Here is a 72,089-nt window from a genome sequence, read left to right on the forward strand (position 1 = left end):
GAGATTTTAATACTCGGGTCCATTACAGAAGTTACAGGACAACCCATAGGCTGCCAAAGTGAAAGTAAATGGAAACATTCATTGAAATCATGCCTGCAGCTCACACAAGAGCTCTGTATCTTGAGTCTCCCACAACCAGGATGGGGAAGTACTTGTCAGGTTCAACAAACTGGTGACCAGCACCAAAAATGTTTAAGCATATTCAGTTAACCCAGTGGGCAATCAGGCAGAAGGCAAAGGAGAAGACGGTCTTTTTACCAGTCAACTCTCTGTGCTGTCTGCTGTCATAGAGTCTAATCCTTGCTAACCTCTGACAGACGCACCAACAGTCTTCTCCCTTCTCACTTTTGTTCTTCTCCCATTAGTCTGCTCTAAGGACAATTGCAGCATTTCAGCTGCAACATGCAAAAAACACTGGGCTCACATGATGAAGCTTGTATCAGGTGAAAACTCATGGGAAAAGGGGTTTAACTATCTCCTTTTCTTTTATTAATACCTACTGAATCTCATCCTATAACCTCAGGCAACACTTCTCACTCATGGTGTGCCCATGAACGAGAACGCTGTGGCTGGCACAGGCCTTCTTGCAGCACCTTCTGGTGATGCTCTTCCTTCTCCCAGTTTTGGAAATCAGTTGCAATTTGCAGTGCACAGAACACCTCAGCAGAGGGTCAGCATTTCAGAGGGCGCCGATTCCTCACCATATCATAAAAGTACATTTGTCCCCACTCAGCTTATCATAACTGTGGATACGTTACGTGGTGGAGTTGCTCACATGGCAGTGAGTGCAGAGCAAGGTCTGTATCTACTGGACTTAGTGAAACAATAGCTTATTACTACTACACTGGGTAGAGACAAGTTATCCTCAAGCAGGGCATTATTTGGTTTAGCCATAGGCTCACTGATACCAGATTCTCTCATCACAGGGTGATGACCCAGCTGAGGTGACTTAATGTTGATCTGCAGCTTCCAGAACCAAAGTCAAAGCAAGAGAAAAAAAACCCAACAAAACAGTCAATCTTCAAACTTCAGTTTTCCTTCCTTCATCCCTTTTTACCCTTCCTGGCAAGAAAACCTTGGGAGCAGCATTATGCAACACCCCCCTATAGCAGACCTCAGGTGCCATCGTTTCAAAAGCATCAGGCTCTGCACCTCCCAACTTCACACTATTCCCCAGTGTCTCTTTCCAGAACTTCTACCCACAAGCCCAGTTTAAGGCTTTCAGACCCTTTTAAAGGGCCTTCATCCACAGAGTCCTCACTGTCAGATCTTCAGTCCTAATCCCTATGGATGTCCTGTATTTCCTAGCAAGCCCATTTGCCTTCTCATGTGAGTTTACATCTGCTGTCCTCAATCCAGGGTAAATAAAACAGCATGAAGGTTGAGCCCCTGCTCCTCTGAAGGGTCCGGCTCACTGTATGACACAATGCTGAACTTAGGTGGTTTGGCCCATCAACACTGAAGCACTCATTTCACCTGAGCTTCTGGGACATTAGCTGCAGCTCAACAAAGCAGACAGGCATGTTTAAACAGCCCTGAGGAATCCAAGCAGTGACATTGCCTACTCACCTTCCGAAATGCTTAACTGCATCAGAGCTGGTGTGACGTAGCTGTGGCTCTGTATTTAAACACCAGAGGCTAGGTTTTTCACTCGCTGCTTTAAAGGAACATAGGAAGCCTTCTTTTTCAGCTATTGAACTCCAGCAGGTTTAGCTAATGTCAGGAGAAATCATGAGTCCTTTGGAAATCTCTGCAATTTAGGCACATAATGTGTAAAGGAAGATTGTACAAACAATGCAGCCAAATAACCAGATTTTGGCAATAAAACAGTCATTTACTGAGGAAACAGAATACAGAGAAGAGGAATTAACTGGGAAATGCTCTTCTGTAGAATTATTTGCCCAATTTCTAAGTAAGCTATCAGTGAATCTTGGAAATTACCTTGGAGATTTTCAGTCACTGAAACGCTGTTGCCAGCTCTCTATTTCCATGGCACAGAGATAACAACCACACTGAACAACCCTCCCCTGCTCCCATGCTGCTTTTGGAAATAGTGGAAAAGTTGCCTACGTGGTGATGACTTTAACAATACGAAAATTCCACCTGGCATGGCACACTGTCCCTCGCTCCATGCCTGGAGCACTGTAGGACCTGTGATTCACCATCCCACAGAGCAAAGGGGCTGCTCACTGTCTCCAGAAAAACAGCCAAACAACTTCAGTTCCTCTACTTTGAGACATTCAAGCCAATTCCACCATCTCTGCACTGCCACTGCAGCACAGTTTGCGATGCAGAGTCACAAAGGCTTGAAGAGAGACCCTAGGAAGCTGCATTTCTGACAGTCCTCCTGAGACTCACTGGAGCAGGATCATAAAGTTAGGTCACTGTTCATTTCCACATCGACTCTACTGAATAGGAGTGGGCCAGGTACAAGCGCTAAAACAAGAAAAAAGCCTAGCCTTTAATCCAAACCCTGAGTCTTGACACAAGCATGAAAATGCAATAGGAAATACCTCCATTATAAAGGTTCCATTTCCTTCGAATACATGGATGCACTTATCTCCAGGGTTGCAGCCGGCAGCCAAAATCTATCCATCTCCAGAGATGAATATTTAGTGAGATTATGAGATCATATCCCCTGAAATGAATTCCCTGGTATTCAGTTTGTCCAGCTTCGATTCATGAATTCTGCACAAAGTATTTCAGGGAACACAGTGCATCTCAGCTAAAGATGACTCCTTAATAAACAAGATTATTTTATGAACACAAGGAATTAGAGAAGGTCAATAAACAAGCCCTCTTTTAATAATAACTTCTGCATTTCCCCTCAAGAGAACCAGAGCAGCAAGTGAATTTGTGTTTATATGAAAACTCCAGCTCCACATACTCTGCTACTGTTAATTAGTGCTTTTAATTGTTCCGGGGCAAGCCTGTTTGCATCAGCTGAGGATGAAGTCTTCCCTGGATCTGATTCATCATAGGGTACCAAAGATAACTATGCTAAGATGAATAGTAATACTGATACAAAGCAGAAATAAGGTGCAGGAGAACCTGGCCCTCTCCAAGAAGCGTAGAGTGCATCTTAGGCAGACAGGTTTCCTGCTTTTAGAAGTAGGTCCTAATTAAATCATCCACCAGTAAATGTAGGAATGGTCATTTCTTTTTGGCTGAGCAATAAGCAGGAAAGCTCAACAGTTTGTTAAAACATTTCATCCCCTGCATAGCCATTTCCAGCCTATCCGTGGCCTGCCTTTTGAGGTATCAACGTATTAAAAATGTTCCTCCCTGAAGGTATTTCCACACTGCAACAGATGTCACTGACTTGGCAGTATGTGAAGGGTCTATTAAAAGTAATGCAATTAATTACTTGGGTTGTCATCACAGCACTGCTTTTGAGATATTTAAAATGGTTTATTATTGATAGCTTAATCCTGGAAAGTGCTGAGCACCTTCACACTCAACCATGGACACTGAGACAAGGGCCAGTGCAGGCCCCCTTGTCACTGGGCATCCTGAGGTATCCTCCTGATGCTACTGCTCTGCATGGCACCCAACACGGGGTGCAGTGCCTCCACATGTGGGAGACCTGACCCAGCAGCAGGGAGGCTGTGGCCATCCCATGGTGTTTGGAGTACTGAATCCTCTGTTAGCAGATGATTTGGGAAAGTGACATTCACTGCATCCATTTACTGGGGAGGACTTGCACCAGAGTGGAGGGTGACAAGAAGGAAGCAGCAGAGAGGAACTGCGAAGTGCCACCCATAAGCCACATCCCCATTGCCTTGATGTAGGGACTGGTTGTACATAAGCTGCGGTGAAAACAAGGAGCGGGAAAGAGAGGAGTTGGGAGTGAAGGAGTAAAGTTGAGCCTAGGAAAGGGGGAAGGAAAGGTGTTTCCTGTAAGTGTTTTAGTGTTCCTATGAACACAGAATGGTTTGTGTTGGGAAAGGACCTTAAGATCATCTAGCTCCACCCCGCCTGCCATGGGCATGGACGCCTCACCCTAGACCATGTTGCCCAAGGCTCTGTCCAACCTGGCCTTGGACACTGCTAGGGATGGAGCATTTAGTACACTAATTACTGTTTGTCTTTTTGCTTTCCAATACCCAAATCAGTAATTAAATACGTATATAGTAATTGGCAATATATCAGTTTTCCCCAAGTCTAGCCTGTTTTGCCTGTAATGGTAACTGGAAGCAATCTCTCTGTCTTCATCTCAGCATATATAATTATAGTATCCCAGACTGGTTTGGGTTGGAGGGGACCTTAAAGCTCATCCAGTTCCAAATCCCTGCCATGAGCAGGGACACCTTCCACTAGAGCAGGTTGCTCCAAGCCCCTGTGTCCAATCTGGCCTTGAACACTGCCAGGGATGGGGCAGCCACAGCTTCTCTGGGCACCCTGTGCCAGCGCCTCAGCACCCTCACAGGGAAGAGCTTCTGCCTAATGTCTAACCTAAAGCTTTCTCATTCCTGTTCTTCCCATTCTCTCCTCTTCCTGTTGAGGAGAGGGAGCGTGCGAGCAGCTGGTGGGAGTCTGGCTGCCAGCCACAGCCATCCCACTGCACTTAGATACCAAATACCTCATATGGACAAATGTTGAATCGTGTGCAGGCAACCGGGAAGTACAGCACCTAAGGAAACCTCAAAGAAAGGCAGCGAGTGGTTCCTGGTGCCCACTGAGCACTGAACTCAGCCACAGCTACCAGCGTCCTTGCTAAGCTGCCTGGCTGCATCTTATTTCTTTATGAGGAAGTGTCTCTTGGGTTCTGCTAAATTTCTGCCAACACATTTGACTTCCATCTTGGGACAGAAAATGCAATATAGCAAAGCATCCTTGAAAAATCGCTGAGCTCTGCTCTGTGGCAGTAATGACAGCATCTATTGCCAATAAAAGAGAAGGAACAAATTCCAAGAGGCAAAAGAAAACAAGCTATAGGCATACAGAGCATATGAGAAGTAAGAGTTATCTGCTGCCTGGGTCTCTAAAGCACAAATCTTTGGTTAATTTCTGTTGCTGATATTGCTGCTGTTTGTTTCATTTTAGACATAACCACAAACAAAAAGGAAGCATCAGATACAGGGTTAGATTAGAGAAGATAATTTACACAGAGCTTCCTCTCAAAATTGATTCAAATCGTCTCAGCTACAAGCCAGGTCATGCAAAATAAGATCTCCCTAAACTCTGTAAACAGAGTAAGAATAAACATGAAATATTAAAAGAGGGTGATGTCTCCAGGCATCTTTCTCAGCATCCTCAGTGATACGGAAGACAGAGTCATTGGCACATCAATGACAGTCATGTACAGTATTAAACTGGAACTTTTCTCAAGTGCTACCAAGGGCCATGAAATAATACAAGGGAAGTAATATAACTGTGGGTAAAGTAGAAAGAAAATACAACACAAGCAAATATAGGACCTCACCTGAAGTCTACTTTGACTTTAGATCTTTCTTGAGCAAGAAGAATTCGAACTAGCATTTTCTCTACATGAAACAAAGCTGCAGCTACTCCTCTAAGAGCAAAGACAAATCTGAAAAGCAACAATAACAAAAATGAACTACAAGTGAAAACGGGGAGCTAGAGGTTTGACTACATCATGCAGTTTGGCAGCTATGCAAGCTAACACATTTTGGGCTGCAGACACACACACACATGATGTGGTGCTGTGCCAAGGGACCCAGGGAGCACTAGAAGAGGCACTTGTGTTACCAAAACCTCTCTGACCGTGTTTGCTTGGCACCCGATTTGATCTTGGAGGAGTGGGAGGCTTTACCTCAGCGTCAGAGCAGCATGCAAGCGCAGCCAGCAGAACTGCATGCTGGCAAAACCCAGGCTGACTCATTTCCAGCTACAATGCAGGTCTCAAATCCATGGAGGTTTTCCCAGCTGTTGAGAGAAGGGCTGTGGGGAAAAAACACCCCAACACCAGGAATCATCTGTACATATCATCGTGGCTGGCTGCACTCACTGGAAGAGCTGAAGTGTTCCTTGTAGCTGCTACAAGATCTAGAATCATAGAATAGTTAGGGTTGGAAAGGACCTTAAGATCATCAAGTTCCAACCCCCCTGCCATGGGCAGGGACACCTCACACTAAACAGTGTCACCCATGGCTTTGTCCAACCTGGCCTTGAACACCACCAGGGATGGAGCATTCACAACCCCCCTGGGCAACCCATTCCAGTGCCTCAACACCCTAACAGGAAAGAATTTCCTCCTTATATCCAATCTAAACTTCCCCTGTTTAAGTTTTAACCCATTACCCCTTGTCCTGTCACTACAGTCCCTAATGAAGAGTCCCTCCCCAGCATCCCTATAGGCCCCCTAAGATCTGCCAGATGCTGTTTGCTGGCCACAGTAGTGTTCCCAATGAGCTGCACTTGATCCCAAAGTAGAGACTGTGGATGAATAGGCTGAACTTACCTCATTTACCTCTGAAATTACATGATAAGCTCACCATTTGAGTGTCATTCTATACTGCACAGATTCCACACCCCCCTTTTTATTGCGAGTTGAAAGAGATGGATTAACTGGAATTCAGTTGACCTTCTGTTGTTTAAGACCGAGTCTTACTCGTTATGCTCATATGAGGTGGCACAGAACTAAGCAGACATCTAACCTAGACAGGCAGGCTTTTATGTTATGTAAAGCATAAGCAGATTTTGAAGTAAAGCTACTATTAACCTCTGCCTAATTTCTTCTAAAAGGATTTTTTTAAGAATGTGAAAGCAGGGCAAAGAGAACGCTGTGTTTCAGAGTAAGGCCTGCTAAGCAAAGGCCATTGAGATAATACATGACTTAGGCATACTGCGATGCTTCCCTCTGTCTTTCCCTTCAGGTTGAATCTATTACCATCAGGTGGCCCCTCTTGCTCTATATACTGCACACCTTGAAACAATGGACCCTTGATCCCTGGCACATCTGTGTATCTATGCTATAGTAATAATCGTAACTCTTCTGAGATAGCAGAGGGTGTTACTCCAGGGAAGATTAGCTCATAGTGTAGGTCTTAAGAATTTACTACTTTGGGAAACATCTGCGGAATATAAAGAAGCAATTGTACTGCTACTTTCTTCTTTCTTAATCATGTGCTTGAAGCTTCTTAGTAAGGATATTTGAGTGACCTGTGTGACAAATCACTGCCTCAGTGTTTTTCCTTATGGGCACAGCCACAACCGTGCCGTCACAAATCCAGCTGGGAACATTACAGTCTGATCTCTTTATGGGCATTTCGGCACCTGCTAGGAGCATACCAGAGAATGAACTAGGGCACACAGTTCACTGCTTAGCTGTTTAGCCCCCAGACAATGAAGCAGACGGATACAGAGCCCAAATTCCTCTCAGTTTGTGCTCAAGTGGAGGAACCGGGTAACCACTGCTGCTTTTCCCTTCCTCTTTCATCACCTGCAACTCTGAAGAGGGCTGAAGATGGATCTCAGACACTGGAAACCAAAAGACCTATCAGGTAATGTAGCACTTTTATAACAACAGGAGTATTTCCTCTAGGTTACTGTATTCTAAGCATGTATAATGAAGCTAACACTATCATATTATATGGTCCTCAACATTTGGGTGCTCTGCTGTTGTCTTTTCTTTGTGTTTACATCAATCCTGTCTTTTTTGAACTCTCTGACTCGAATTTCCCTACCAGTGAGAGCTGATCAAAACTCAAAACTTCCATAATGTGGGAAAATCCAAGGATGATGGAGTCCCAAGATCCTGCACTAGGATTTTAACATTTCTAACAGACCCCAGGTTCAGATTCAGCTACAAGCAGGCACATGAAAGCAGCCATCCATTAAAAACTGACCAAGGTTAAAAGAGGCTACACAGCTTCAATGTGAATATTTGCTTCTCTGTTTTCTCTTAACTACTGCAATCGAACTCCTTCACCCAACTATGTAAGGTGCTGACTTCACATCTGCGTGAGATACTCACCTACCTCGGGCACTACTGGCTTCAAAATAAGCTTTCCTGGAAGCTTGCTTTCTGACATCTCTGGAAGATGTCAGAATGTTCAAATTTGCTTTATAATTAAAAATAGTAATAAAAAAAGCAAAATAAAATACTGAAATTGCCTTTCAAAGTGCTTTGTACCAACAAATATTGCGTACAACATCTGAAATTAAGAGTTGGAATGAGATGCTGTTGGTTTGTCAAATTAAAAAAAGAAAGGTTCAAAAGATTTCCTGGAAATTGTAAACAGAACGAGTAGGGGAAATGCTTCCAGTTTACTTCACCAGCAACTTGCAACACCAAACCTGTTTCACTCTTCTGCTTCAGTCGTTTTGCTCTTGTCCTCTAACAGATGATTCTTTTCACCATTTTCAGTTAATAAGCAGTGTGTAACCAAACATACGCAAGGTACCACTGCAGCATGGCTTGATAGGAGAGGAGTTACCTCGCTGGGACCACACAGCATATGCAGGGCTCCAAACTAGATAAGAGTAATGTTAACTTTTCCCCCAGAGTTTCAGTGAATCTGGTCTCCCCTAGAAGGGGATGAACAGAGCCAGTGCAAGCGTTCACACCAAAGATCCACACTGACAAAGAGTGAGTTCAAATTTAAATGCAAAACTTCCCTTCCCAGCTATGCTTTTTGTCTTTGTCATCCTGGGGCATTTCACATGACGAATCATTCAGTCTTCTGATGCCCACAGAAGAAAACAGCCTTTGGACACCCATCTGCCCAAGAGGCTGGGCTGAGAACAGATGCTCCTTTCAAGCTGCATTCTTCACATTTCACAGTGAATCCGTGATAATACACCACAAAGAGCCTACTTATGGAATTCTTAAAACTGCAGGGGTCTGTTTTACACCATTGGCTGTCCCTTCAGGTATAAGCACTGAAATGTGGACTTAAACATGTGTTGAAAATACATTTAAGTCCACATTTATCTGTCCACATGGTTATATTTAGGTGAAAAATCATTAACTTCCTCTGCTGTAATCACCTCACTGATTTTTTTCTTGGTCAATCTGAGATTGGGTTTGGGGTTGCTTGTTTTTTGATCGGGGGGGGGGGGGGCTGTTGGGGCTCTTTTAGGTATGGTTTTGTAAAAGCAATCTTTATAGCTATGCATAGCGAAACCAGTTTCTAAAAGGAATTTTTCAGGGCTATTTAGCTTTGAGCCGTGTGTGTTCTCCAACTGGTACCTAGTGGACATTTCCTGTATCAGAGCATCCTGGGCACAGCTCTCAGAAGCAGGCAAAAGTTCAAGTATTCTCTGGTCCCCTGCAGCACAACAGCATGGCACAAAGGGCTCACCTGAACACAATAGATGCAGTAATCCAACGCTAGAGTTAAGACAATGCTATGATGTGACAAGATGCAGACTTCCTGCTGCTTATCCTTATGAGACAGTTGTCTACCCAAAATGGGACTTCACCTGGTGTGGACTTAATCTGAGTTACAGAAACAGAACAGCACAAGAACACTATAGGAGATCTTTGGAAGTTACAGCTCACCTCTCATTGCTTGTACGTCCCACCCTTGGATAGCTCTGAAAAACCATGAAGTGAGCGGTCTTTGTCTTACAGATGGGACTGGTCTGGCCTCCGAAGCAACCCACTTCATGAATTTCTCTGCTTTGCGAGTCTTGATTTCAATCTATCCTTTACAAGCATAGAGGCAAACAAAGACAAATTATCTAGTAATGTCTCAGTTCAAAAACTATGAATGACTGCAAGAGCTAGGAACTTCTACAGCCAGGCACATTCCTAGCATCCCTATGCACAGCCTGTGTAAGCCATAGTATGTTTTATCTATCTTTCAGTAAGTCCATCTGCACGTATGCTATAGTTACCAGGGAAAAGTTAAAAATACACCCTAGGTGTAGCGATGCATAAGGCAGATCCTCACCAGTAAACCGGGAAATGAGTAAATCCCCCACTCTTCCTGAACAATTCTTCACAACGGTAACTCCCTCCTTCCTCACACCTACACTCTCACACGCCTGGAGAAGCTGGGGGTGGGGGAAAGCTGAGCTTTGCAATGTTGTTGGGAAGCTCATCAGACCCGGCTACTTCCAGTTAAAGGAGGGAGCAAGTTCAAAGCCTCTGCTGATCTCGGCTGCGAACTGGCACCATGCTCAGAGATGACTGTGCCTGCTGCTGAGACACAAATCCACTGAGCCTGAGAAGAGGGTGTACGAGCATGTCCCCCCTTCTGGAAGTAAAAACAGAGTAGGAGGGAAATCCCAAACCTACTGAAGTGGCTGGAACACTAACTTGAACTGACAGGAGGCAATGGCAACCAAACGCAAGTGAATGCAGAAGATGCTGAGGGTGAGCGAAGACTAAAGACAAGAGATATGCAGAGGGGAATCTGTTGACATCATCATGCTGTATGGATCTGCAGGGTTCCCAGCTCAAGCAGCCTTGCAGCATCGGCTTTCTCCTTCTCTAAATGCACACACTTTTAAAGGCTCTGGTTTTCAGACCCTATATATTGTACTGGGAGATTAAGGAACAGCCTTCCAGGAGAAGATTAAGATACTTCAACAGCTAGCAGGAAACATGCCTGAGGATGAGCTGTATCGTTTGTCACATCACTTCCCTTCTACCAACTGTTACAGGATTCTAAATTGAGATAAAAATTGCCCAGTTTCTGCCATCAGCTTGGGCCTGGATCCCTTGCAGCATACATCAAATCTAGAGAATCAGTTCACTGACTAGAAACGGATCTACAAACATAGCCCTTGAATTCACTGTGACAAGCGCAACGACAACAGTCGTGGCAGCAGCTCCCCTCTATATGCTTCATCTGGCCCTTGAATATCATTAGAGCAGGGAAGAGGAGTGGGAAGAAAAGCTTGCAGGCTGGTTGCTCATAGCTTTACCCAGAGGTAGGTTCCTACTGCCCTCTGCTGTAACATCTTTATAGAACCTCCGTGAAGGAAGATCCAAGCATGATAGCCTAATGTGCACATTAGGCATTACACTCAGACTGTATTGAAGCTATGATAAGTGGAATGAGACAGCTAGAAACAGCAGGCTTTGATTTCTTGCTGCTTCTTTTAATTCTTGAAGTGGATACATACTTCTTGTACACACACAGAAAACAGACCATAGGCTGATTACTCCTGCTTGCAATTTTGCTTATGAGGCTATATATTTTGGATTATGTGCTCATAGTTTGCAGTTCTAATGGATATATCATCACAGCCTTGACTGCAATATCTTTTCCTTTTTCTTCTACTCTAGGACTTATCAGATGTTGATTCAGACTGTACTAAATTACTGGTAAGTCTCCCTCATAAAATGCCCCAGTGAACCTTCCTGGAGCCTCTTTCGCATTGCACAATCACTGCAGCACCAGAAACCTACCACACTTTCCTAGCACCATAGCAGTTAGGTTGTCCAGATGGAACACCCTACTGAGTAGGTCTAATTCATCTTAAAATCAGGTATCAATATCACTTAAGTTATAGATAAAAGACTCATGCTGGTCACTGTGTAATACTGATGTCTATTCACATGCTGATCCCTATATAGATAATACCTTTCTGCTCTTTTCCAGTAGTTCTTCATGTTCCTTTAAAGCTTTGTAACTTCTGGAGTCTTTTACAGAGCTACAGGCTTATATAGAAAGACCTGAATAAAGTTTTCTTCCATTCATTTTCTTCTGCATTCTCTCCCTTTACTACTCAGACACCAAGAAGACTGAATTTACCGAGTCTGGATAAGATATATTGTTTCTTCGCTTGCCTCCACTGTTCAAGCAAACAAAATCACTTCCTATAGAAAATAGGATCTATTTATGGTCAGTAAATAAGATGCAGCTATTCAATTTGACTCTTCCCCCTTCCCAAAATAAAGACAAACGTTACAGTGATGGGAACACTACTGTAATATGGTAGTTTTAGCTTGGCAGCATTCATGTGTGGAAGATTGCATATGTAAGTCACACATATAAGCAGTACATCTAAATATAAATAGAGGCTGAGATTCTCAGTGCCACTTGGATATGTGAGTACTTCTCATTAGAAGGAAGACAAATTTGCCATTCAAATCATTTGGGACATCAGCTTTTACTCTTGCAATTTCCTTCTTAGAGCCTTTTCAATACCATTGCAAGCATCTATATTTAAGGAAGATTAGAATTCTATGGTCAAGGCTGCAATGCATGGATTAAGCATGGGCAAGGTACTGACTTATAGATAAATCCACACCTGCACATATCTGCACCCTCATACAAGGCTAATAAGATTCCTCACCTTTCCACCACCCTCCCTGAACTTTAGATCGTATTTCCTCTATGAGTTGCTACGCCTTCAAAGAAAGAATGACACAACTACAGCTCTCAAATGGCCTGAGGCATTCACTTTTATCTTTTTAAGGGTGCATTCAACTTTCATACAAAGGACAACCAGTAACTAATGAGGCATTTGAGTTATGGGAAACCCTAGGAAGAAACTGCACAACAGAGCCTGCAGGCAGCTGTATGAATGCGAGATCAAAAATAGTTTAGAAAATAGTGGAAAGAGAAGGGGCACTCATCTGTAGGACACAGGCATCATAAGCTTTGGAGAACCTCCAGTTCCTGTTTGAGGCTGATTCTTAGCTAGTGATACACAAGATGGAAAAGCATACCACACCTCTGTCACAGTATGTACATGACATTACAGCCAATGGCAAAACTTGGGAGATGAAACAGTAGGTCAAAAGCCGCATTGTTTCCAATTGCAACCATATAATTTTGCTGAGGTCAAAGAACACTGGAAAAAAGCCAGCTTGGGTTTGTTTTTTTTTTGTAATAAAAAAGGCATGTGAAACATGTGATGCAACACTGCTTTGCTAAATCCTAAGGGACCAGGAAGCTTCTCAAGAAACTATCAGCCAGGTATATGCCAAGTGACTGACTGGAGAAAGCATGCACTAACAGGATAAAGGTGCGAAACAGTTAAAGAAATATTAGAGCTGGCATTAATGTACTTCGCTGCCAAGTTAAAGAGTCCCTGTTTATGGTCCTGATCTGGGCAACTGCTTGAACACTTCCGTGAAGTTCAGTATGCAAATAGTCCTAATGATTGAAAGGGAACTACTACTGTGCTTATTTTTAAGTAAACACTTCAGTACTCCACTGAATGGGTGTTTAAAAGGATTAAGGACTGCTAATCCATGTAAAAGCTTCCTTCTACCTTATATACCTGAAGAACACCATTCAATAAATTAATCTGAAAAGCTAATTTCTACTAGCATTCTATACTGCTTTTCAATAATGCAAAACTACCAAGAGAAAATGCAAAATCAAACTGAACCCTAACATGAGCAAGACCTATTGGCTTTAAAAGCAGTACTCAAGTCACAGGACAGTAGCAGCGTGTGAAACTATAGTAGGGTTCTGCTTTCTCTTTCATCTCCAGTTAATTCTCATGTTTGCACAAAGCTTGTCTGTAGCGTCTGTTTTACCCACTGGAAAAGAATACATACACAGCAAAACATTTTGAATCCTAAATTATGTACTATTCCTCTTGGCATAGAAATTTTTTCATAGAGGTTAATTATCCATGTAAAAGGGAAGGCCTGTCCTCTCCCAGAAGCTAGTCTGATTAAACAAATTCATCTTAACTGATAGCTACTGTTGTCTGCAGACTCTGCAAAAGCAAAGTCCGTATGTGGAAAAGGCTATAATTGTTGGAAGTACTGTAAAATCCCAATTTTGTGATGAGTGAAAGGCAGATGAATCAGATCTGCTCTCTACTAGAAGCATCGCAGGGAACAAGGAAGCAGTATCGTTTATGTCATCTTCAGCATGAGAAAGTGTCTCCCTAGGACAGCTCAGCAACTTGAAGGTTTATGTTAAGGTTCTTTTCCTTACAGAATTGTCTCAACAAGAGAGTTTCCTGCTTGTGTGAGAATTCAGTTTCTTAGGTCTGTGATAGGCTTAGGCTTTGGGGCAACTTTCCTAGAATTCAGCTTGTACGGTCATTAGATGCAGAACAGGGCGACTACAATGACAGGAGCCACTGGCAAGGGCTTCATTCAAGTTGCAACTCAAAGGCAGTTTATGACTAAACAGGTTGCGTAGGTCACATTATGCACCTTCCTGCTGGATGTATTTATTAGTCTTGCAGGACTCACAGACGTGTCCACATGGGTACACTAGAGAGGGCCAGAGAATGGGGCCAACCGCTATCACACAGCTGCTGCGTTATTTTTAGCACAAACCTTGACACACTTTCACAGATGTCAAAAAGCCATGTAGACACAACATCTGTATGTACCCTTTCCACACTGCAGAAGAAAGATATTGCAATGCACAGAAAGTTATACTAAGAATGAGGGCAAAGGATTTCTTTTATGTGGACTTGCTACAGGCATTCTTTTGTGAATACTTGACAGAACACCCAAGACAACCAGACTGAGGCGAGTGCTTGAACTGAGGAGATTTATGTACTAGGGATATCTGTTACAGGAACCAACTAGTAAGGTTAGTTTCTTATTTCATGGTTATGTTGTATTAGTTCTTTTGGGTATGCCTTGTCACCAAAATCAATAGAAAGTGAATATATGCAAGAGGACACTGACCTTTTCACTAGCAATGTTATGCCTAACCTATTCCTGGTTTGCATCAGTGGAAACCTGGACCACCGGAAGGCGACAGGAACAGAGGTAGCTGCAGTCCTAGGGTTTGCAATAGTACCTGCGGGAGAGAAGCAGCTCAGAAAAGATGATGCTGTTGCCAGGGCAATGAAACAGTGCAAAGGTTCTGGGCATCATCTCCTGGACTCCCATAGAGAGCTGGGTTTTGCTCTGGCAGAGCCAGGAGGAGGACAGGAGGCACAGCCACCGCGTGCCCTCCCAAAGGGTGGAACTCTTCCTCAGGGGATGAGGGCTCAGCTGGCACAGGCAGGGCAGCACACATCTCAGCTGAAGCCAGCCAGACCCTGTTTCTCATTAGCAGAAGGGCCAGCTGCTTTCAGAAATCCTGATGATAAAGTGCAAGCCAAAAGAAAGGAATCCAGGTCCTATCTTTTACTACTGTTCCAAATTAGCAACTGTAGCCCTTTAAACTGTACCTTTCTTGCTGTTATCCATGAGAAAAACAGTTGTCATGCTTCAATTAATACATGACCTGACAGGCTTTGTGTTGGAATCCAACAATAGACAGTTTGCAGATATTAATCATCAGGCAAGGTTTCAAATGAGACTTACGTTCAATAAAAGGTTGACTCCGTGCTGTAGTAGATAAACCCTGAGCCCAAATAAATGGCTTTCATACAGCGTGAGAAGGAACCTTTGCCCTCCTGGGCTTTTTTTGTTAATGATCCATGCAGGACTCTGTCCAGAAAGCTAACTCACTAGGCTGGCCTGCCTCAAAATACGATCATCGCAGCACCGAAGGCTTCATACTGGCAATGGCTGACATAGAAAATGAGCATTTTTCAGTGCCCAGGGCATTTTATGCAGCATTCATTTCTGTTTAGCTACTTCTTCAAGGCTTTCCATGTCCCTTCAACAGTACTCTTGCCGTGTGGGAGGGATCAAGAAGAGTTCATGATTTATCTTTACTGTCATTCCATTTCATGGAAGTGAGACTGATTCCTCATAACTGCAAGACTACTGTGCCTGGGGCTGCAGAAATGAGCTGGACATGTACGTTCCATCTGCTTAAAAAGTAATTACAGGGATCAACATAAGCTCCTTGCTTTTTATGGAACAATGTTTGCTCTTATTAGTGAAATAGCATTTCAATAAAGTCAACAGCTACAGAAATATACAGGTTGTGGGTACAGCTATATTCTGTATCTACATGAAACTTACAAATTTGAAATCAATGAACATTTAATATGCCTGGCAAATTACAGATTTTTCACTATCTGCTACAACAGTAATGGTTCGAGTTAAAGCAGCATGTGATACAGGGAAGTCTCCTAATGCAAGATACAACTTGCTTTAGAAAAAGCACAATCAATACACTGACACTTTCTCAACAACTAGTTAAATCTCTCTACCTATCATACATGGGATATTGACACAGGGGATATTCAGGAACATGCTTGTATGCCCAAGAGGCAACAACAGATGGTGCATGACTGCAGCTAATGTTCTAATCTATGACAGTTTGGAGCTCTTTAAAAAAAAAGACCAAACCAAACAACAAACTGACAGTCCTGCATTATCCCACATCATAAATGGGGTGCAAACTGCCATAACAGAAGCATGAAGTGGTAATATCTGCAGAGTTCAGCTCTTCCAAAGAGGAAGTCAAGGAGGTTTAGAAATACCCTAGGTTCAGGGTACGTACACTAAAACACCCAAATAGGTGTTTAGTTTTGTGGGTCAATCTTCTCTCCCATGAGCATCTCCATAGCTCTTAAGAAAATCATCCTCTGAGGAAGAAAAAGAGTTTTTGATATACAGACGACCTGCCACTGAAAACAGCACGTTCTTTCTGCCCAGATGCTCTTATATAAGCGAACAACACTGAAAGACACTGAATTCTTGGGAAATACTAATTGTTAATAGGTCAGCATTTGGCCAGATGAAGTCTTTCTTTGCGGAGAACAGAGTAAGTGACCTTATATAAATTCTACTAATATCTGTGCTACAGATTACACAACTCAGCTGAAGAATGCTTTTTAGGCAGCAACAGAAACTTCTACATGCATTTTCCCAAATTATTGCAGCTCAAATTTAAGTGAGTAAAGGCATATCTCTACATCTTCTTATGAAAGGCCACTTTGTTTACGCTTTTGGCCAGCAGCACCATGCATTTCAAAGATACGTTTGTTTCTGGGGTTGTTCCTGAGAACTGTACTATTTATAAAACAGCATTACCAATCATAACCACCTCCAGCTGAATAGCCTTAACACAGGTAGCCTGGATACCAGTAAAACACTTGCTAAAGCAGCACAGGACATGCAAACACCTCAGCAGGGTAAGTTACCTTTATGCTATGGCAAATAAACTGCTGCTTTTAACTTTGCTTTTAATGAGCTTGGGTGTCTAGTGGGACTCAGGGGTGACCAGCCTTTCCACTCCAAAGAAAGGAGTCAGGAGATATATTTGATAATAGAATCATAGAATAGTTAGGGTTGGAAAGGACCTTAAGCTCATCCAGTTCCAACCCCCTGCCATGGGCAGGGGACACCTCACACTAAACCATGTCACCCAAGGCTCTGTCCAACCTGGCCTTGAACACCACCAGGGATGGAGATGTAATGTATCTATAACATGCATACACACAGCTACCCGTAAGAAAGGGATGTCAGCAGAGGCCACGAACTAACAAACATGGAGCAGAGGTAATAAAGGCAGATTTTCAGGCTGGAGAAAGCAGATACATAAAAATAAAGAAGACCACCATAAATGGGTAAGGAACTACATAAGCAGCTTATTTCCCACCAGGCCTGCGACACTTAGTACTCCCAGAATGGAAATATTAAGGCTAAAGCCATGTGTGGACAATTTTCCTGCAACAAAAGAAATCAGCCTGACTGAAACAAGAGTTTAAGCACCAACCAGAGCACCCCACTTTTTTTTTTCCTATAGGGAAATTTAGGAAAACAATTAACTTCCAAATGTCACTTCAGAGCGGAATTTTGTGCTGTTTCCAGTATAATCTAGATGCCTGTTTCAAAGCATGTGTATCATTCCAATGTTCTCCACTTGGAAGTCCTTGTTTTGCTATTAAGTTGTACATGGCAATGTGCACTCTCTCTTACACGGACAAATGACTTAATACCACAGGTTAATGTCATTTAATTCAAGTATACGTACTGCTTTCCTAAAGAATGGGATGTATGCAAAGTAAATGCAAAACCGGGGTTTAGAAAATTAGCCACTTGAAGTTTCAGAGGAACAGCAAGAAGCATCTTGTGAAGTTCTAGAAATCCAACTCCTCCCTCATTGACAAAATGCTGACATTGAATCTTCCACAGCTACAAGCAGCCACAGAATACTAACAAATGGCTCCAGCAGGAAGAATGCACAGATGCTTTCATCCCCAGTCTTAGTAGACATTATCTATCAAAACCACATGGAAGATCACTGCAGGATACTAAAGCATCCCAGCACAGCACAGGTCATCCATCCTCTGGTAAGTGCTATTAATAAAGCAGAGCAAGGATCCTGATTTTTTTCTTTGTCTCACAATGGTACAGTTTCTTCCTCCATTGAGCCGATTCCAAGAATTGCAGGCATCAAAGTACAAACAGAAGAGGTCGACATGTAGTAGGAATCAGCATAGGAGGATGAGCAGCCAACAATAACACTGCACATTAACCCTGCAGGTCAGTGCTACTGTCCTGCAGCAGCCCAGTACATGCTGCCAGTATGACACCACCATTGTGAAGGGGGGATTGCAGTGTCTTCTTCAGCTACTGCTTAGAAGTGTTATCTGTGGGTCAGCAAAAATATGACAACAAAGCAGTGTCCCTGATACTGGTGGAGAAAATGTCTTTTCTTATTGCTCATTCTTTGAAAAGGTTAAAGTAGAGAATAAAAAAAAAAAAAAAAAAAATCGAAATAAGAAACTAAGGAAGAACCAAAGCTTTGGAAAAGTTCCACAGTAAAATAGAACCCTTTATTAGGAAATGGTGGCTAGTGCTGCCAGTATTGCACACAGGACATGCTGTCCTCAAGTAAGGAATCTAACCCAGACTGCAGGCCTACAGGAACTCTCACATCTTCACTCTAGTCCTCACACTCAAGAAGTCCTTTGGTATTTTTGCTTTCTACCATCATATTTATCTACCTTAAAAGACTGTTAAGCAGATGTATTGCTTGGATACTTGTGGATTACAGGCTACCATGAACGGGAGATAGGAAAGCATTATATCTGCAGCATAGAGCAGACATTCCTTATTTATAAAGCATTAATATTATAAGCTTCATCCACCCCAGTTTTCTTCAGTTTGAAGACCAGGACACTAAAACCAGTGACTGAGGAGATCTGTGACGTCTGTAAAACTCCTATGTACATTAATAGGCAACAACACAAATACAGTTCAAGTAGTTGTGTACAAAAATTACCACATCCAATCACAATAAAATCTGCCCATAATTGCCTGCAAATAACTAGTTTGTGGGTTAGATGAGTTAGACAAAAATACCGCACTTCAGCTACCTAACAAAGCCTCCTTGTACAGGCATGGGGACTGACTAAGCAAGAGCTCCTGTCCTTTAAGCGCCGGTTTGAGGCTCAAACGCTTCTCTGTGGTACACTGATGCCCCCTCCTGGCCACTTTGATAACTGAGAAACAAACTTTACTTCTGAACTGTGTTTATTTTTAAGGGAGACACAGAAGCCATTAAAATTTCTCTATTACCTGATAAAAATTAAACGTGCAGCACTGTAGGGGAACTAACTGGTGCCTGACGAGTATAAGTACATGACAGTCAAGCTCTTGCATGATTCCTAGAGGTGCCAAACAAGGTATGCGCAATCCTATCACCACAAACCTGAGCTGCTCCATTTTCTCCCAGCCTGCCTCACAGCCTCAGGTCAACATCGCAGAGCCCTGAGGGCATAAGCTGTTATTTTTTCTCAACTACCAGATACTACTGTAAGAGCTGAAACCAGACACATGCTATTCATCCCACTGTACATGTCTGACCCAATAATGCAGCAGAAAGCTGAGGGTATCCATTTACTCTGAGCCTAGACTTTGCTGAAGTACCCTTTTCAGTTATCACACCCTTCCAGCTTTAACACGATTCAGTCTGCACCCTAGAAAGCCACAGAAATAATGTGAGGTGGAAACCCCAAAAGCTGAGTGGTTAGAATACCTGAATTGAACTGGAATGGCTCAGCAAAAGCGTACAAATTGTACTGATTCCCCAAGAGGGCCCATAATCCCTGCATGGATGAAAAAACAGGGGCCGGGGGTGGGGGGCAGTGGGACCTGGAGCTTCAGGGATACAGAAAGAGATATAGGAATGAGCAAGCCAGTACAAACTTCTCTTAGGGGTTCAACATGGCCCGCTAGGGACTGACAGATCAAACTTAAAGAGTGCGACACTAGAGCATTAGCAAGTGCTCTGTATGGAGTGTGCTTCCATGCCACGCTGCCTCATGCTCACCTATGCGAGTAGAGAGGGTATCTTAAGACCAGAGGTGAGTGAAAGCTGCCAGAAGAGTCAAGCTGACCTTTGCTTTCCTTTTTTCCTGCACTTGGCCTGTGAGTCACTACCGAAGAGCTTAATGTGGGAACTCTGGAGAGAAACCAAATGTCTCCTGAAGATACTGGTCTTCCCACAGTCTCCTCCTGAGCTTTAAGTCTGGCATGCAGGCTGCCCAAGAACTGCTCTCAGGTCAGCTATAAGTTCTAGGTAACTGGCCATGGCTGCCTCCAAGCTTTTCCTTCTCTATTCCCTTCTCACTTTTGCCTCAGGCCACAGTGGTGATCAGCACACCTTCCAGCACATCCTCCCTTTAGTAACCAACCACCTCAAATTCTTGTGACACAAGCTGGTCTACCTCCCCCTAGACTGCTATATATATATGGAACAAAACCATGCCAGCAAGCAGGACAACACATCCTTTCTCTGCTGCCACTCTGGGGGCACAAATCCATGACTGCAGACTGCCTGCTGAAATAGCAGCTCTGTACCTGACATCTAAGCCTCTGATCCTGAAGTGACCACACATCTCCCCCAGGACAAGCTTCACGCTGCTGCTCCCTGGGCCTAAGGAAGGGCAGCCATGAAACCTTTCAGGCTTGCTGGAATGTGGAAAGGAAAACACATTACTGCAGTTAGCAGGTAACTGCATTCCATTCCAAGTAAACAGACACCCTCAACCACTATTTGTCATCACTGCTTATTAGAGTTGTGTGTGGTGTCATTAGCCCTACAGCATTTATGGAGGGGATGAGGCTGTATTGCTTCAAGATACGATTGTTGCCCTCTCTTCAGTACAACTTCTTCCACCTTCATGAACTGCACACATACCCCAACTGTTGGTGTTCTGCTAGTCCTTGACTGCTGAGGTGCACAGCCTCCTCTTCCTGCTGCTGCTAGGTTATCCAGCCACCAAAGATTTCAGCCCTCTCACGACAGACTGAAAATGAGCATCTCGTTGCAGCCTTTGAACCGCCTGGGAAGCTGAAAAGACCTTGCCACCACTGGGTAGAAGCATCAGTCAGAAAAGAGAGACAATAAAAAAAAACAGTAACATCAGAGCAATGGTAATTACAACAAACAATGCAAAAGATAAGAGGAAAATGTTGGGTAGACTGTGGAACAGTAGAGTAACAGAATGCAGTGACTCTTGACAATGTCAGAAGCACAAACGCCAGTTTGACTTTACACACCATGGGAAGCACTTCAGTGTCACATACACTCTTCTCATTTTGATTTCATTCTATCGGTGCACCCATCCGTGCTGGGGTGCTTCACAGTGGTATGGCCCACAAAGTAGTTTGGATCATTGACACCATGGACATACACTAGGAACAAATTTCTTTCGTGTGAAACAAAACCAAAATGTCCAATCTGCCTACAGCAGTATGGGCTCTGCCATCCAAACCAGGTACATGAGCACCATCAGGAGGATTCAATTCAAAACCACGTAGTTGCTCCAAACTAACACACTAGTGTAGATACAGCTTTTCAAGAGCAATTCATTTTAGACTAGTGGAAGCTGGCTAAGTATCAAATGATTCCCTCAAATCAGGCTTATACTCTGCAGGTGTTTTCAACAGTATAAACCTGTGATACCAAGCCCATGGGTGGAGCAGAGTAAGAACTGCTTAACTAAAAGCAACACATTATGTAATATTTGGATAGATAAGGTACTGAAATTTAGTATCAGCCCTATTCTGATACCACCTCCCAATTAGCTCTCCACACCTAAACCAGAACCAGTTATTTCTCCCCCTACGTAGTTACATTGGTTTATACCAGACCTAAAAATACTTCTTACGTATTTTGCACCAACCTCCAATCACTGGAAATTTATACAAAGAATCCCACCTTACTTATTTAGACTTGGGAAAAGAAGATTCCAGGGTGAGAAAGAAACCTGGACACCTTTGCCCAAGACAAAACCCAACTTTCTTATGCTTTTTATGGCAGCTCTGATTCTTTTTCCTTCAGAATCTTCATATAGTTTTAAGAGGCCTCAAGAAGTCAGCCAAATTTAAGGGAAATAAATCTGTACGCTTAATTGAGGTAAGCCTAGTTACAATGCAGCAAGATCCGAGTTATTAGGAAGCATGAATATATTTCAGCACTGATCAAGGGATAAGGTTTCCACATCAGACAAGCGCAGGATAAACATGCCAAGTCTGCAGTAACAGCTTTTCACCCACTGGCCTTCTACCACTAGATGGCATCGGATGCCAAATCGATTCTAACTTGAAGAAAATAGTTACCTCAACTGGATTGGGTGTTTTTCCTTAAGCACTTGTGTTAAATTCTTCTATAGCATTAGTATACACAAGATAGAGCAAGGAAAACAGTATATCTTCTTATTACTCTAGGTGGTAAAGAGGCAAGGCAAAAGCTTCTAAGACTAGTATTCAGTTTGTTGTTGTACCTTTAGGCAAGAGCCTTGAGTAGGAAAGAATTAAATAGTGTTTGTTCTCCATCACTAACTTCAACAGAATAGGGCATTAAGTCTTACAGCTCATCCTCCTACCCAGCCTCCTGGAAGCTAGACGCGATTAAGGTGAGGTTAAGATGGCCATTAATATGCAGTTCTTGTAACACGCTCCCTCTCCCAGCACTTCACAGTCTATTTCACATTCTATCTGTGGAAAGTGCAAGAAGCGACTCAGGAATACTAGTGTGAAATACAAACATAAAATACTCCGTGGTAGCTAGTGGAAAATTACTCATGTATACACGACCAGAAATTCACAAAGACAATGAGGGATTTACACAAAGAACTGTACAAATGCTGCTAGGAAGGAGCCAGAGACAGCAATGTGAAATACTGTTCACATCGCAGTTTGTTTGTTGAGACTTCAAAGTAATGGGTACAAAAATTACATTGGAATATGTTTACTTGCCAAGGTTTTCCCCTGCATTCATCAATGGTGTGTGCTCCTCTGCTTCATGTCATGAGCTGCAACAGTTTGTTCACAAGATACCAGCTTCTTTTCCTAGCTAAACCTTCTCAATAATTAATTGGATCCATCTACACCATTCTCTCTTGCAGCCTGAAGATGCAAACCTTTTAGAGCACCACGAGCAGACAACTCTACCAAGGGAAACCCCAGTAATTTAATGATTTTGCTCTCTGAAATACACTATTTTTGAGTATCAGCTATCTGCAAGAGTAGAGTAACTGTTACTTTGCCTATCTGATTTACTTCCTCCAGTTAACAGTAATTCAGATTAAGTTAAAACACTGAAACTTAACATCTGGGCATGTCTATCCTATTTACAGAGGGTTTTTCAAATGGTGCTTGTTGTTTCTAGAGCTCTGCCTGGAACCTTTTCTCACCTTTAACATAGAGCTTAAATCTCCACTTGAACATACAGAATAGCTTTTGCTGATCTGTACTAACAGCTGGATCTAGTCAGCACCTGCTTTCTGATATGCTTGCTTCTAGGACTAAGTGTGCAGTAGGCTGAACAGGCAGCTTGAGCTGCAGATTCTGTTACCTAAGGCAGCAGCAGAACCTAGGAAAATGGCTGGACTAGGCCACATGCAGCAAGTGTACACTGTTTAAAGCTCCACCTGTTCAGACTGTTTCAAGAAGCAGTAGGAGTTTTCCTTGGAAAAGATTACTACAGCCACGTATTGGCAAGGGCTTGTGTGGCAAACAGCTATTTTGAATTGTTTTTGCATTCTTATTTCTTGGAACACAGGTGCAGAGATTAAATGAGTTCAAAAACAGGACACCAGGAAACAATGAAATTTTGTCCTTATTACTAAGCAACATGGTGAGATCATTATTATTTATTTTGAAAAGGCACTCTAAGATACACAAGTGACTTTTGCTCATTTCCCAACAACTCAAGTGTTCTACAAGGAAGATGCTCAGGCACTACCAGTTCCAGAAATCCATGGAAGACGAGAACCTGGCAGACACATAGTACCTTGAAGTACCCAAACCTGCATCTTATCTTCGTAATTTCCTTACTGTACTTACTGTCATGTGGTATTCCAGTGCTCGGTTCAACAAGGCCTGAGGTTCCTTCAGCTTGAATCATGAGACATGCAGCGAGAAGAATACTTCGTTATTAGCCCACGAGCTGCATGCAGCCATCTCATCAGATGCTGTCATCAAAGCCCTGACCAAACCTTAGAACAAAGCAAGCAAGATCAATGTATGATCCAGGCAGAAAAAAAATATACAGCTGTGCTGAGAGGGATCTTGAAAGCTGCTACTGCTAATGAGCATAAGCAAACAGAAGACATCCAGGGCTATGCCTAAATATCCTAAGCCTGGTACTGACTGAGTTCCTTACTGACTAGAATAACTGTGTAGGTGAACATCACAATTCTGTTTTGATTAACACAATGCTCTTTGAAGCATGTTATTAGCCCATGTGGACTCAGAGATGGAGACATCTGACTGCACTGTAATCATCTCTGCTTCAGTGTAAGGAGACATTCTCTCGCCCTTGCCTTTTCACCAGTTAATCTGAAGCCAAATATTCACTTTTATCCTCATGTACATTACAAAGCAGACGGATGCCAATCGCGCATCAAGTTACAACTCAAGCAAGTTCAAAAGCAATACAATATTGAGAGTATCACTTTGCCTCTGCTCTCTGCTCAGCTGTAATACTACCTGTCAGGTTTGTATAAAGTGTCTTCTCCAACAAACCTGACAGCAAGGAAAGTTCCAGAAACACCAGGCACTGATACAACCATTGACAGTTTACCAGGAAGAAATTCAGAGTCTGCTTAAATGCTAGGTTTTTGCAACTGTTATCTACATAAGCCTTCTCAAAGTAGGTACCCTTTTCTGTTAAGATTTGAGCTTCACACCAAAGGCCAAACATGGGATATTTGTCATCTACAGATTCTGAAAATTCCAGCTACACAAAACAGAATTAATTTCAGGTCCCCTTCAGTTCAAGCATGTTAGACAGCACTAGTGTCTTTTATATTTTCATTACTACACAGCAGAAAGTATGTTTGCCAACCCCAAACTAACTACATACAGCTCCAGTCATTTAATCTGACAGCTTCCACAGTATGATGGCAATATCCTCTTGGGCTTACCAAAAGATAAGCCAGACAAGAACATTTCTTCATATAAACATAGGCTGCTGCTCATCAGCTCCTACTTCTACCATCTTCTGGCAGAAACTCAGCAAAGATCTTTATCTTCAAGCAATCTTACAAAAAGGATGTAGGCCAGTAACAACAAAACCAACTTCCTTCCATAGACCTGAAGAATTTCCATCGGAGTTTCCCAGCCAAATGCACAGCAATGCATTGCACTGGGATAATACAAGCCAGATCACACATACCTATTTGCTCCTCTCTGAACAGAGGATACAGTACAAACACAAACTGTCTTCATAACAGGATGGTGAAGCTTGGTGACACCTAACAGTGAACTAGATGCAAAAAGATGAACTCAAACTCCAGCAGCCACATATACTTGGTATGTGTCCAAACATGGCCAACTGAATGTAATCCGCTAGCGTAAGACATGTACAGTGTTTTCAGTAAGTCTATTTCTACACATTTTATGGAACTAGATCAGATTGTATTCAAGATATTAGAGTAGCATAATAACCACAACTATATGAAACATTTTCTTCTTTAAAGCAGAAATTATGAATATTCCATGAAGAGAAATCACTAACCACTAAGAAACATACAAAAAACACCCACAAAACCATCACGTAAAAACAAGAATCTCCTATGAATCAACACAAAAGAGACCCAAGAAGCACTTCTTGGGACAGTATTTTTAATCAGATTAAAGCACACATTTCTCAAGTGTTTGAGAATCACAAAATGCCTGCCAACCAAAAAGCAAGGAGACAAGAGGTTACGTGCCACATTACACTCTGCTATGAAATCAGAAATACTACCTTCAAAGGGGTAGGGGGAACACACAAAAATACCCTGAAATGGTTTAACAGCTCATTTGAGAATTCTCCTGTAACTTCCCAGCGCACTAACACTATGCTATGTAGTGGCATTTTAGACTTGTATGGACAAGACATTTACAGAGGGGGAAATCTGTTAGCAATTAGACCACTAGCAATTTCCACAGGAGGAGTTCATTTTATCTGAGCATAATTAGATTCAGGTTCCATTCTTTACCTCTTCCAGAATGGGCAAATAGTAAACAAACTGAAGATCTATATTAACATGGTAAACATCAGCTGAAGTGGTATGGAGAGTTCTGTTATGTATCTGATCCTCCTGGTTTACCTGTTGTATGCAATAATAATATTTACAGTGATAACATTATTAAGCCATTCCCCCCCCCCCCCCCCCCCCCAGTATGATGATGGATGTTAGTAGACATCCCAACTCCCCAGAAGTCGAAACAGCACTCAAATCCTTTGCAAGTGATTGCTGCTATATAAACCCAGCAATTCTTCAGAATACCACCATCAGATCTGGCTTTCTAGCGCTGTAAAATAAACTAAGAACTTCCTATTTCTTTAGGACATACAAGAAGGCCTGAAGACTTTATTTTCCTTTTGACACAGCATCTGTAACACAAGCGAGCATGTTAGGTACTCAGATAACATACAGTTTTACACCTGGACATTCATGATACAGAGGACACTGTTCCAGAAACTAAGGAAAAATGGAGAAGCGTTAATCCAGATACTTAGTAACATGATGCTTCTTATAACAGAGGCTTGCACTTGGTAAAACCTGTAAAACCAAACCTCAAGTAAGCAGTGACTCAGAGCAGGAAGTTTTAGCCTGTCAAGGTTTACAGAATACATTTCATCAATTACCTTGTCACAAACTGATGGTATGCTCACACACCTCTCATCACTGACCTTCAATAACAGATTTCTTTGAGCAATACAAGAAGGAATCTACTTCTCTGTTTTATGTACCGAAACTCTGGTGCTTGCTTCAAGGTGAGGTACATCAAACCACTGTTCAAAACCACAGACCAATCCAATCTAAATCAATAAAATATATATGTTATAAAGTTTGGGTTTGTTTTTTTTTAATATGAAACTCCACACTTCTTGAGGAACAGTAAGGTATGTTAAAATAACCAGTCAGACTTCATTCAAATGAATTAGACAACTTTTACTAAATGAAAAAAACCTACATTTAAAATATGCATTTAAAACAAAATGGAATTAGAAAAGAGACTTAAATCCATTTTAAAGAACTTGCTCACCGTGTCAGAAATCAATATATCTCTTGCATTATATAATGTGCCAGTTCATAAAACGTAAGTTATCAGAATCCTCAATTTAACATTTTCAAAGACAATACTGAAGTCAAGAGTTTTACATCTACTGATGCACATTTAGAATGGTATAAATCTGAAGCCTTCCCCCAAAGAATCTTACAAATTTGACAATATTCAATAAAAGCTTTTGTAGTTATGTCCAATAAGTATTGCATCCTAAAGCATCACAATTCTGTGCCTTTCATATATCCTACTATAAATTTTCTATCTTCTCTGTGTCTTGCAATTTGCCAATGTTAACTCTTTTGAGAAAGGAGAGAACTGGAAAGAAATACTGCATAACTCTTGATCATGTACAGAAATTATTGCTACTATAGTACACTACAAAGCAGAAGTCTATACAACAGTATATGAAATTTGATCATGAAAATCCAAAGGATATAATCTTTAGTGATATAAGCCTTATAATCACATTGAACATTCCTACAGCATTTGCAGCTCACCACTTGTCAGCTAGCCTACTGTCCGTTGACGAACATCCATTTAAGCACACCCTCTTATGAAAAAGAATGTCAGCTTTCAAAGGCTTAGCAAATAAGGATCTTCATGTTCTGTGGAACTATGTAAGATGAACTTTGATGCAGGTAAGGAGTTACCTGGAAGCTAAGCATGCCAAAGGTGTTTCATGCTAATAAAACTAAAGCCAAGGTACCACATAATCAAGTTACCAACTAATAGGCAATACCATTTTTGTCCTACCTAAGTTAAATGAAGTGCCATAGCACAGTGTAACGTCAATAATTTAAAATAGTGTAGTGCACAAATTAATTGTGTGGCAGTTTAAGTTAGAAAGTCAAGACAGGGTTTTCTGTCTCAATTTATGCTGGCTGTCAAGCTGTCCAGTCTGGGCTTTTTGGACTTAATTTGCCTTTTAATCACTACCATACTAGAAACTTTGCAGTGTAACGGGGCACACATTTGGGCATCATTATTATTACGCATCATTATTATGAACAATAGGGAACTAGGGGGAGGATAAGAGATCAATGGCTGTTCTAAACAGCCCCTTCCTTATTTCAATTTCAAAGAGAGAGCCAGGAAATAAGACTAGATACCATATTTGCATCATTCTAGCTACAAAATAACCAAAGTAAAAGCAATCAAGCAACAATAAGACCACATTACACAAATGGAACATCATGCTCTCATCTGGTTTAACTATTACATCAAGTTTTAACTGGGATGTTGGTCAACTTTAAAAACCGTGGTAAGTGTGAATATGTAGTTGCAATAGTTTTTTCCTAATATGTTTTTTAACTCTATGCTGGATATTAGAACTTGGAGCTATACTTGTTACAATACAGTGTCGCACATCTTTCTACTAGAAAAAAAAATTAAAGATCCTTTACCCGTCTCTTTAAGTTAAACGTGTGACATCATAAAGGGTGTCAAATGGCTGGATGGTTTTACAGTGCACACATTATATACTGTAATATGGAGTTTTGTCCTTGACAGATCTGATGGTGTTTCTACATTATTCCTTTCTTCACCTTTTCTTCGGTGGATTAGCTGTGCGAGGTGGAGTGACTGGACGCCCAGAATTCAGTCCACCATACTGGTACTTGGCTTTCTTTTCAGACGGTTTCAATATCTTGGAGAAAATAAAGAAGTTCATTTGAGTCAGTGACAACTAGGAACATATAAAATACTGTTAAGCCAACCAAATCTCATTGAGCAGGAACATGGACGGGGAGGAAATTACATCACAAGCCTACAGATTTCTGAATCCTACATACAACAGAAATACTACTTCCAAGTACTTCTTGTTCTACTACTACATTGGGGTGAGAAAGGGAAAGAAAAGGGGCTGAAAACATGTCCAGGAAAGAATATGGATTAATCAGAGTAACCACACTAGAAGGGCCCCACTAGTTCATTAGTCAGTGTAATTAAGGTAGTCTAATCACTAGGTGTGACTAAAAAGAATCACCCAATTAAATTCTTAAATTAGCATCCAAATAGAGGGAGTAACTCAATATGCAGGAGTGTGGAAAACAACAAATCCCACATAGTTCTCTGGAGAACAGTTGGTTTGCAGTTTTAATCATGGACTGCTGTACAGTCCTCTTTGTAGCTCAAGTATGTTACCTTAGACTAACTATAACCACAACAAGCTGACTCAGTCCATATAGCCCAACACCTAATGCAACAGTTAATGTACAAAGGTATCATACCTGAAAGGAACACATCAGAGTTTCATCCACACTCATCATGCCCCCTGCATTGTCAAACTCTCCACAATAATTTGGAGCTGAGAATAGGGTGACCAACTGCCGTTTAGCAAAGAATTCATATCCATCTTCAACCACCTGTGGACACCACAGAAATCAATACAGCTCACATCAAAAAAAAAAAAAAGAGGCACATTTTGAAGAAAAAAGCCAGTCCTGAGGCAAACAGGACTTGTATTAAGGAGATTGCAAGAACTCATCAAAAAGCTATCGTACGTCTTGGTATTTCAGTCATTTTGTCCTATCTGGACACTGAATGCCAAATCTGGTACCTTAACTCGTCTGACACTTCCAATGTTAAATATGCATTGATTTGCTCAGCATTTTCATACCTGAAGTCTGATTATGCATTGCCATTTAAAAGACTCCCAGCATTTTATGGCTTATACACAGAATTTGAATGTCTGACCTATTAGTTCAGAGCACATGGGGTGTGGCTAACAACTTCACTGCAACTGTAACATGAGTTTTACTTACAATGGATATTGACTACACAAACTTCAAGTGTAAGCTCTTTTAGAATTTTGATGCTCTAAAAGCACAGTGGTTCTGCCATATTTTCTCTAAGAGCATAACTAATCTTTAAGGATATTCCCTCTTCCCCAAAACAGAAGCACCACTTTAACGTACTGCAACCAGTGCATCAACTGCTCACTTTGGTTCAGTCAAGTCACCATTTGGTCCAGTCAAGTCACCATGGTCTTTTAAAGGATGTCACACTCCTTCTATGAAGAGCTGAAGTGACTACATGAATACAAAATATTGCTACCAATCTCGATCAGCAGTTAATAAATCTTAGTATCTATTCCATACACTAATGTTTTTTTAGCAGTAGAATTGCAAGGAGAAATATTCAAGGGTTCCAACAGTATACCCAAGTCTAAGTGACACAATAAAAAGGAGAGAGCTTTCAAAATTGACTAAATAATGACACTGAAATGTTATACAGGAAATTGAAACCTGGTGTCCACCTAACTAGGACACTTGCTTAAAGTAACTTAATAAAAACAGCAAAAAACCCACTTAAATATTGATGATGCCAAAAATAACCTTGCTTTCTGCACATTTCAGTAATTCAAACAATAGATGTCAAAGTACTCTAAATAGAGGAACCAAAATGAAAGTAACTGTGAAATCTTTCATGTACAGACATGCTCATAGAAACATTCAAAACACATTTAATACTTCCATGAAGCAAAGCAGATAGTTTAAGCCACAACTACCAGAGAACTGACTACTACTGAAATGGACAACCCTGAAACTTCAGTGTAAATCTCAAATTCACTTTGCCACTTTAAACATGGACTTTACCTCTAACATTCATATACAACACTAACTGTAAACAGTGAACAGACAATAGGAAAACCAGACATCGCTGTGAGAATCTTGTGTTAACATTTTACGTCACTGACATTAAACAGCTCAATATAAATCAATAGAAGTGCACAGGATTATAGTCCCTTTATGAGCAAGATATGCTCTTCCTAGAAGTAGCACAATGAGGAAGTTTCAAATATATTCTGCTGACAAGCAGCAAAGACACATAAAATCTAGAAGGAGAAGGTTTAAGAAGCAACAGCAGCATAATTCATACCTGGTGAGCTCGACAGATCAAATCCAGATCGTGACGATTCAGAAATTTACTGACCACATCAGCACCAAAAGTAAAAGAGACCCCACGATCATTTTCACCCCAACCTTGCACATCTTTGTCTGGGTCAGACCACAGTAGGTCACACAGCAAGCCTTTGAAAGATAAGACAAATGAAGATGGTAGTCTTAGGAGGTATCATGCTATAATATGAAATAGTTCTATTGTATTTACCGGAGCAGCTCTCCTAAAGCAAATAAGCCTTGGCAACAAATTCAGCAACACTTAAGCTGCAACTCAGACAAAAGATATGAACTGTGTTAAGTCTGGAGATTTTTTTCCTCATCTCACCACTGGCAGTAACTTGAGATGAAATGAGTCAAATAGTTCTTTGAAATAGTATTTAATTGTAATATTCTGCATGTGTACAGTAAATATTTGAGGAGTTTAGAAGTACGGCAGTGTGTTCACTTTAGAAGGCAACCATCAACTTCACAGCTCACTAAGAAAGCTTATTTGGAAAGCGGCAGTATATTTTAAAATCCTACGCAAGCCCAGTCACTAATACAGCAAATAAATTTGTGTCACAAGCTTCTGAACATGGAACAGATTTGATTCTTCCCTTTCTTACCATACAAGAAGAACCTGACAAGACTTAGTCAAAATATAACATGGCAGAATTCTGATAACACTTTCAGTTTGCTTGGAATACTGTTGACTTCTCTTAAAGCTTCCTGCCAATCAGCCTGGAATCTAAATTAGAATAATAAACCCCTCTGCTATTTTTGCACTGGTCAAGATCTTTTTTCTGATGCCAATATAAGGTCAGCTAAATCTGGAGTTAAAACTGGGTACAAAAAATATTCTCTGTTATAAATGCATTGGAGTTGATACGAAGAACTTTCAAAGCGTTTTCGCATGAGAAAGAATCAGGCCAATTCAACTACAACACAAACAAAAAACACATTCAAAACTTATTTCATAGTTTTCCATTAAATTCTTTGCCTCCGATGACTATCCCACAGGCATTTAAATACTTCAGAGCATTGTTTCACAATGTGAAAGAGGCCAGCAGGCTCCTTTATCTGGCACCGAGAAGATTTGATTTACAATTATATCTGGTTATTTGCTAAACAAAATGCTTAAGACACTATTTCTTCAATAACAAGTTGTAATGAAGCAAAATTAATATCTGAAACCTATTGTGCAACTAGACCATTTTCTATTTACATACAGCTATTAAAATGGTCTTCGGTGCCTGTCACAGCTCCTCTCTAGCAGAAGCTAAGACTTTATTTCCTTTCAGAAGACAAAGAACAGAGCAAATAAAACTGTATTTTACATACAATATCCAGAAATAAGCTACTGAACACAGGCAGCATATGGCAAGAAACTTACTTTACTGGAATTTAGTTCTATATTGAACAACACGTTTTTCAAAACAGAACAGTTAATCCCTAACGGTTTATCATGAATTTCCAACAACTGACAGAAGCTGCTTGTCTTAGCTGCTTAGGAAGCACTTTCTCTTCTAATTCTCTCCCCCCAAATCAAATCACCTTTAGGGGTTATACACAGGAACAGAGAAACCTGTTCTATAATCTTCAGCAGCTGTGTAGCAGAATGCTGCCACAGGTTTGTCTAAGCTATGCTGCTCAAGTAGGTTTATATTTTAACACACAACATCATTGCAATAGCTCAGGCTGACCAGGAGCATACCAGAACACAGCTGATACAGACATTCAGGGTTACACAAAGGAGGGAGCTAGTTTCCTAATAGCAAAATGGTTGGCAACACTGACCAAAACATGATTTAAACCTTGGCCTCACAAAATGCAAATACTTGACAAAGGCAAGTGATTTAAGTTGGAATACAGAATCAGATTTGAGTGAACAGCTTCCAAATTCCATAAAAATGCCACCAAAACAAGAAGTATTTAAATTGATATTGAAAAGATGTTTTTTACATCAGACTAGAATAAGGTATCTTAATAAAATAATCATTGCAGCACAAGCCACACAAGCATCTACCAAGAATTTCTGCATCAACACACATTCACCAAGTGACATCCCTCCACAAAGGGACAGCTTTTAAGGACAGCCTGAAACTGTCACAGAAGTGAGACCACTTCAGTTTATTTTTCATTTTTCCATAAGACTTCAATCTGTAATATCAGATGCCTTAAATAGGTCCAAAAGGCCAAGACCTTCTATGCCACTATACCATACGCACACGTCTCTGAGGGGACGTTTCATTTTTCCTGCTGATAAGTATCCAGCTATTTCTTCTGAAAGCAGAATTAAGCCTGCAAACCACTCCATGGATCAAAATCCTTTTTTCTTTTTTTTTCCCCTTTTTTTTTTCTTTGTTTTAATCTCTGCACTTATTTTTAGGAGGTACTAAGAATACATATGATTTTAGTGGAGTGTCCATGGAAACCAGAACTACATTCTGCAAGGGCATTCCTGAAGTGGGGGTGGCTCAAGCAGTAGTATTAGCCTGTTGAACAGAAGTACCTTTTCTGAGAGCTCTGATAACTATAAAGACTGACTCATTTGTACTGACATTTACTTGGTTATGCATTTAATGCATAAGTAGCATAAAAGAACAATGTAGTAATTTATACTACAGAAACACTCATTCACTACTCTAGTAATGTTTCTCAGTGTCAAGTGTGTATATACCTTCTTGCACAGAAATGTTGCTGTTTAACAGGGACAGGAGATACATTAATATAGTCCCTGAGTTACTCCTATGCATCAGTACTGAGCAACATTACAGGAAGTAGAATTATTCTGTTCCAAGGCTTAACTCTAATTGTAGTCTGTGCTTCAAAAAAGCATTTAGACGGGGTATCTCCTCTGAAAGTTAATTTCAGACCACTGTTGAAATAAACACTTCAAAAAAAACATTCCATTGTACAGCCTGTCAGTCTTTCCAATCCACTAGTAACAAAATCAGGAATAAAGGGGATATTGAGGAAAATTAATTAAACCATTCAGAACAACATTACACAGAAAGCACTGCAATTGAAATCTCATCTGCAGTGAATTAGGAGCTATACTTTTCAAATTTAGAGAGGAAGGAGACTTGCCCCAAGTAGGGAGAAGCCTAAATGCTTGTAATTAATATTCAGCAAGCTTTAAACAATTACGTTCTTTGACAGACTAAAAGGTTTGGGTGAGCCTAACTAAGGTAGAGAAAAAAAGCCTAGTTGTTTAGTTTCATTTGATCTTTAAGTTTCTGGAGTTTCTTTTAAGGCAAAGTTGTAGATAACATACCCTAACTTGAATAAAGTATCCTACTTTGCTAGAGAACATGAGCGATAGCCTCTGACAGATCAGATAACTCAGCCATTATAAGGAACAAGACTCACACCCTACATAGACCTTAAGGAATACTGTACTGGGAACAGAGTCTGCCTTAAGTCACCGCATTACCTTTAGAGAAATTGATTGAACCTGTTTCATCATTAAGACCCATTCACAGTAAATTCCATGTTGCTCACCTGTGTCAGGAACATCTGTAGGTCTCATAATTCTCCGGATCTGTTCCATTGACTGGAGATCTGGAGACAGACCTGTAAGTACAAGAATACAAGTGACTTATCAACATATTTTACCTGTAAAAAGAGTTCCAGAGAACACACATTTAGAGGTTCAAAGTCATACAGCATCCATTGTCTCCACTGTAACAGAAATAAAAGACAGTTTGCTATCAGACATTTAAGTTCCTGAACAGAAGGACAGAGAATAACACAAATGAAATTAGCAAGGGGTTTTAACTGTTTTCCTACCATGCTTTTAGCCACACAGCACAGAACTCTACAGTTAAGAACAATCTCTCAAACAGCTTACTAGAAATAACCACTGAAGAACAGCATTCCCATTACTTAACACAATTATACTGAGCGCAGATAACATTCTTTACAACCACCTTACTTTATAAAAGCTAAAGGAAAACCCCTTCAGTGTTTTTACACACACCAGTTGAGCAGCAGTCACTGGATGCTGTTAAGTGAATACTAGACTGTGCAACTACAACAGCTAAGGAGCACAGAGGTGGTGATTATTTACTATAGCTCAGCTGCTTAGTCATTTATAAAACTGTAGGACCTCGATTACTCAAAAAAAAAATCATTTATCAAAGACACAGCTCTTTCTGCATAGTTTTGCCATACTGACATGTAATTACAGTCAAAGCATGGGACTCCAAAGCCACCCTCCAAACAGTTTAAGTAAACACTCTACAGATTCTCTACTTGAGGCATACAGGCATGAAAGACAGCCTAAGAGATGTTCTAGCACCTTAACATGCTCTCAAATAAAGGTCTTAAAGTGACTTAAATGACTAGGCCAAAATAACCAAATGAAGAAAGCTGCAAATTTGGAATAAGAGCATGAAGGCCTGATTTGTGATGAAACATATTTCATCTTAACAAACCATATCCATACTCAGTCCAGAACTTTGAACATCATAGAAAACACCTGCCATTGGAATGAGTCACTGTGTAAAATAACTTCAGATGGCATCAAGAGTTTGTGCAGTGGTAGCGTATGTATTACATATATTGAATGACCCCAATGCATTTGATAAAGAGACTTGGACTTTTTTTCCAAGTGTTAAGATTTTAAATTTTTGTTGTTGTTGAAGCGGTCTTGTAATAAAAGCCTTTATCCTCATGAGCTTGTTAAACCTGTCTTCACAATATTACCTTGAGGTTGTGAAGGATGGCACAAATCTTACATCAAATAGCATGCCAAAGGAGATTTAGTCAATCTACTCACACAACAATACACAGGTAATAATATAAATTCAAGTAGATAATCAGCTTTTAAATTTTGACCAACCTACCACTTCCCCTTCTCCAGATCTGATCTATTTACATGCAGAGTACATTGGCATTAAGGCATGTGGATTCTACTCTGATTCTACTCAGCACCACACCCCAAGATAGTAAGGGACTATCTCAGTGAAATAAGCAACCAGTTTATGACCTTCCATGAGGTTACAGCTCTCAGTGTTTCAGGCTGCATCCAAAATGTGGAATTCTTTAAAAGAAAATACACTATTACAACCAGATCTCAACTCTGCAGCTTGTTATTTTTTTTGTGTTATTTTACGTCAGTGCAAAATAGCAAAACCCCACAAAACTGCCAGCATGTTTGTAGGTCTTCTTGTAACCACCCAGGAGGTTGTCTTCTCCCAGACATCTTCCTAACATTCCTTGCATAAAAAGAAATAGCTCATGTCTCAAATTCAGACTTATAGACACAAGTTGTGGATGATCAGCATTAAACAAACAAAATAAGAATGCAAATACAGGCTGCTAAAGCTCACTGTCAAGCTGCTGCTACTACAGTCATTGCTGCAACCTACTGTGTACTGATAGAAAACTGGAAATTGCACAATTGAATTAAGTTGTCTTGTCACATGATGACAGCTAAGCACATAAAAAGTATCTTTCAGTATACTATCTTCTTGAAGTGTAAGAGCACACCTTCCCTAAGGGAAATCAGAAAATTATCTGTCATTACGCCTGACAGACTCAGCAAATCCAGGCTCCAGATTTGAACTGCTCCCTGATCAGGTGGAATTGGTAAAAGTGATGGCTACTTGTTTTTATAGTGTAATGCAGAAGGTCTCCTTGGATACTGTATAAAATTGTCAAGTAGACTTAACCTTCAACAGACATTTCACTGCCATTAATGTCACAAGAACAGAATTCCAGAGCTTGAAATAAAATAAAAATCCAGTATTCTACTGAACATGACTCCCATCTCAGAGCTTAAATCCAATGTGATATGAGCAGTGTATCCCATAAACATGACACTGCAGCATGGACATAGTTTATAAAACTTGAATGTAATAACAAGGTCTCTAAAGATTAGAACTATAGAGTGGTACCATAGGTAAGAGGACAATATTGTATGGAATATAAAGCAGGGCAAAACGGAGAAGTAGGGAATGGTTATGGAATAAGCTTTAATGAAGCAAGATAAGAAGCAAAGTCATAAGTTGAGAGGATAGACTTCAGAAAAGGCCAAACTATGACTTGTGTGAGCAACATACAGAGACGGGAGGTGATGGGAAGGGTACAGTGAAAAATCCTTTCAGCAGTATGACCATTTGGAGACAGGAGAGAAAGGTTTAACTTATACTGTGAGGTAGAGAACTCAAAAGAGCAGATGCCCAGAAAGGTCTAGGCAAAAACAGCTGATTCAGTATTTTAAGCTATATTTAAGCCTACTGGGGTAAAGTTAGGTGCCTTTTGTTTTACTATGTTATGCGGTTTTGCAAAGTTTTATTATATATCCCATAGGACAATATTTTTAAAATAAACTATGCAAAAATGCGCAATATAGTAAAAAAGGCACCTACCTTATATCTATATGCTAGCTTCAACCTCCAGCAGACTTGCATGGTTTGTGTTGCTGCCTCAGTGTTTATTATAGTAGTAACATCATGAAAAGGCGTTGACAGTCCATGACTTCATGGGATCTGGAATGCAGTTTGGATAGGATTGGAAAAGAGCGGAAAAAGGGCAAAACTGACTTGTGAGCTGCATGTCCACTTCCATTTATTAGGAGCACACAGCACATTTAGTAATCTTATCACTTTATTTCACAGATGCAGAGCAGTTGTGAATGATAGTAATTTTAGTTACAGATTAAGCCTACGCAAGTTGAAGGGATAATTAGTAATCAATAAAGCAACAAAATATTGCTTTTCATAAGTGGATCCTTAAAGCATACTACGCACAAAACAGAAGTTTTCCTACTTGTTTACGCAAGAGGTTAATACCCCAATACATTTATAATAAAGCTTTACTTTTTTTTTCTTGAAAATTAGCTTTCTAGAGTTCTTGCTCGCAACTCAGGTCTCAAGAACATATACATACAAAACAATCAATTTTATTATAGAATGTAATACAACATAGCATTCTACCTGCTAAACGTCCCTGGTAACCTTCTACCATCCACCTAAGCTTAATGGTTTGTCTGAGACATCACAGTGTTTTATCATTCATTCTCTACTGTTCCCCAAATAAAAAAGATTTCAAAAATTATAATAACAGTAAAAGAAAATTCCTTCACTAACTTTTTTGAAAGCAAAATTATTACATGGTTTTAGCCACTGATGATTTGCTATCTCAGTGCAGAAGTGACGGTCTATCTCATATTCTTAAAATCATGAGAGGTAGGTCGTAAGTTAGGTACCAGTTCTTAAAAAAAAAAAAAGAAAAAACCCACCAAAACAAAACAAAAAACCCACCAACCCCCCCCCCAAATCCAAGCAAACAAACAAACCAACCTACCAAAAAGACAACAACAACAAAAAAAGACACCAGTGATTAAGACAGAGATGAAAAGATGACCTGTGAGAATACAAGTACTTTAACATGTCATTCCTACCTGGATACTGGCAGACTCAACTGTCTACCACTGCATTAGTTCTGTGTTTACAGGGACGTGACAATACCTCAGAGCATATTATGCATAAGACTGACAGCTTATTCTAGCAAGCACTGAAGGCAGAAGCTTTCAGTACAAGATGCAAGAAAAGTCAGGATCATTTTTACAGGATTTTGGCAGGATGGCAGCCATCAATACAACCTTCACAAACTCTAGAGGAGCCTCAGGAATTTTGGGAGCATGCTATTTCCAATTCCAAGTGGAAATGTTCAAACTAGAGATTTCCACAGAGCTCTCACTTCCACTGCGCATTAATTATCTCACCGACAACGCAGGTGTGACACCTACCAGACCATCTCTGATCCCTCAGTGCAAGGCATCAAATTGCTTGTTAATGCAGTAGTTGCAAAGCCACCTGCAAGAAGGATGGCTCATACTACAATCTGAAATTCTTGTCAATTGTTTAACCTGAAAGGTCCTGAAAACCTGTAAGCATCACTACCTGCAAAAACACGGGGAATCCCCTTCTACAAACAAGGGCACACAGGTAAGTTCCAATATTCAGAAAAGTTAAAAGCTTTGAGCAGATCCCAAACACTTTTCACTATAAGAACAGGGCAGCACTGGGACAGGTGCCCATAGAACATACATTTTTCAACAGCAAAGGTTTCAGAAAGTCTTGGCTGAACTACTATAATGTTAACAAATGTCAGTCAAGCCTGCTGGTCAAAGACAACGTGACCTTAGAGGCCCCTTCCACCAATACCTCGTGAAACCAGCTGAAGAAGCCAAGGCCATAGAAGCTGGAGTTACTTGTGAAGGTTATTTCACTTGACTGCCGGGGATGCCAGCGTTAGCTAAAATGGCACTGTTGGATGCTAACAGCAACAAGTGACTTGGCAAATTAGGCAAGAATTCTGTATTTCAGTATCCTTCAGACAGGGATCTACTGATGGGAATACCTACAGATGTACTTGCCCTGAGGCAGAGGGGCATGTGTATCAGGTAAGAATGACATCTGTCTGCTGCCAGGTGCACAGAAAATCACAAGGCGTAACAGTGACCTTTACAGAACAATATAAGGTTAAACATCTCCAGCTAAATATCAGGTACACACATCCTCACTCCATTTGGTATAGCATTAACTCAAATATAAGGTTAGACACAGCCTTTAAAAGCAGTTATCAGCTTACCTCCATGACAACAGAAGATCTTCTCATCCACAATGGCTGCAATAGGCAGGCAGTTAAAACAGTCTGTGAAGGTCTTCCACAGCTTAATGTTAAATCTCCGCTTGCCTACAAAAACAGTGTGACATTAGCAAGAGAAGACTGTTTCCTCAAAGCCATCCTGCAATGTGTATCATGACCTGAACAAAAATGTTAGCTGTCTTCACAAGGCTTTATTTTGGTTACTGTACTTAGGTTTCAATCTCCTGCAACAGCATTTCAAGGACAACAGAAGAGAAAATCTCTAGAGACTTTAACCTTTGTTTGAAATGTACTTTTAGAAAGTTTCAAAGCATATTCATAGAACATTAAAATCCTTCCAATACAAGAGCCACCACTAGAAGTGTCTCCAAAACACAATATTAGTTTCATACAGTGTTTCAAAAGAAATAGGTTTTGCTTACATTCATCATAGAATCCATAGATCCGATTGATGCTAGCACACTCATGATTTCCTCTTAAGAGAAAGAAGTTTTCCGGGTACTTAATTTTATATGCCAGTAATAAGCAAATTGTTTCCAGAGACTGTTTGCCTCTGTCTACATAATCTCCAAGGAAAAGATAATTAGCTTCTGGTGGGAATCCTCCATATTCAAATAATCGAAGCAAGTCTGTATACTGACCATGAATATCACCTGAACAAAAAAAAAACAAAACCAACAATGTTTACCAAGGGTTAGTGCAACAACATAAAGAGTACACAAATCAGGAACTTAAGTCAGCTAATCAGTTTTTATTAACTGATGTTAAAAAGAGTATTAATATTTCTTTTAAAAACAGATTGTTTCATATATAGGCAACAGGTATCAGAAAAATGAGAGCCACGCTAACATTATAAACTACTCACTAAATGTAAATATCCCACAAAATTTGCAGAATTTCTATCTCAGTTATGAAGCCAACCTGAAAACCGAAAACTACAGAAGTCTTCAAAATTAAGCATAAGCTTTCTAACCAACCTCTAATTTGATCAAATTGAAAAAAGGTCAGAAAGACAACCTCTCATCAAGCAGATACACAGCCAGGAAGCCAGTGCATTAAGGAAAAAAATAAGTCACATTATTTACTGCAAAAACAGATCAGTAAAGAATCCAGGTAGGCTGGTGAGAAACTGAACACAGTGCTGGCAGAGCACCCCTTCCTCAAAGGACTACTTGTCCTCTCATAACACTGCTGTAGCTGAGATTCCCATCCTGCAGCATTTGGGCTAATTCCTCCTTTGATGCAATCCTTCATATAAAAACAATACAGAGACTCCAAGACTGATTCCCTTACAAGCCATTCATCCCTGCAGGTATTCCATGTCGGGAAAAATAACTGTCACGTTCCTCAGCATACTGCCAGCTTCCAAATTTAACAGGCTTACAATGAAAGAGCTCTGTGTGGCAACTACAACACCACAGCATATCAGATTAGCCAAAGTTAACTGTGAGCTGACTGTAAGGTCCAAGAAGATACCAAAGCTGCTGCTCTACAGTAACTTGCAGAACACGTGATGTATTCCAGCTGACTGCAGAGTTCACTAGCAAAGTGACTGAATGCAAAAAAGCTATGCAAGAAGCCTTCAGTACAGGCTGTATGCTATTTTAATTTAGTACCTCCTGGTCCATTACACTAAGCACTTCTGCTGCTTGTTCAGTGGCAAAATCCTGACTTTGTTAAGCTCAGCTGTTCTCCAGTGCAATGTGAACTACTGTGGCCTTAAAAAAGCAAAAAATCCCAACATACACCCCTCCCTAAAACCTTTTCCATAAAGGAAAAAGGTTCCCAAACCCTTACGCTCTTCAGTTCAAGTCTTAAAGCATACAATGGTAAGAAGAGTACACAGCTCTATTCCTCTTTACTCTTCCATGAGAAATGCAATACTTTCTCTTTAGGCAGCATTCTTCCATTAGCTATTTCTCACTGAGGAATCACTTCCCAATTTTCTTCTAATAATGGTTAGCCTTATCTGCTACCCAATTCCAGACACAACCTGAAGTTTCACCAGCTAAAATAATGTTCACGTAAGTTGCAACAAGAATGATTCCTGTTCTAATTTGCATTTAGAAATCTCCAGGTCACAGCCAAAAGAAAACACCAATGACTCCTCATTGCTACACTGAGTCTAACACTCCAGAACTACACTATCAATACACTCCCTAGACTTTACCACCACCAGAATTGACTAAGTAACATATTACACACAGAATACTATAATTGCTTTTCTTGTCTAGAACTTTTCAGCTTCATACAAGGCAGAGGGACCAAAACACTTAAAGGGTAAAGGAACATTTTACAGAAAGAATTCTGTAAATAGAGCAGTATTTACTGTTCCATTCAAGGCACTTGTCATTTTAAAATACAGCTTCATATGGGCACAAGCTGCATTGGAATCCACCAGATCCAAAGCCTTTAAGTAAAAACCACATCTATTTTAAAATGGACATTTACTTTCATCTTACAGTGAAACACAGCCATGCAACATGTAAAAGATTATTCTGAACTGACTCAATTACAAGACAAGACAAACCTACAACGATTCCTCAGGCGTTGCCTGAACACACTAAAACAGTACTTCAAAGCAGTGCAGCTGCATATTTTGCTTCTGGTGAAAGCAATAGTCTTTCTTTTCTCTAAACACACCGTTGACAATTGCTCTAACATTAAATTTAGATGCACCTGACACTTCCTGGTGCTATCACTGTGTTCAGAATCCAACTTAAATGTAACAAATGCCTTATTTAATGTGCATTTGCTACACTATTATTGTGCACCTAACAGTCCTTTCAACTGTCTCAATTTAAACAAATGATAAACTTTGGAGGAGGCTCGTTATACTTTGACTTATGTGCAACCTAAATATCTGATTATTTTTCTCTTTATCTAGGAATACGATGAGACTACTGTAGTCTTTTCAGTGTAGAACAAAACACGATGTGGGGTAAAGCTATATTTTACCTTTAACTTTGTGAAATTAGGCAAGCTGGTCTGGTTTTTCCTCCCCACCCTACCAAGCAATTAGTTATTTAAAAATGACTGCCATTAGTGTGTGTGTGTGGGGGGGTGTTTGTTTTTTTTTTTTAATTGGTAATATCCTCTCTTAATGTAAGAAACATTGCTACATTAGGTCTGCCAGGAGGAAGCCTGGGAAGAAGCTAATCCATCTTTCAGCACATTAGTAATAATAAATGCAAAGACTGCTTTAATACTATGACACTTTAAAAAGCCTAATTCAAGAAATGTTATGCTTTCTAAGACTGTCTGCTGTTAATAAGGATGATTACCAGCCAGTATTTACAATATTTTTGTAACACTTTTAAGCTTGTGTACCTATTAACAGCAGTGTACTTTTGAAGAAGTCTAGCATCTTGGAAATGCTTAGAGGTAAAGAACACACATGTTTTATCAATATCTCACAGTAAAAATGGTATTTGTTAAAACCTGCTGTAAAGTTAAACGAATTTACTACATAGTAACTAAAACTAATAGGCTGCATCCAGTTTTGTTTTTTTCAATGGAAAAGCAACTAATGCTTTCTTCAACACTATTTTTTAAGCATTTAATTTCACAACATGTGAAGATCTTCGTTTTGCTTATACTTTGAAAAGAGCAACTGCAACACTAAACGTCTGGGATTTTTTTTTTTAAGCAGCTAATTGCGTTTTGAAATAGTGATTGAAAGAGTAGCAGCTCTGTGCAAGCAGACCCTAGGGAAGTGCACAAGGGAGAGGTTGCAAAATCTGCAGCAGGTAAGGGCACAAGCAACTCTTACAGCTGATGGAACTTGCTCCTAAATAGCATCAGTAACCTACCAATTGTTAGCTGCCTTTTCTCGACTTAATCCAATCTAAATTCAAAATTACATTTAAGATTGTGAAGCCCTCACTCTAATCTGTATCACCCAGGTCAAGGTCACTTGCCTTTCTCAGTATCCTTCCAACCTACCTAGCATACAACTAGATTGAAACACCTACATAAACCACTCGAATACAAAGTTTACGTACCACATATTTTCAGAGGTGCCTCTAGTTCCAGGAGAATAGGCTGGCTAAGAAATATTTCCCGTGACTTTATGCACAAACCCCGAACTTCTGCTTCGGTCATCTGAACAATCTTCCCAGGGCGACATCCTCGTACTGAAATGAGAAGTTTAACAATTGAAGATAACTATCACACAGCAATAGGTAAGTGCAAATGAGCTGTATTTAAAATCTGTACTTTTCAAAAAGCCATCAGCCCACTCAAGCATATCTACCAATTGTGTTGGAATTATGTGAATTCTAAAATTAATCTCTGTGCTACTGTAACCTGCGCTGTAAGGTCAGCATGCATTCCTGTTAAATCAGGTTCTCAGAAGAGAGCCATTTAAGCCTCGCTTTTGTCCATATTTGGATAAAAGCAACTTCAAAATGTGTTTAAATTAACAACCCCATTATGGCAGAATATCCGTAATAGGAAAAAAAATCCTAAGACTCAAAATCCTGAAAAGCACTTTTACATTAGCCCAAAATGAACTTCTTCAGGACTGCTGAGTTCAACAGGGCTAGCTAAATACAAAGAAAACCCACTGGCATGTATACACTTTGGGCAGCTGCAATTGCCATATTAGAAATATCCCACTAAAAACTATGAAAGTCCGACAAAACCTTCATTCATATGTAATGGCTCTTGAGTTACTGGAACCTTTATGTCCAAAGACATTCTAATTAGAATTAAACTGAACTGCTAAACCAATAAGTCAGGTACTCAGACCTATATTTAGCACTAAGTTTTCAAAAGCATTCACATGTCATTGCACTCCAACAAACATCTTCTGGCAAGTTTATTTGCAGCTGCTTCTTTCAACAAATACCTATATGATTCCTCTGTCAGAGGCTTTAACGTGTCTTTAATGAGGCAGCAAAAGAGAACAAATTCATCTGCACTTTGGCTGATGCAGCTCAGTCTCACATCTCAGCATAAAACAAACTTCAGAGCTCAAATGAATAAGCCAGAATGCATCAGTGTCTACAACAGGTGAACATCCTGTCCTGCCATCTGCTTTAGACAGAGGCATTAAATCACAGCAGTACCTACAAGAGAAGCTGGTACAGAACTTTAGAAGTTCAAATCCAAATGCTTTCACAAATGCAAACATAGTAACGTATTACTACTAAAAAAATTTATCTGCAACAGCAGGAAGTCTAATACGATAGATCTGTGAACAGAATACCAAAAACTAGTTCTTCACAAATAAGTAAGTTCCTGGTTTCTCCTCTCCAAAAAGTAAGCTTGCAACTGTTTTTTTTTTAATTAATATAACCCCCTTTTTATTTTCACTTAGCTTCCAGAAAACACACTTTAGAGAGGAGATCAGTATCATTAACCGCATTATGTAATGGAAAAAAAAAGGATATGAGAGGAAACATTTTGTCCTAGGCATCCTGTACTACAGTTCTAAGTGTTAAACTCAAAAAGCTCTGCTCTGGTTATCACTGCATACTTCTCCCAGTGTAACTGCACATCTGATCATTCCAACACTGTGCTATGCATTTTAATTTATTTTTAATAAACACCAGACATACATTTTAAACTGAGGTTGGGAAGCAGCCACAGGAACATGTGAAGAGGTTGAAATGAAGAACGGTTTTCACAATCACGGAAGAGATGTGAAACTAGATCCTGGGACAGCCAGTTGGAGTGCCAAAATTGCAGGAGGGATAGTCTGCCTGCTGCGAGCATATACTGGAAATACTTTGCTCATTAGAATCCCACAAGAATAAAGCTGTGGCACAGGACTTCTATAAGTGAAACTCTGAATCAGTACCAGGTGATATTTACCATATGGTAAGTCACATTCCTTTTGCTAATTAAGACTTCAACTGCACTTGAGAAAGCAAACAGCTGAACAGCTTCTTAGTTACACTTTTGTTGGTGTTTTTAGTGCATTAAAATGTTGGCTTACTTGTTAGAAGAACACAAAGGCAGACACACACCATCAAGGTGAATAGAAAACAATAGATGCCTACAGGCTTTCATCACATCTCAAACATCTACCAAGATTATAGATACATCTTCAGCCCCATGGCAATTACTAGTTTAAAAAAAAAGTTTCTCAGGCCTGCAGTTTTGCACAGGACTATCCAATTTGTGAGGTACCAAAATGCTCCAATCACCACCTTTCAAAACACTTGCATTCCTGGAGCTTATAATGATCCCTTTCAGAGACCAGAAACTCATTTTGATAGGCACAATAAACTGTTTCTATGCACACTAGAACTCCCACCTGAAAGAGCACAGTCTAAATACCAGTGGCTATAATTCTGAAACAATTGTTAATTAAAACATCAAGGTCAAACTGAAGCAGCATGCAGCACAGCTATCTTTTCAGTCCCATTCTTCCTCTACAAACTGGTTTCTTTTAGCCTGTTTTGATATGCAATGAAGTCCTTCTCTGTAATTAATTACCATCATGTTTCACAGCACCAGAATGAAGCCATTTCCCATAGATGAAAACAAAGAAGTGACGTAACTGCACACCTTTTACATCCACTCATCCACTGTAGTTTCAGAGCTCAAACCCATAAGAGCCCTCCATACACAATATTAATGCTACTGTAAGTAGCACTAGACCAAGCACAGAGCCTAAAATTGAGACAACAGTTCATTCAAAGAGAGGACTGATAGCACTTAAAATAACTTTGATTTAATCAGCATTTCTTAGAACACCAGCCTTTAGCTCCCTCTAAAACTCACATGGAGGTTTAAACTTGGAAAACTTGCTTTATAGGACTGAGGCTGGGTTTTTGCGTTAGAAGGCACAGTGAACATGCAGCTCCTGACTTCAAAATTAACTGCCATAGTCAGTATAACCACCATCTTGATGTTTGTTCTCTTCTTTCTGCAGTATAGCCTTAACTGCTGCAAGCCCTTAGACAAACCAACAAACAGGACAGTAACTTGTTACCACACTCTGGTTTCTCCAGATAAGAGAAGTTTCTACAATTATGGCAAGCATGTCACACTCTGAAGAGAAGATAACAGACATCTAATGACTGCAGTTACTTACAGCCCTTGAGAAGTAGGATACAAATGTGGGCCACTGCAACTCTGCAAAGGCACCCTCCATCTGAACAGTCAGCAGCTCCACACAGGAAACACATGACCTCAGTTACATGTGAAATAGTACAAAGCCTGGGCTTTCATAAGGAGTAATCATCAATGATATGAGAAAAAAGTTTTTTTCCCCGCAATCCCTGACCATCAAAAAGGGCACTATATGATGGAAAAATGAGACGCTACCATGACCCTGGAATCCTCAGAACTTTACTGGATTTAAAAGGCACTGAAAGGTTTCCCAGTAGTCACACGGAACAGCTGTGGCACAAGTACACAAGCAAGACTAAGCACATCTTTCACCAGCTTACACTTACACCACAAGAATTTTGCTCAGTTGCCTTAACTCGGCTGAGCACTGTATGGATTGCACACAAGAGCATCTCTCATCACATTTAGTTTTTCAAATGCCAAGAACAGATTTAAGAGGAAGTTATGAGAATGGGATCAAGAGCATACATGATGTTTCTCAGACTCACGTATGAAATTCCTATAGCTAATCGTTCTTAAAACATGCAAGTCACAGCTGCATGCGTTGTAACATCTGTAACTTGCTGCAAGCCTTTAACAGCACTGGGAAAAAACATCACTTTCAATTGTTCTCATTTACCCGAAGCAGAAACAGCATCTCAACAATAAATGTAAATTAATTCTCTTTAATTTAAGATGCTCTAAACAAGCTTTGATTTACATAAAGGTCTTCAGTAGGGACAGCGATTCCTGTTGTAATACACAATCCTACATGCATAGTGCTATGCCACAAGAAGCCTTTGCTGCAAGGAGCTTAAAACAGAGTGACATAGCAGGGAATAAAGAGAATTAAAAGTAAGTTTATGCATTGTACTATCAGGCTATTACTTTAGCACAACAGTAACAGTAATCTAAACGCTGCTCTAATCGATATTAAAATGGTGTCTGCATTTACACAACCTTTGATAAACAACATTATCAAGTCTATTAACAGCAATTAGTAATCCAAAGCATGAGTTGCACAGCGGCAGCAAAGAAAAAAAAAAAAATCAGCAAAAATTACTGTATTTTTTTAATCCTTCCAAATTCATGCCAGAGAGTAGCAGATTATGTAAAACAGGACCAGAGAGAAAGAAAATAAGTAACATGAAGTGAAGTGGGTCAATAACTGTCTGTTGGAAGTTCTGCAAGCATCACTTTTTGCCATATCCTCTCATGAACTGGAGAAAATACATTTAACCTATTCTGTCACATTTGTTTCTGCTGTGCCTCTCACTCCAAGTAATCAAGCTCCTTATTTTGTAGCATCACTGATAGAAGTTTCAATTACTGAGTCAGCTGTGGTACACACAGCTGCCCTAAGCATTTATCCTGTGTTCTCCAATACCACGCTTGTGCTGATTACTGGACAAAAGACTCACGGTTTTAGCATAACATCAAAACCCCGACAGACTTTTTAAGTCTCAAAAAAATGAGGCAGGTATTATTGCAAAGAACCAGCCTCCTTTTCCTACACTGCTATTTTGCAGGCATATGCATTTATGTGGCCACACAGTAAACTCCATCTGCGAGCTGATCTTCTCTTTTTAGTACAAGGACACAGCAAAACAAAAATGTAATCCTGATAGTGCCCCAAACTGGAGAACACATCCACTGTGAACTTGTGCTAGGACTAGTGAAGGAATATGCAGCTGGTTCTGCTTCTTTTCACTGCAGTTCCAGCCAAGCTCACTTCTGAAATGATGGCTTTAGACATGTATTTTGCCAGAGTATATCTAAAAAAAAAACAAACCCCAAACTACAACACAAGACTGCAAGCATGCAATTTTACAAATTGCATATACGCAAATCCCACAAAGCTTACACTCACCCTGACATTCTGTGGAATGTTTAATGATTGGCGATTAATAATTATGAAATTTAACTACTTATTTCTTGTACTTCAAAGTACTTTGGAGTACTTGATGGATCCTGAACCGTTTTTCAGTAGTAGGAACAGAATGGATTTTGAAGCCAAAGGGGGCATTATCTATGACTTGGAAACAAACAGTCCTTTCACTATAGGGATGCTGCGGAGGGACTCTTCATTAGGGACTGTAGTGATAGGACAAAGGGTAACGGGTTAAAACTTAAACAGGGGAAGTTTAGCTTGGATATAAGGAGGAAATTCTTTCCTGTTAGAGTGGTGAGGCACTGGAATGGGTTGCCCAAGGAGGTTGTGAATGCTCCATCCCTGGCGGTGTTCAAGACCAGGCTGGACGAGGCCTTAGGTGATATGGTTTAGCAGGAGGTGCCCCTGCCCATGGCAGAGGGGTTGGAACTTGATGATCTTCAGGTCCTTTCCAACCCTAACTATTCTATGATTCTATGATTCACTGTTTTTGGAAACAGCATTCTGAAGCTAGCTGCTCTCAGCATTTTTAAAATCCAAGTAACATATTTTCATGGCTTTAAGTCAGGAATCCTACATCGGATTTTAAAAGCGCCTTTCATTTTGGAAAGCAAAACTTTGAGTAGAAGTATTCTGTATACTCAAAACACTTTGTAATTTAATATGTTCAGTTGTCATCCAGAAGCAGCTCTCCCTATCTTGCAGCAAAACACTGAGTTAAGCCAGCAACGCAATTTTTCAAAGTTTCAGAATTGGTGTAACAGAACTGATCTTAAAATGACTCTCATTCATGTGTTATTCTAGCAGACTACAATAATATAAATGAAGCCCCGCCACAGCTTTGCTAAATTGCACAAAAGACTATTGCTGTGTGCACCATGTAGAGGAGCTGCATATTCAGCAAAGCCCTGCACCTTTCCTATGGTACTTTACTCAAAATCTCCACTAAAAATAGAAGAATCAGCCTTCTAGAGAGGTTTTTGCTGAGGAACTGTGCTTACGTATCATAGTAATATTAAAGTCTTAATAAACTTGCCTTCGTTGGATGTCCTTGATACGAGGTATTTTGCCGAAAAACACAGCAATTGCTTGTGAATTCATTTCGGCAGTACATAAACACAAATTCACTGCAGAGTAAGAGAGCACCCAAGCCTTTAATTTCTAACCAGGAATAGTATCAAACAATGAAATGATGCTCTTCTACCCAAACCTGAATCTACATTCTTAAAATATATACTATCCAGCAGAATTAACACTCATGGAGACAGAGCCTCACCAGAAACTAATATGTGAAGTTGCTTCAGGGGGATACCCAAACAAGCCCATCAAAACACCTGCATATCCCTACACCACCTTCACCCACTGTATTTGCTTTCTGTGGACCTGCTTCCTTACACCAGTGTTCCATTAAACCAACTGATGAGTCTCAGTCATTCTGTATCATGCACAGTTCCAAGAATTGCTGAATTCAAGGCTGAAGGACAAGATCACATAAGTTACTCATTTCTGTAAGCAAAAGGTATAACCCTAATGCTTTTTACTGGTCTGCATTTGCTATTTGTTTAATTACACTTGAGCCTAAAACTCACACAATTAGCCATGTATAAGGTAGAACCCTCTCACTATGAAGTATTACATGAAGCAGTAGCAATTCCTGTTCTAGTCCACTTGGAAGGCTAAGCTAGCATAAAAGTCTCATGGAACAAAAAAGTTCAACTTACTTCTCAAAGTTTGACTTCCTTTTCCTCTAAAGCAGTGCTAATGAAATCCCTAAAATTCAAGGAAGACAGAGGCAAATTACAAAGTTACTCAACTCCTGAGAAGTGCCAAGGAAGTAAGTTACTTCAGTTGTAATAAAAAAAAAAACCTAGTGTTTAACATGACTTTTGCACCTCTTTAATGTCTCAGGTATTTAACCAATATGGTTATTCAGGATACACAGACAAAAGCTTTTTATCAAGCTTGGTGTTAAAACAAACAAAAAAAACAACCACAAAACCAAACCACAGAAGATGGTGCTGTGAAACTAAGATGTACTAAGACAAATCAAAAAACAGTAAGAGAAGGCAGTAAATGTGCTCCTTTCCATGTTTAAATCATGACCAGACACATTAGATGCACCTCAGGTTGTAGTTAAGTGTAGATCTGCTATACACCAGGCCCTGCTTCCTTCACCAAGTACAGCATCTGACCTTACTGAGCAGTACTAGCCAAACATAGCAGGCTTGACTTTGCAGTTCTAAACCATACATGGTGGTGGGGTTTTTCTTTCTTTTCCAAGAACTGACATACTTACATTTGGTGGCCTCTAATGAACATTTAATTGCAACTATCAAGTATTAAAAATCGCCCTTTCTACATTAAATAAAATGGTCAGGGTTTTTTTCCTCCCTTTACTCTACAATTTAGCTGTACCCTGAGCAAAACACTGAATGACTCAAGCAACAACCGTGATGTGTAATACCTAAATGAAACGGTTACTGAATCATGTAGTCTTCAAGCGTCTAAAGTCAGACAGAATAAAGAAACACCAGCACACACCACCCAACACTGAGCTCTTGGCCTTCACAGCCATTTTTCAAGCCAACTATTCATCAAGCACTTACAAACCTAAAGATGAACTGGCTGATATCTGCACTGCTGTACAAGCCCCAAAACAAACGTCATTCTTCTACCCCTTCTCCCTGTTTAATACAATACCTGCCCTCCTAGAAACAGATGAAAAATGCCTATTTTCTTTCTCTAAGGACTATTTCAGAAATACATTATTTACAATAAACTCCTAAATAAGTTCTCCCTGTTTATCTTTCTAATAGAAAATTACACAGTGATTTCACACCAAACCAGGTAATAACCCTTGTTTATTCAGGGTTCACCTCCATGGTTTCCTTATGTTGTTTCGCAACAGATCATTAAGGTTTATTTTCCTTCTCTACAACTGCCTCTCTTCAGTATCAGTTATGAAGCCTGTGGAACTGCAAGCACTACTACTATATCATACCATACCATACCAACAGGCTGGCTGGGTATTTTAATTAAGATACTAACCAAACAAGAAATCCATTATTGGCCATAATATATCAGGCCAGTAGCTCTACAGCATTTAAAATTAGTGAGAAAAACCTCAATTGTTTCATAAGCATTTAAAATCCAAAATCCATTTGAAACATTAAATAATATTCAAATTTCTATCTTTACCACAACCTGAAAGACCTCTGAAATCAGAAGAAAGTTAAGGTCACAGCTTTCTTAGAAGACATCAAATGACATAAGAACACCACACAACCAGCTCCAAAACAATTAAAAAAAAAAAATCACACCAAGCTGAACACTGAAGCAACAACCATTCTCCATGTCTACCGAAAGTCTGACAACTCTCATCTTGGATAAGCATTTCACAGCTTGCTTGGTGGATCAGTACTGTCAGCACTGGTAGACCTCCCAGCATCACCAAAAAAAATATTGTTTTAGAGCAGATCCATATTAAGGTCTATCATATGAATTTAAATAGTTAACTTTAAATATGTTAGCTAGATTTAGGCAAGCAAGGTTTCTTGCCTAAGCAAGGTAAGGGTTTTTTTTTTGTACAGCTATATACCCTTCACAGAAATACAGCTTGTATTTAAGGCTGCTGTATGTCTGGGTTTCTCCAAGAACATCCTCTCACATTGTAAACTCTTCAGTGCTTAACAGGACAGACACCTACTTATTTGAAGGTGCAGAAAATCTAGTCCAGCTGAGCTGCCTTACATCCAGAAATTTTAAGAGACAGAAACACGAAGCCCAACACCCAGACAAAAATATGGCAGTCTTACTTTAGCATCATCCACAGCACTCTTTACAAGTTAAGGTCACACCTATCCCAGCATCCTTGCTTTGATATAGAGGGAGCTTTTCCACACATCACCAAAGTTTAAATTGGCTTAGAGCCTGGCTTGAATGTAAATCTCATGCATCCATTTAGCTCACCATTTCTGCAAATTTAAGGGTACTTCCCACCGAGGGATCATGATGAACCTACATGGGGCAAAACACAACACAACAGAAGCAGCAATTTCAGCTGCAGAGACTAAAAACTGTGTTGAAAGAAGAAAAACTTCTCTGCTCATCCTGAAGAGAAGGCTCCCAGGAGACATTATTGAGACCTATAAATACTTAAAGGGGGCTTATAAGAAAGACTGGGACAGACTGTTTTGTAGGGCCTGACACACTAGGACAAGGGGTAATGGTATTAACCTAGAAGAGGGGAGATTTAGACTAGATGTAAGGAAGAAACTCTTCACTATGAGGGTGGTGAAACACTGGAACAGGTTGCCCAGAGAGGTGATGGATGCCCCATCCCAACAAATAGTCAAGCTCAGGTTAGATGGGTCTCTGAGCAACCTGATCTAGTTGAAGGTGTCCCTGCTCATTGCTGGGAGGTGGGGTTGGAATAGGTGACCATATGTCATATCTGCTGCACTCATGAGTTTCACGTATGTGTATATTCCTATGCTGTCCACAGCTAGAATGGACTGGGGAAAAAAAAAAATCCATCCACCAGATGGCATAGCTGGGAAGGCAGGAAACAAAAAAAAAAAACCACAAACCAACAACCCAAATCTCTCCCCCACCCCCCCCCAAGAAAAAAACAAACACAAAAAAAAGTCTGCACACTGAAGGAAAAATGAGGCTATCATTTGTGTAACGCAGCACAACTAACTGACCAAGGAGTCCAGTTCTGCATGCCAGTACAAGAAGGAAACAGTCTGACAACTAATTTGGCTTGTTCGCTGTCATGGTCACATATCAGTCCAAAATGTTTTAGCAAAGCTATGGAATTTTGTGTCTACATGACCTGCAATTCTCTGCAGATTCACTCAGGAGTGATTTATCTACAGAAATCTTAGAATAAAGCTCAAATTATCTCCAAGATCAGTCAGGCTACATCTAAGAGCACTAGCATCTCCCTCACTCTTCTAGTGAGGAAAAAAGAATTGAAAGTCTGGACGCAGAAGAAATAAACGAAAGCATTGCTAAGTTTAGACATTATACACACAGTATACACTTTTAGCTTTACTTTCCCTCCAAAGAGAACTTACAAAGCATCACTAGCTAGTTACCAAGCGCTATTTATATTACAAGACAAAATCAATTCAAAACATTGCTCTTATTCCTAAATTCACCACCTAGCCAATGAATAAAGAGGATAAGAAATTGGTATACGCAAAAGAACATGGACATTAAAAGTTAATGTCCTGGAAGACTATCCCCATGCATTACGCTATAGTTCAGTTGAGTCTTCCCAGTTTAACTCAAGAGTTAATCACTGGCTTCCAGCACTCAGAAGATCACTAAAATAAGTTCAGGGTAAGACTACACGTACATGTGTTGAGGGCTGGGAAAAACTTCCTAATGAATTCCCCTAAGCAGCCTGGATATGGGCCACCTCATAATGCTATTGCAGAAGAAAAAAAAGAAAAAACCCCAAACAAAAAAACAAAGCCATGACATATGGAGGGCAAGATGATCTGAGGTAATTTCAATCAAAAGGTGAGTTAATGTGTCATATAACCCAACACACCCTCCCCCCAAACGTAGTCTTAAGCAACAAAGGTAAAAACAGTTAGAATAACCTAATTAAATATGAGCAAGAACTCATGACAGCTAATATCACAGCCTAGAAACAGGTGTCACTAGCCAGCAGCCCAGCAACAGCAGGGAAGTTTCCTGCTGCTGTGGCTTTTGATACGTATTTGCTACCCTTTCAAATGTAGGTGCAGCAGCCGCTGAGACACAACTGCAAACTGCTATTCAAACTTAAAGCCATCCATTTCACTTAAAGTAACCAAAAGGCCTAAATTTGTACTGCATAACGTTTCATAAAGGTGTCTTTATTATTTCAATGTGCATTTTCACAGCTCAAAAGCCATGTTCCCATATCCTTTAAGTCAAAGTTGAAGTTTGGAAAAAGGACCCAAAAAACAAGCTCTAAACTAACTGCTTCAGAGATGAGAGTCAATAGCAATTTTTCTGCGCAAGCAGCATGGGGAGGCATTTATACTCACTTTACCAGAACAGGTCAGCTAAGCAACAGCATGAGCTCCAGAATGTGAGCTGCCTATTGTACAAAAAAAACCCCTTCATTGTGAAACACTGCTATTTGAACCACAGCTTAAAATACTGTAAGCTAGCAGAATAAATGAAAGATGTTAAATGGAAGCAAAAATAATTCACACACAAAGCATTCTTTTAATAGTTGGTTTTTGTTGGTTTGTGGGTTTTTTTCCCCCCACAAATAAAACCTGTAAGAATCTATTCCCTTTCAGATACAAGATGTTGTGCACTCCTACTTTTAGTAGCTGACAAGCAGAGAAAAATACTCAATTTCCCTTAAGAAACTTCCTAACCTCTGCTCAGAGGAAGAAACAGACTTGGAAACAAGAAATGAAAAATTATAAGCAAAGCTTGGCTCAGAAGTTGCACGTAGATATCCCTAAAGCTTAAAAGTACTATGGAATTCAATGCACAGATCAGATTGCTCAGACACAAGGCACTCAAACATAACCCCCAAAGCTAGAAAGTTGCAACACAAGCGTTTATGGGGTATGTAAAAGGTATGGAACCACATTTTAAAAGTCTTAGCTAAAAAAAAATAAAAAAATAAGCAGAGTAATATGTACAATAATACGTAGCACAACAATCCAACAAGCTGCATATCAAAACAGTGCAGAACCTCTCTTCTTGAAGCAATACATATTTAAGTAACTACAACAATGAGCAAAAAGCATCTTTCAAATGGTTTTTAAAGTGTGTCTCAAAAACCCATCACTACACACATACATGATATCCCTCAAAAAACCCGCACTATGAAGTCAACGTTTACTAGGTTATTATTTAGTTGGTCTTAAAAACCTACCTACTAATCTGGGTTTCAACATCCAGAAAAGGGGAGGTTTATCTGTATTAGTGATCAAAGATAAACTACAGCTGATGATACCTGCCGGTGTCTTCATACCATACTAAACTCCATACCTTAAATCATAAACACGAGCACAAGTGCCCAAAGCTTTTATGTGCCCTAAAACATTGACTTTATTGTTCATAATTAAGTTTCTAAAAAGAACAGATAGCAACTACTAAAAAAAAAAAAATCCTCAAAGCCCTAAAAACTCTTTGTTGTAACTCAGCTGAACAAAACTTTCAGACTTACAAAACTTGTTTCACATCCAGAACAGTACATATTCCATAAATTCCTTTCTCTAAGCCTTCTGGCAAAGTAATCCAACTATTCAAGGAGTACAGCAACTGAGTAAGTGAACAGTGCATACCCACGCATGCACTCTCATCTCCAACATGCCAGGTATTTGCTGAACGTGAACTAAAGATTAATGGGAAAAGGGGCCTAAAACGACTATGCATTCAAGACATTGCTTAAAAAGAAAATGCTATCAGTAGCTCCTCAGCTTCTGTGACAGCAAGGAGTAAGTTTTCTCCTTAAAGGAAAGGCTCACTAATACACACAAAATCCTTCATAGCTTTTATCTGCCATCCATTAAAGCCACTTTTGGAGACTGCCCCGTAGGCAGACAGAGGAACGTCAGGGCACTAAATCCCTCTGCTTCCACTGACGCTCACGTACATACAACTCCACACATAACGCAGCTCTAGACAACAATTTTAAACACGGAGGACTGCGACTAACCCAACCGTAGGAAGGCATAATGCCTTCCATAGCTCAGCTAGCGAGGTTTCTTCACCTCGCCCCTCAGCCAGGCAGCTGCAGCAGGGTGGAAAGGGAAGAAGGAAACCCAGGCGCTTCATCGTTAAAATAGGAAGGCAACCACTACATCTAGATGAGGAGGAGGGACCCCCGCACACACCAGCGCCGACAGGACGCTCGAATGCGCCCCTCCTCCCTCCGAGAGGCTCCGCAGGGCCAGGCCGGGGCAACGCCGAGCCGCGCCCCCGTCCTCCCGCCTGCCACCCCGGACTCGACGGCGCGGAGGACACGGTGCCGCTGCTCCCCCAGACGCAGCGCGGGTCGCGCCCGCCCCACCCGCGTCCTCCCACCCCGCCGGCAGCCCCGTCTCCCGCGGGGAGCCCGGGGGAAGGCAGCGGCGCGCTCTCACTCTCCACGGCGCGGCGTGGGGCTGCAGACAGACGGGGCCGCCGGCGCCTCACTCACCTTCCAGCAGCCGGGTGATGAGGCTGTCCACGTTCAGCTCCCCATCCGCCATTTTGTGGCCACCAGACTCGGTCCCGGGCGGGGAGAGGGCGGGGTGGAGGGCGCTTTACGGAGGAGGAGGAGGAGGAGCAGGGAGAGGTGGCCGCAGCTGCAGTGGCTCCCCCCACCCTCCTCCGACAGTCCCCTGCAGCTGCCCGCCCGCCTTCTCCCGCGCTGGCAGCCCAAAGCGCCGCACCCGCTCCCTTACAGCTAAATGGGGGGAAGCGCCCACCCCTCCTCCCCACCCCTCCTCCCCGCCTCGGAGGCCGCCACAGCGCATGCGCCCCCTCACCCCGGCCGCCGCTCTACCGCCCCGCGCGCTGAGCACGGCGCAGGCGTCGGAGGTGCTGGCGGGCTCTGGGGCGCATGCGTAGAGCGTCACTCTCCCTCCCGCGCTCCTGCCCCGCGGCTCTCAGGCGCGCTGGGTGCTGCTCTGCGGCGCGGGAACGTTCAGGAGCGAGCTCCACAGCCTCACCTGCCCTGCCCTGCCCTGTACCTCCTATGAATACGAGTCAGGGTCAGCTCCCGCGGAGCGCACTGCCGTGAAGCCTTTCCTTACCGCTGCGGGCTGTCCTGTAGCTCGGAGAGCGGCTCCGAAGACTTCATCGTGTCCGTGGGCAGTCTCTGCGTTTCTCGTGGTGCGCCACGTTCTGCTGCTGCAAGGAAAGTGGCAGCATTACCTTAAGAAGAGGTTACTTTGGCAGCTATCAATTAGGGACAAAAGGCACGGAAAAAAGTCGTACTAGGCTGCGTGTCACCTGTGTGTCACCCTTTCTGCTGCCGAAACCGCCTGTGAAAGCTCAGTTTATTGAAGATACGTGTCAGAATGACTAAACTAGAATGACAAGTTGTGTGCTTTTCATAGCCGGCTAACGCAGCTGTCCGAAGAAGCTCCCAACCCGTGGGGTTTATGTTTCAATGCAGCTGGACGTGCTGAGAGTACTTTTTTGGTGATTTCTGAAACTTCTTTTAACAAGAGCTCTCTAAAGATGTGTTAGTTGGCATACTTTTCGTCAGCGGCTGCTTGCCTCGGAACGACAGAGAACTGCTTGTGAACTGGGACTAGCAGACAAACACATGTAGACAAAACAGCAAAGTGCAGACGTTCTGGAAAGACCAAAACAAAGACAGCAGCGTATCTATATGCCTAAATAGAGATGTCGATGTAGAAACTTGCTTCTGAGCTGGAACTTTTGAGTTTTTCCATCACGCTGTACAAGCCAGCAAAATCCCATCACCTTAAATAATTTCAAACCCTTCTTTTTTATTTTAACCACTTGAGCAGAAAATGAGCAAAAAAAAAACAAAACAAACAACCCAAACTCACAAAAAAAAAAAATCAGGGACGTCGGTTGGCGGGAGGGGAGAAGGGCTGATATGAGGGGTGAAAGAAGAGGGGAGACGGGGGTGGCCGTGAGGGAAGATCATGAGGGGAGAGCAGGGGCAACCATGAGGGGGGATCCTGAAGGAAGAGCAGGGGCAGCCAGGAGGGAATATCATGGGGGGGGGGGGGGGGGGGGGGAGAAGGGGCAGCCATGATGCGGGATGGGAGGGAGAGAGGAGGTGCAGCCATGAGGGGATAGGAGGGGTGGCCATGAGGGAAGATCATGAGGGGAGAGCAGGGGCAACCATGAAGGGGGGATCCTGAAGGGAGAGGAGGGGCGGCCAGGAGGGAATATCGGGGGGGAGAAGGGGCAGCCATGAGGCGGGATGGGGGGGGGGAGAGGAGGTGCAGCCATGAGGGGATAGGAGGGGCGGCCATGAGGAAAGATCATGAGGGGGGGGAGAGAAGGGGTGGCCATGAGGGAAGATTATGAGGGGAGAACGGGCAATCATGAGGGGGGATCCTGAGGGGAGAGCAGAGGTGGCCATGAGGTGGCATCATGAGGAAAGATCATGGGGGGAGAGCAGGGGCGGCCATGAGGAAAGATCATAAGGGGAGAGAAGGGGCAGCCATGAGGCGGGACCGTGGGGGGTGAGGAGGGGCAGCCATGAGAGGGGATCTTGAGGGGAGAGCAGAGGTGGCCATGAGGGGGCATCATGAGGGAAGATCGTGGGGGGAGAGCAGGGGCGGCCGTGGGAAAGATCATGGGAGAGAAGGGGCAGCCGTGAGGCGAGACCACGGGGGGGAAGAGGAGGGGCAGCCATGAGAGGGGATCTTGAGGGGAGAGGAGGGGCAGCCATAAGTGAAAAGCCAACCATGAGGGGGGGATCGTGGGGGGGAGACGAGGGGCAGCTATGAGGGGAGATCGTGAGGGGGAAGCAGAGGTGGCCATGAGTGTGAGTTACATCAGAGTGATTCGTGTCAGTAAAACTCAGGGGTCCTAGTGATCATTGCACTTTGTGTGGAGAGGAATCCCTCGTGATCATTGTGCTACGTGCAAAGGGTATGATAAGTGTCTCTGTCAATACCACAGTGAGGAGGAAGAAGAAACAAGGGAATAATTCCCCTGGGTCAACCGCAATATTGTCCAAATACATGTTTTGTTCACTGTTTAAATTGCATGAATGTTCTTAGAAAAGGGGGGGGTAGGTAGCTTAGAGATATGTCCTGTTACAGAACGTTGTGAAATCTGTGCGCTGAACAAATAAACACATAAGGAGTGGAACTTACGGGGGCTGAGATGGCGGTCAGACTTGTGAGAGACATAATATTTCTTCACCTGGAGACAAGACCCCAACAACAGGTGGAGAAGCGCGGGAAAATAAGAGAACAGGATTGGCTGAAGAAGCCCGGGAAAAGAAGAGAACAGGATTGGCTGAAACCCGAGAAGCCCGGGAAAAGAAGAGAGCAGGATTGGCTGAAACCCGAGAAGCCCGGGAAACCAAAAAGAGACTATCCCTAGACTCCCCCGCGCACCCAGCGCTGCTTGCTTATTGTCTCTCGATATTAACTATAATAATTAATTAAAACAGATTGGCTAGGTTTTTATAACATGAGGGAAGATCATGAGCAGAGATGTGGGGCATCCATGAAAGAAGATCATGAAGGGAGAGCAGGGGTAATCATAGAATAGAGTTAGAAAGGACCTTAAGATCATCAAGTTCCACCCTCCCTGCCGTGCACAGGGACACCTCACACTAAACAGTGTCACCCAAGGCTCTGTTGAACCTGGCCTTGAACACCACCAGGGATGGAGCATTCACAGCTTCCCTGGGCAACCCATTCCAGTGCCTCACCACCCTAACAGGAAAGAATTTCCTCCTTATATCCAATCTAAACTTCCCCTGTTAAGTTTGAATCTGTTACCCCTTGTCCTGTCACTACAGTCCTCTAATGAAGAATTTCTCCCACATCCTGACAGACCCCCTTCAGATATTGGAAGGCTGCTGTGAGGTCTCCAAGAAGCCTTCTCCAAGCTGAACAGCCCCAATGAGGAGGGATCCTCAGGGGAGAACAGGGGCAGCCATGAAGGAGGATTGTGAGGGGAGAGCAGGAGCAGCCATGAGGGGAGAACGGGTGGCCATGAAGGAAGATCGTGAGGGGAGAGAAGGGGCGGCTGTGAGGGAAGATTATGAGGGGAGAGCAATGGCGGCCATGAGGGGGGATCCGGAGAGGAAAAGAGAGGCAGCTGTGAAGGGGGGGGGGGGTCATGAGCAGAGAGCAGGGGTGACAATGAGGGAAGATCGTGGGGGGGGAGCAGGAGCAGCCATGAGGGAAGAATTGGGTCAGCCATGAGAGGGGATTGTGAGGGGACAGGAGGGTCATTCATGAAATAAAATCATGAGGGGTGAGCAGGGGTGGCCATGACTGAAAATAGAGGAGAACAGGGACAACCATGAGGGGGGATCCTGAGGGGAAAGGAGGGGTAGCCATGAGAGGGGATCATCTGGAGAGAGCAGGGGGAGCCGTGAAGGAACAACATGGGGGAAGAGCAGGGGTGGCCAATGACTGAAAATCATCAGGGGAGAGAAGGGGCAGCCATGAAATAAGATCATGAGGGGAAAGCAGGGGCAGCCATGAAGGAACAGCATGAGGGGAGAGCAGGGATGGCCATGACAGAAAATGGTGAGGGGAGGGGAGGGGCAACCATGAGGGGGGATTGTGGAGGGAAAGGAGGGGCAGCCATGAGGTTGGGTCATGAGGGAAGAGGAGAGGTAGCCATGAGAGGGGACGGTGAGGGGAGAGCAGTGACCATGAAGGAAGATTGTGAGGGGAGACCAGGGGTGGCCGTGAGTGAAAATCATGATGGGAGAGCAGGGTTGGCCATGAGGAAAGATCATGAGGGGAGGGGGGGGGGCAGCCATGAGGGGGGATTGTGAGGGGTGAGGAGGGGCAGCTATGTGGGAAGATAATGGTAGGAGAGCAGGGGTGGCCGTGAGGAGAGACCATGAGGGGAGAGAAGGGGCGGCCATGAGAGAAGATTATGAGGGGGGATCCTGAGGGGAGAAGAGAGGCAGCCGTGATGGGGGATCTTGAGGAGAGAGAAGAGTAGCCATGATGGAAGATTATGAGGGAAGAGCAGGAGTAGCCATGAAAGAAGATCATGGTCGGAGAAGAGGGTCGGCCATGATGGAAAATCGTGAGGGGAGAACAGGGGTGGCCATGAGTAAATATCATGAAGGGAGGGGGGAAGAAAATATGCAGGAACAACAGGAGGGGAGATCCGGGGCGCCCATGAGAGAAAATTGTGAGGAGAGAAGAAGGGGGATCATGAGGGGAGAGAAGGGGCAGCCACAAGGGGGGATTGTGAGGGGAGAGCAGGGGGTGGCCATGAGATGGGGTCGGGAGGGAAGGGGTGGCCGTGAGGGGACATCATGAGCAGAGACATGGGGTGGTCATGAGGGAAAATCATCAGGGGAGAGCAGGGGTGGCCATGAAAGAGGATCCTTATAGGAGAACAGGGTTGGCCATGACTGAAAATCATGATGGCAAAGGAGGTGCAGCTGTGTGTGAAAATCATGAGAGGAGAGCAGAGGCAACCATGCAGGCAGAACATGAGGGGAGAGCAGGGGCAACCACGAGGGGGGGATCATGAGGGGAGAGCAGGGGTGGCCATGAGGAGAGATCTGAGGGGAGAGGAGGGACAGCCATGAGGGGGGATTGTGAGGGGAGAGAAGGGGCAGCCATGAGGAGAGACCATGAGAGAAGGGGCGGCCATGACGGAAGATCATGAGGTGGGGATCCGGAGGGGAGAGGAGAGGCAGCCATGAGGGAGGGATCCTGAGGGGAGTCAGCCATGAGGGGGGATCTTGAGGGGAGAGAAAGGCAACCATGAGTGAAAATCATGAGGGGAGAGCAGGGGCAGCTATGAGCAGGGTCGGCCATGAGGGGACATCATGAGCAGAGATGTGGGGTGGTCATGAGGGGAGAGCAACGATGGCCATGAAAGAGGGATCATGATAGGAGAACAAGGTCAGCCATGAGTGAAAATCATGAGGGGAGAGGAGAAGCAGCCATGCAGGCATAACATGAGGGGAGAGCAGGGGTGGCCATGAGAGAAAATTGTGAGGAGAAAGCAGGGGCAACCATGCAGGAAAAACATGAGGGAAGAACAGGGGCAGCCATGAGAGAAAATTGTGAGGGGAGAGGAGGGGAAAAATGAGGGGGTATCGTGAGGGCAGACAAGGTGCGGTCATGAGGGGGGATTGTGAGAGGAGAGCAGGGGCGGCCATGAAAAAGGATCCTGACAGGAGAACAGGGTCGGCCATGACTGAAAATCGTGAGGGGCAGCCATGAGGCACGATTGTGGGGGGAGATGAGGGGAAGCCATGAGGGGGGATCGTGAAGGGAGAGCAGGGGTGGCCATCAGGGAAGATCATGAGCAGAGGTGTGGGGCATTCACGAAAGAAGATCATGAGGGGAGAGCAGGAGCAATCACAGAATAGTTAGGGTTGGGAAGGACCTTAAGATCATCCAGTTCCAACCCCCCTGCCATTAGCAGGGACACCTCACACAAAAACAGGTCATTCAAGGCTCTATCCAGCTTGGCCTTGAACACCACCAGGGATGGAGCATTCACAACTTCCCTGGATAACCCATTCCAGTGCCTCACCACTCTTAAAGAACTTCTTTCTTATATCCAATCAAAACTTCCCTGTTTTAAGTTTGAACCCGTTATACCTTGTACTGTCATCCTGTCACTACAGTCCCTAATGAAGATTTCCTATCCAGCATCTAACAGGCCCCTTTCAGATATTGGAAGGCTGCTGTGAGGTCTCCAAGAAGCCTTCTCTTCTCCAAGCTGAACAGCCCCAATGAGGAGGGATCCTCAGGGGAGAACAGGGGCAGCCATGAAGGAGGATTGTGAGGGGAGAGCAGGAGCAGCCAACAGGGGTGGCCATGAAGGAAGATTGTGAGGGGAGAGAAAGGGCGGCTGTGAGGGAAGATTATGAGGGGAGAGCAATGGCGGCCATGAGGGGGGATCCTGAGAGGAGAGCAGGGGTGGCAATGAGGGAAGATCATGAGGGGGAAGAAGGAGCAGCCATGAGGGGAGAACAGGGTCAACCATGGGGGGGGGGGGGGAGGGGGAATCATGAAGGGAGAGAGGGGGCAGTCGTGAGAGGGGATAGTGAGGGGAGAGAAGGGGTGGTGGCTATGAAGGCAGATCGTGAGGGGGGAGTAGGGGCAGCCATGAAGAATGGTCATGAGTGTTGCAGAATGACTCTAAGAGCAGGACCATAGAGCCCTGGAGGACTGTGCGAGCAAGGCAGGGGGTGGCCCCCACAGGTAACCGGAGACCGGACATGGGAAGAGAACGTGGAGGAAGCTGTGTGGGGCTAACCAATACTGTTGTGCCAAGGAGGAGTGGCTGAATACCACTCCTATATATACGTGAACTGCGTCACAAATAAAGTAGAAGTTGCTTATCACCCATATTGGGTTGGCCTGTCTGCTTCTCCTCGCTGCTTACAAATGGCGCCCGAACAGGGACGCAGACTACAGGGCCCTGGTCGCTGGGGACCCGGATACAGGGCCCCGACTAGCGGGGACCCGGAATACAGGGCCCCGACTAGCAGGGACCCGGATACAGGGCCCCGGTTAACGGGGACCCAAATACAGGGCCCCGACTAGTGGGGACCTGGATACAGGGCCCCGGATACAGGGCCCTGACTAGCGGGGACCCGGATACAGGGCCCCGGTTAGCGGGGACCTGGATACAGAGCCCCGACTGGAGGGGACCCGGATTACAGGGCCCCGACTAGCGGGGACCCGGATACAGGGCCCCGGTCACTGGGGACCCGGATTACAGGGCCCCGACTAGCGGGGACCCGGATACAGGGCCCCGGTTAACGGGGACCCGGATACGGGGCCCCGACTAGCAGGGACCCGGATACAGGGCCCTGGTTAACGGGGACCCGGATACAGGGCCCCGGTTAACGGGGACCCGGATACAGGGCCCCGACTAGCGGGGACCTGGAATACAGAGCCCCGACTAGCGGGGACCCGGATACAGGGCCCCGGTCACTGGGGACCCGGATTACAGGGCCCCGACTAGCGGGGACCCGGATACAAGGCCCTGGTTAATGGGGACCCGGATACAGGGCCCCGGTCACTGGGGACCCGGATTACAGGGCCCCGACTAGCGGGGACCCGGATACAGGGACCCGGTCAACGGGGACCCGGATACAGGGCCCTGGTCAGCGGGGACCCGGATACAGGGCCCCGGTTTAACAGGGACCCGGATACAGGGCCCCGGTTAACGGGGACCCGGAACGGCGAGTGAGCGGCGCCAGCGGCAGCGGCCAGGGAGTGCGGGCAATGCTGCTGCGGTGGCGTGACGGACCCGGGTGCTTGGAGTAACCGAAAGGAATCCGCCGCTGGGGCGAGCCAGACACTGCTGCATCGGGAGGCCGATCTGGAGACCGAAGTTACAGGACGACCCACAGGAAGATGATCCGGAAAAGGCTGGCCATGAAAATGGACCAAGAGGTAGCCCTGAACTTATTACAGTGCTTTTTATAAAAGCGGGGAACTGAGCCCTGAACTTTTACAGTGCTTTTTATAAAAGCGGGGAATTGAGCCTGAGACTCTAAAGCAGCTAGCAGGTCTAGTGGCTGTAGGGAAGGCTAAGGGATTTTTTGTAGATCCTAATACAGTTTTTGAGGAGAGTGAGTGGCGAAAGTTTGGTGAAGAACTATTTGACTCCATGCTTAATGATGATAAAATGGCAGAAACTCGGTAAACCACGGAGGGAAGTAATAAACTGTATAAAAAGATACAAGGCAGAAAAGAAAACTGCTGCGGTAGCAACGGAGAAACTAGGAACAGACGTCCCCGGTCGGTTGAAACCGGGGGAAGATTACAACTCATTTCCCCCAACTCGCGGGAGCACAGGGGGAAGATGTGGAGACAGTGTTCTCATGGGAGAACGCATAATTGGTACATAAAATTTGAATAGTCCTGAAAGATACAGCAAGGCCATGAGAGGCCCAAAGAAGCTTAAGCAAGCAAGATAAGAGACTGGAATTCACCAAGTTAATGAGAACTGTGGACTGTTGGCAAGCTTTCAAGGTTGAGTTCTCACACCTATGTTTAACCAATTATATGTTAGTCACTAAGGGTCTTCAAAACATGTATCATAATATGCCAGATCACTGTAAGTGCCTCAGCCGGGGCCTTGGCTCAACTAAGCAGACTGGGTTGCTGAGTTGCTAAGCAGACAATTCTACATCGAAGGCAATTTCTGATTTGTTTTAATGTTGACTCTGTAAGACATGCAACACTGCAGAACCTTTTGTTGTTGGAACAGGGACATGGATCTGAGGAGTTTGTCGGAATGTGTTGTATGAGTCTCTGATTATGCTAATTCGATGTATGCACAGCTGAGAACCCTGGCTCAGCTTACCCAACAATAGTAAATGAGCAGTATTCTAAGAATAAGTAGATGGTTGTTTTCACGGGGCATTACAGGTTGAGTCAAACACTGTTTAAAAGTATTGCACGTATGTATCATTGATTAGGTTAATCATCGTAGCTATTAGACTTGTTTATAGTTGTGTGATAAAACAGGTGAACAGAATAACCCATAATGCCTTGCTTGCACAAAGAAAAAGGGGGGAATTGTTGCAGAATGACTCTAAGAGCAGGACCATAGAGCCCTGGAGGACTGTGCGAGCAAGGCAGGGGGTGGCCCCCACAGGTAACTGGAGACCGGACATGGGAGGAGAACGTGGAGGAAGCTGTGTGGGGCTAACCAATACTGTTGTGCCAAGGAGGAGCGGCTGACTACCACTCCTATATATATGTGAACTGTGTCACAAATGAAGTTGCTTATCACCCATATTGGGTTGGCCTGTCTGCTTCTCCTCGCCGCTTACACATGAGGGGAGAGCAGCAGCGGCCATGACTGAAAATAGGGGAGAACAGAGACAACCATGAGAGGGGATCGTGAGGGGAGAGCAGGGGCGGCCATTAGGGGAAATCATGAGTGGAGATGTGGGTCAGCCATGGAATAAGATCATGAAGGGAGAGCAGGGGTGGCCGTGAAAGAGGATTATTATGGGAGAACAGTTCGGCCCTGACTGAAAATTGTGAGGGGACAGGAGGGGCAGCCATGAAATAAGTTCGTGAGAGGAGAGCAGGGGCAACCATGAAGGAGAGACCATGAGGGGAGAGAAGGTGTGGCCACGAGGGAAAATTCTGAGGGGGGAGCAGGGGCAGCCATGAGAGGACATCATGAGCAGAGACGAGGGGTGGTCACGAGGGAAGATCATGAGGGGAGAGCAGGGGTAGCCATGAAAGAGGATCCTGATAGGAGAACAGGGTCGTCCATGACTGAAATTGTGAGGTGAGAAGAGAAGCGGCCATGAGTGATAATCGGAAGAGTAGGGGGAACCATGCAGGCACAATATGAGGGGAGATCCAGGGCAGCCATGAGAGAAAATCTTGAGGGGAGAGCAGCGGAAGCATGAGGGGGGATCGTGGGTGGTGAGGAGGGGTGGCCATGAGAGGTCATCGTGAGGGGAGAGCAGGGGCCTCCATGAGAGGGATCATGATGGGAGAGCGGGAGCCATGAGGAAGGATAATGAAAGCAGGAGTAATCATGAGGCGGGTTTGTCTGGGGAGAACAGGGACAGCCATGAGTGGGGATAATGGAGGGAGAGCAAAAGTGGCCATGAGGGGGGATCTTGAGGGGAGAGCAGTGGTGACCATGAAGGAAGATCGTGAGTGGAGAGCAGGGGTGGTCATGAGGGGAGAGAAGTGGCCATGAGTGAAATTCATGAGGGGAGAGCAGGGGCAATGATGAGAGGGGTTCCTGGGGGGAGATGAGGGGCAGCCATGAGGGGGGGATTGTGGGGGGAGAGAAGGGGTGGCCATGAGGGGACATCATGAGCAGAGACGTGGGGTGATCATGAGGGAAAATCATGAGGGGAGAGCAGGGGTGGCCATGAAAAAGGATCATGATAGGAGAACAGGGTCGGCCATGACGGAAAATCGTGATGGGAGAGGAGGTGCAGCCATGAATGAAAATCGTGAGGGGAGAAGAGAAGCAGCCATGCAGGCATAACATGAGGGGAGAGCAGGGGTGGCCATGAGAGAAAATCATGAGGAGAAAGCAAGGGCAACCATGCAGGAGCAATATGAGGGGAGAACAGGGGTGGCCATGAGAGAAAATTGTGAGGGGAGAGCAGGGGCAAAAATGAGGGGGGATCGTGGGGGCAGATGAGGGGCGGCCATGAGTGAGGATCATGAGGGGAGAGTAGCGGCTGCAGTGAGCAGACATCATGAGCAGAGACGTGGGGTGGTCATGAGGGAAGACCCTGAGGGGAGAGCAGGGGTGGCCATGAAAGAGGATCCTGACAGGAGAACAGGATTGGCCATGACTAAAATTGTGAGGGGAGAGGAGGGGCAACCATGACTGAAAACGGTGAGGGGAGAGCAGGGGCAACCATGAGGGGGGACTGTGGGGGGAGAGCAGGGGGGGACCATGAGTAAACATCAGGATGGGAGAGAAGGGATTGCCATGAGGAAAAATAATGAATTGAGAGTAGGGGCAATCAGGCGGGATCGTGGGGGGAGAGGAAGGGCAGCCATGAGGGGGGATCATGAGGGGAGAGCAGGGTCAGCCATGAAAGAGGATCATGAAAGGAAAGCAGGGTCGGCCATGAGTGAAAATCATGAGGGGAGAGGAGGTGCAGCCATGAGGGTGGATCGTGAGGGGGTAGCAGGGGTGGCCATGAGTGAAAATCATGAGGGGTGAGCAAAGGCAGCCATAAGGGAAGATCATGTGGGGAGAACAGGGGCAACCATGAGGGGGGATCATGAGGGGACAAGAGAGGCAGCCATGAGGGCTGAGGGGTTATTGTAAGGGAAGAGCAGGGGTGGCCACGAAGGAAGATCGTGGGGGGATAGATAGCACTGATGCTGAGGAACGATTGTGAGGGGACAGGAGAGGCAGCCATGAGGGGTGAGGGAAGAATGGGGGCAGTCATGAGGGAAGATTATGAGGGAAGAGCAGGGGCAGCTGTGAGGGAAGATCGGGATACGAGAGCAGGGGTGATCTTGAGTGAAAATCATGAGGGGAGAGGAGCACCAGCCCTGAGGGGTAGGGGCAGCAGTTATATAGTTTGGGCCACTAGGAGGGGGCAGATGAGGGGTGGCTGTGACTGGAGATCATGAGAGGCAGCCATGAGGGTGATCAGTTTGCCCTTAGTGACATGGTTTAGTGGTGGGATTGATAGTCCTGGGGTAATGGTTGGGCTCTGTGACCTTAATGGTCTTTTACAGCCTGATTCTGTCATTCTGTGAGTCTGTGAATTGGAACAAGGTGGGGCAGTATCAGGCATCAGATAATCTAGGTGCCCAGACAGTCAGGTAAAGAACTGTCTTATGAAATACCTGCACAATGATAATAAGTTCTACTTGATACACTGAAAGAAGAAACCAGAAAATTGATATTGTTTCTCCATTTGTAGGCAGTTATATGGAAATGTAACTGCAACTCGCTTGCTGAAAGCACATACAGGTATCCTTTCTTATTTTTCAAATTTTGCTGGTAGTGAAGATCTAAGTAAAATGAATCTTTTTTTTTTTTTTTTTTTTAGGAAACTAGAAAAATAATTATTCAGCTTTTAAAAGGATCTTCTCTATCCCAACTACTTCATTGCTGCCTAAACTAATAAATCCGCGGTCCCTCTTGAGCTTTTAGGAATTGTCCCAGTTTCATTTCACGCAGACGACCTGCCCTGAAGGTTATTTTAAAGCCGTCGCAACATCAGGTTCAGACATAATGACACTCTTATCACAGAACATTCTGCATTGACTACAAAATGGGGATATGAACTTATCTTCCACTGTGGCATAAAGATACAATTAATATGTCTTCTAAAGCTCCAGGAGACAGTAAACTTCCTGATACACTGAGCAAAACATATAATTCAGTAACAACTGTTTTTACTAGGCATGGCAGCATGTTCCAGAAACAATTCAGCAGTGTATCATAACAACAAAACAATTTAATAAGCAGAGATGCTATGAAACAGAGCAAGCTGCAGAAAAGATCTCACTTCTTTCCTTGTTGGTTCTGTACCAGTGCCTTATTTTACGTTACCGCATCGCATCTGAACCCACATTGACCTGTATAACTCATGTCACTGCATTATTGAGGCTCTCTGGTGAGCGCATGAAGCTTGCTTTCTGCTCCGTTTCACTACTGTGTTCTCTCAGTTTTCTGAAGGATAGCATCACGCTGGGGTCACACAATGAGAAAAGCCCTTGGTGCTGTCCTCAACATTAGAAGTATGACCCCCCATGGGGTACCTCTGGTTCCCGTCACAGCTGCATCCCAGCTTGCACACCAAAGCATGCATTCCCTCCTTTTCCATTGGCCTGGTAGTGGGAACATAGCTGGGTGACAGTCATGCCTCAGCTGGACGTGGGTTGTCAAATGGTAGGATGGTCACCTCACTGTGCTATGAGGTGACCTTTGAAGTGTGTGGTGTGTGTCTGTCCTCACCTTCATCATAGCTTGAGCAGGGAAATGGGTACGTGAGTTTCTCCCTCAGTCCCGCAGTTTACGTTGGCATAATCCCAGTACAGTAAATAGAACTAAAAGATCAGAGGATGAGGCTCATTGTCTTCTGTGTCTCAGAAAAAAATAGTTAATGTGGACTGAATGTATTTTCTTTGATCAAGGGGAGATGTTCAGTAATTTTTGGCATTATACCATTATACAGATACAGAGTAAAGATGCCTAACTGGTGATTCAAGTCACAGCATGAGCTGCATGTCACTGATGCTTGTGGCAAATTCTCATTAATAAAGTTCTCCTTTCTAAACTTCCTTTCAGATATTTTGCAATTTCCTCTTATGTCCCTTAATACGGCTTTGCTTCTGTTTTCCCCTACTGGGTCTTGGTGTCATTTACACAAAATACCCTGGGTGTGAACTTTCCTCTCCTTATCTGCATGCTATTTCACAGTGTCCTTTAATTTGCACTGCCCTTCCAATGACTTTGTAAGATTTGAAGGACAGAAATTTCCAAAGAAGGTGGCAAAAAATTATATGTTAATGCCATTCTCTAAACTGTGGCTCATAGACGTGAGTTCTCACTTAGCCTGCTGCTGTGAATTTGAGACAGCTGCTTCCCCAGCTCCAGAACACGCTCTTAGCATCTCTGATGTTACCTACTTTTCCCTAGTAACCTTATGTTGGTTCAGCCAGCACTTCTGCTACTCACTGTGCTTTTAAGGTTAGTGGACTGCATACTTCTATTTAATATGTCATTGTAATTTTCAACAATCATGGCCCTAGCTATGTTGCCCTCCTAGGTCTGTCATCAGTTACCTGCTAGACAGCACATGGCAGTATTTTACAGTATTATGCCATGACTGAAGCTCCTTTCTAATGTACTCTATCCCCTTTCTAACTGTAACTCAAGGCTGGCTGCAGCTGTTATGTGGATGGAAGGAGAAAGTTGGGAGGAGACATGTGGTTAGTCTTCCAGCATGTAATTAGGAGCATATTCTCCCTGGGCGGCTCTGGCTGAACCACCACTGCCTCCTCAGCAGCCTTTTTTCAGTTTCTGACTTGAAACAGAAGTTAGTAATCCAAATCAGCAATATATTTTTGTAGGATAGTTTGTTTCTTAGGACAGTTTCTGTAGTCAGAAATGGCTAAATTACCTGTATGGAGGTAATCTCAAAGTACACAAAGACTGCAGATAAATTATCACTATTTTGTCCCCAGATTTTAGATGCAGAGACAGGTGAAGAAAACCAAACATTCCATTCCATAGAATTTTATGATACTTTTTTGTTTCTCAGTATTTGCACTAAAGCTGGGTAAAGAGTACATTTTGTTATATCCCTTTAAGTTTTGGGGTTTAAATAAATACAAGTAATTACTCTTCTACACTGAGCTTTCTCAACTTCCTGAAGAAATTAGAGGAGGAGGAGAAGAGTCCCAAACTAGCCAGTGGTTTGGGTTTGGAGGAGAGTACCTAGGATGTGAAAAACTCTTCCCTGAACTGCTGTATCCATGGCTGGTCTCTTGGTACCACTGTTTGGAATTGCAACACTTTGTATAGATAATTAAATATCCACTGGGGCAGGCATTTGAGTCTGGATCGGTATTGACTGAATGCCTCAATCATTCAGCAATAGGGCTGGTCCATCTCTCTCAATGTAGATACTACAGTTTGTAGAAATAGTTAATCATTGATCCGATCACAGAGGCAGGATATTATTAAGGTATCACACTGTAAATATTCTGCATACATTTTACACTTACTCTTTCCACTTCAAAGAGCTAATAGGTAAGTCAGATTCAGCCTCCCCAGATTCTTGTCATACATGTGCTCATCATTGCCTGGGCAACTTTGGTGAGCTCTTGGTTTTAATACCCACATGTATAAAATGGAAGTAATAACACATGTGAAAAGACAAAACTGAAATATTTGAAACACATTATGAAATGTTTGGTTGATACACAAATACATCTGCTATAACCATCAAAGTTTTGGTAACATTTTTTGAAGAACAAGATTTTTTGTAGATTGATACCTTAAATTCCTGTGAATGCACTTATGTCATCATTGTTTTTTTGTGCATACTGAAAAGTCAGGGCAGGTCTAAATGTTCCCTTATTTTCTCTGATATTGAAAAAAAGGAAACAGATTGTGGATGTCAAGAACCAGTGCTGAAATGGTCAAGAAAGTAAAGCAGAATAAATTTCAACACAGTAAGTGTGACTTGAATGTCTTATTTTGA

The 72,089-nt window shown here is 42.8% G+C and overlaps 1 protein-coding gene and 1 long non-coding RNA gene across 2 annotated transcripts in view; one reads left to right on the forward strand and one right to left on the reverse strand.

Annotated features, from left to right (window-relative positions):
- Positions 1-27,135: 27,135 nt before the first annotated feature.
- On the reverse strand, positions 27,136-57,206 carry PPP1CB (protein phosphatase 1 catalytic subunit beta). Its single transcript, XM_061475316.1, has 8 exons — positions 56,898-57,206; positions 43,779-43,910; positions 40,197-40,427; positions 39,757-39,861; positions 34,657-34,728; positions 31,151-31,302; positions 29,500-29,634; positions 27,136-28,916 (listed from the first exon to the last, which is right to left on the reverse strand). The coding sequence occupies exons 1-8, from the start codon at positions 56,947-56,949 to the stop codon at positions 28,812-28,814; spliced, it is 984 nt and encodes a 327-aa protein (XP_061331300.1). The 5' UTR covers positions 56,950-57,206; the 3' UTR covers positions 27,136-28,811.
- Positions 57,207-71,947: 14,741 nt separating this feature from the next.
- The window catches only part of LOC133280499 (uncharacterized), a 2,012-nt gene continuing 1,870 nt past the window's right edge, over positions 71,948-72,089 (forward strand). Inside the window, exon 1 of the long non-coding RNA XR_009747187.1 lies at positions 71,948-72,089. This exon is cut by the window's right edge and continues 141 nt beyond it. This is a non-coding gene — a long non-coding RNA (uncharacterized LOC133280499).

The sequence above is a fragment of the Pezoporus flaviventris genome, unplaced genomic scaffold (genome assembly GCF_033815535.1).
Source record: "Pezoporus flaviventris isolate CSIRO_AGI_PZ_B2104156 unplaced genomic scaffold, CSIRO_AGI_Pfla_v1 ptg000083l, whole genome shotgun sequence".
NCBI lineage: Eukaryota > Metazoa > Chordata > Aves > Psittaciformes > Psittacidae > Pezoporus > Pezoporus flaviventris.

What these genes read in the sequence shown, in the direction of transcription:
- PPP1CB (XM_061475316.1), bottom strand. Translation starts at nt 56,949, where the DNA reads ATGGCGGATGGGGAGCTGAACGTGGACAGCCTCATCACCCGGCTGCTG. An exon ending in TACAGATGTTCCTGACACAG is followed by an intron (nt 31,303 to 34,656) that starts GTGAGCAACATG and finishes TATCTTTCAAAG; the next exon opens with GCTTGCTGTGTGACCTACTG. An exon ending in CTCTGATGTGTTCCTTTCAG is followed by an intron (nt 28,917 to 29,499) that starts GTATGATACCTT and finishes ATTTTCTCCAAG; the next exon opens with ATATTGAAACCGTCTGAAAA.